Source organism: Notechis scutatus, chromosome 3, assembly GCF_049901735.1.
Source record: "Notechis scutatus isolate UNSWTSFEM ecotype Mainland chromosome 3, rNotScu1.2, whole genome shotgun sequence".
Taxonomy (NCBI): domain Eukaryota; kingdom Metazoa; phylum Chordata; class Lepidosauria; order Squamata; family Elapidae; genus Notechis; species Notechis scutatus.
The window spans coordinates 109,035,921-109,096,868 of NC_142011.1; the positions used below are offsets into that span (position 1 = coordinate 109,035,921).

Here is a 60,948-nt window from a genome sequence, read left to right on the forward strand (position 1 = left end):
TCAGGCAAGTTCACAAGAGTACAAATTGTTCTTAATAGGGATGGGGATTATACTTGCAATTCTATCAAAAACATTTTTAAATGTCAGAAGAGGGATCAGCAATCAGTGACATGTAAGCCAGATAACTACCATGGAATGTCAAAATTCAAAGTTTAGAGCACAGCTTATTTCCAAAGGGAATATATATCTATTTCTGAGCATTGGGTGGCTGACTATTGTCTGAAGAATATTTTTGGGGATGGCAGCCAAGAATTTTTTTTCTGGAAAAAAAATTAGGAAGAAGGAAGAAAATGACTGCCTTTGTGCCACAGGTAGGACTAGAACTCATAGTCTCTTGGTTTCTAGCCTGGTGCCTTAGCCAGTATACCATTTCTCATTTAAGAGACTGTACTTTGGGGCCTGCTCTAATTTATGGGAACTTCCCTGATTTATCCACTTGCCTCAGTGCTAGCCTTCAATCATTTCTTGAGGGCAGAAATGTACAACATTGTGCTCTAGCCATCCCTCGCCCACTGAGAAGGCAATCTCCACTCCTCATTTTCTGCATTGCATAAAAGTGTTTTCCAAGTTGTGCTGCCTCAAAGTGGAAGAGTTTAGATCTGCAACAGATTTCCTGCAACAGATTTCCATAGAAACAAATCTGTAAGCTTTTTCAGAACCAACTCTTTTTTCTTTCTTTTTAAAATCCTGAGTCAGATTGACAAGATTTCTGCCACTTTCCCCTTGTAGCCTGAGTGGCAGGAAAAACAAGAACACTGGTGTTTTTGTCTTTTTCTTTTGCTGCTCCGGGGGTATTAAAAAAACAGGGAATTCTACAATCAGAAGCTGTGGAAAATGCAATCCAGACAGAACATCAGCCCAAAGGAGGAATCATCTGAAATCTGGACATGAACTTCTTAAACCTTCATTTCCAGCTGGTTTACTCTTAGGAGTCCAGCAGTTTAAGGCTGAAGTGCAGAAAAACCCTACAGCCTTCACAAAGAGTTTGTTAGTTTCAAAGCAATCCAAAAGATTAAGATGGCCAGTACTCAGTCAAGCAGCACTTCATGTTACTCAACATGTTTGCACTTGGATTAATATTCTGCAGATGGCTATGAAAGATTGCATAATGAAAACAAAGCACCACAGCTTATTTCCAGGCAACAAAAAGAAGACAGATGTCAAAGTCCTATCAAATAACACTTATTAACTTGAAGAGAGACTTTTCATGTTATGAGCTGTCCTAGCCTTGCAATACAGTTAATTTTTTCCTGCTATTTTCTGCATTAACTACCGCATTGTCTTTTGCAAACATATATATAAGTAACAATTGCAAACTACTATTTGTAGTAATACTAGTTTATTGAAAAACATTTATCTGGAGTATTTATAACTCGCTTTAATCTTCCACACTGGGAATCCTTACTCACATATTTGCAGTCTAAAATATACAACCAAACAAGTAAGTGGAAGCAAAGCAAAGTGAAACATGAGCTTTCAGATACCCAATTCTTGTTTTAAAATGGATCTTTAAAATTTAGCTGTAACATTTAATGCTTTTGCAAATTGGAAATAGAAACTGTTCAAAGAGATTACAATATAATAACGATTTGTTGAGTTAAACTTGACTCCTGGGGATTTCCTATACCTTTCTTGACGAACTATGGAAGCAGTTGGCCACTTCTTAATCTAGCCTACAATAAGATCCATAAATGATTTCCCAGTTAAGCCAAGGGCTCTCTCCCTTATGCCTTCTCATACTAGAGTCAGAGGAAGAGATAGCTGGATGACATGTGGGAGGTGGGAAGGAGATAGGAGATAAAGCCTGATGGACCCAGTGAACAGAGTGCTGTCTGAACTCAATTGTTTGCTTACAGACATCAACAGTGCCAAAGTTACCTAATCAGGTAATGAAACATATGAAAGTGAACAACCAAGCTCAAACAGCACCAAGAACTCCACAAAGTCTGATGGAGCTATTGAGGGTGGAGATCATTTTCATTTCTGCTCTTACTGAATCCTAGAAGAAGAGGTTTATGGCTCACCCAATGGGATCAAGATTTATGAATACCTTCACTTAATCAGCTGAAATTGTTCATCCATACAATCAAAAATGTCAATCCATCAACCAGCCAACTAATTTTGACAGCCAACTCAAGAGAAATAAACTATGTGAAATATCATTCCTTTTCCATTTTCAGTTCCTAAGTCTGCTTCAGTATCTCATACAATTGTATTCCATTTGGAGAGAAATCTGATGAAGGGTACTTGGAGCCAGCCCAATGTGCTTTCACACAATATGTAATTAGATTTATTAAAATTAAAAAGGACTCATTTGGTAAACAGGAAGGAAGGGCAGCAGGCAGTAATCTCATGGGCTAGCATTTCAAATCTTCCCCTCAAATCTCTAATTGCAATTTCTTATACATTGGAGTAGGGGGTACTGTTGCAGAACCATTACATCATCATCCTTTGATGACACTAGCTCATATTTGACTGTGAATTTTTAGGCACTGATCTCTCTCACCCCTTCTATCTTTCTTTCAGATTCCAGGAGTGACCAAGTCAAGCATAAGTCATCTATCTATTCCCAACTTCCATACCTTCAGGCTATAAGTCTGAAGAGGAACTGTGCCCATTTTTTCTTGAATTCTATTATAGCTCTGTGTGATCTGAGACCTGCTCAATGCAAAGAGTAAAGGAATGGAGTAAAGAGATACAGTAATATGAATGACACCTATATTCTACCAAAGTTTCCTAGCCTTGGTGATCTGAAGATATGCAGACTTCAACTCCTAGAATTCCCCAGCCAGCAAGGCTGGTGACTGTGGGAATTGAAGTCTACACATCTTCAAGCTGCCATGGTTCAGAAACATTGCTCTACCTATTTAAAATGTACCCTGAAGTGAATAAAACTGCGGTCAGTACTTTTGCATACACTCTAACACGTTTCTATACATTTTTCACTACCCACTATAAACAATATCCCTGCAAATCTAAGATATCTCGAGATAAGATCTAAAAAGATATCAAATATTTTGCCAACCAAAGGAACAGACATGGGGTGCACCAGGTATAAGAAGAGCTCCAGCATACCCAAGTAAGTTTCAAGCCCAGTACATTTGTCACACAAATGGGATATATAGATCTCACCATGAAGCTCCACAATCCGCCAATGTTCTCACTCCTCTCAAAGCATGTTGGTTCGAGTCCCTCATCCAGGCAGCATTTGATGGATGCGAGGCCACTCACTCCTGCTCCAATAATTGCTACACGGCATACCATGGTTACCTAGTAGGAAAGGAATTGTTCAAACCAAGCTTGTTCTTGCATTAAGAGCCATGCTGGCACAGTGGTTAGAATGCAGTATTGCAGGCTAGCTCACTGTTCACTGTCAGGAGCTCAATTCTGACCGACTCAAGGTTGACTCAGCTTTCCATCCTTCTAAGGTCAGTAAAATGAGGGCCCAGATTGTTGGGGGCAATATGCTGACTCTATAAACTGCTTAGAGAGGGCTGTAAAGCATTATGAAGCAATAGATAAGTCTAAGTGCTATTGCTATTAAAAATGAAAATGGTATACAACAAAATCACAGCAACCAAACACTGATTACAGTTAGATATCCACTGTTGCCCCTTTATTTCTCCCCAGTGATGCCAGTTTACCCTTGTGAGTCATTTTCCTTAGCCTCTAAGTTCTAGGCAAACATTTTAAAGTATCAATAACTTTTAGGAGCCTCATAATCCAAATAGATACACCTGGATTTTCCAGGTGGAAATGCCTCTGCAAAGAAGAATCTTTCTCAAAAAGATTTTTGGCATTGTCCCGAAGCATGGACATCCCTTCCTATACTTTCCAGTTTCAGGAATGCTGTTCTAAGGAATACAGAACAAGAATCAGAACAGAAATATTGCTTTAGTTTTTCACCCCCTCCCCTTCCAGCTCTTGACCTGTTACTCTTATATTTGCCACTGCCTCCACACACATCACCTTACTTCTTTCGGCTGTTGCCCTCCTCCTTGTTCTGTCAGCTTCTTTACAGCACACAAGTGACCCTGGCAAGAAGAGCCAAATGTATTTCTCTACTGGTTTTGGAGGTTGGCTCTGAAAGATAGGAGGAGTTCCTCTAGAGCAAGATTACATAACTTGTGGGCCGATTGTGGCTCCTAAGTGTTGGCAGCCTTTGGGAAAAAGGCTACACAAAAGGCTACACAAAAGGGAAATGAGCAGCTCTTTAAAGAAGAATGGGAACTACCTGACTCCTCAGGTGTCTGTTGTGGAAGGCTGGTCAAGTTTGTTAGAAAATGGATACTAACTAGGCTAAGACAGTTAAATGTCATCAAATGAAAAGTGATCAAATCAGTTTAGATTTGATACACTGATGTTCAGCTGACAATGACTGAAACTCATAAAGGAGTTGTGGGTTGTGATCACTATATGATAAAAACATTAACTAAGTTAATGGTTGTTACCAAAAATATATCCCATGCTAGAAATCATTAGGAAAGCTTCCAAAGTTGGCACATTTCAAATACTGCAAACCATTTTGATCACTGCACTTCCAGAAACCTACTGTAGAGCTGGTGACATTTCAGAAAATGGAAATTAACATTATTGAAAGTCAAGAGCAACTTTTAGTTAGAAAGGGATAAGTCTGTAGACATGTTTTAACTACCTTACATATTTTGTGCACAGTGTATTGACTGGGCCAATATACTTTTTAAATAATAATAATAATAATAATAATAATAATAATAATAATAATAATAATAATAATAATAATAATAATACAATTAAATATACATAATCTTTGTCTTCCAACTTCCAACATTAATATGCACATTATAATTGTAATAGATTCTTTTATATATCAATGTATATAATACTATTTTCCCAATATGTGCTTGGTTTTTTTTAACCATTTGTTAGGGTTCCTCTATATTCACATATATGTCTGTAAACAATACCTTTCTCTCTTTATAATCCTTTATCACTTTCTCCATAAATATATTTAAAGATCAGTAACATTTCTTCATACAGAAGAAATGTCTCTTCATACAGAAGAAATTTCATATAGAAAAGGATAGGTTGTTTGCACTCATTTAAGTAAAAAACAAAACAGGAAAAGGAAAACAAGCCTCAAAAAGGAAATGGATCTTCCCAATCTAGGATCACAAAAGCAAACTAAATGAGAAATTCAGTTCATACATTTTTTAAACAATACAGGGCTAAATTATGGAATCTGCTAGAAGAACATGAAGGGATGGCCAACTTGGAATGCTTTAAATGTGGATTAGAAAAAAATAATGGAAAACTATGCAGGCATATACTACCTCAAGGTCAATAGGTATAGCTCTGACCGCAAGCTGTGGCAGAAATAAAGGGGTGGGCCTCAGTTCAGCAGAATGCTGGCATAAATAAGGTTTTGATACAGTAAAGTTCTTTAATGCAATGGTGGGATGCTGCCAGTCAGACCGGTTCAAGCAAATCGGTAGTTCCAACCATCAGCTGGCCCCACTCATCCGCCCCTGCCCTATCCTGTCCTTTATTTCCTTCTTTTGGGCTCAGTTGATTTGCATGGCACAGCTGATTTCCATGCCTCAGCTGTTCTACTTGCTGGGGCTGCCCTAGAAGGTAAGCAGTTGAGCTTCAATTTGCTTTATTTTGAATGCTCCACGCATGTGCGAAGTGTGTGCGCGCACTCACAGAACCGGTTGTTAAACCAGTTGCAACCCACTACTGTTTTAATGCCTGACCTCTTGAATCCACTGTCTCTATTTCAAGTTACTTAAGTGTAACTACTCTGAGAAAGAAACTGCTAAATGGCAGATTTTTATTTCCACTCAGCAATCAGGAGGTGGTTCTGTTGCAACTAGAATTTAAGGCAGGATTATATGATTATTAGCCAAGATATATATGCAGAGAAAGGGGCAAAGGTAATGAAGGGGCACCGAATGCAACATGTTTGAACAGGTTGCTTCAACTTGCAACTTGCTTCAGCAGCTTGAACACTGACGTAAATTTGAGAAAATTGAGGTCTCTTGTGACAATCTGGGTGAAAGGAAATGCAAGGCAAATGTTTATAGAAAACTCCTGTAGCTAATTCTCCTTGAAAAGTCTTTCTTGGCAGAGAAGAGGCCGTTTACAAACTGAGCTGCAGCCACTCAACATTTTTATTTTCCAACTTAGTTAAAAACCAAAGGAATTCTGGAAACTGGCCTTTGTTTTTGTGGCATGCCAGCATCCTTCAGAATGGCATTCAAAATTAAAATCAAACTTTAAAGACAATTACAAAGTAGAGAGAGGCAAGAAACGTGGGAGCATCAAGGGAAATTTCAGTGGGAACTTTGGACACCATGCTGGGATCCCAACTTAAAGTTACAAGTGCTGCAGCCACTACCACTTATTTCTTTCATCTACAAGTGTCCAGTACTTCCCTTGGTATAAGGGAGGTGATTTGTATCAACATGTACCCGAGAGGTTTTGGCAGAGCTTACTTCTGCTGAATCCCATAATTTCTACTATAATTGACGCAAATACCATCAGGACAACTGTCCATAGTTTCTATTGCTCAGTTCTCTGCTAGGAAAGATAAGAGAAAGGAAAATAGCTTTAGCTGCCCAGTGGTGACAAAGATGTGGAATTGCAGTGGTAGAAACAATATATATATAAAAACTGCCTTAAAAACTTGAAGCTGTGAACTAAGTCAGAGAAAATAGTGAATTAAGTAGAGAAACAAGCACAGAAGAACTTCTGAAGAAGAATCTCTTTGTGACAGAAGTTGAGAGGGAAAACATTACGTAGCATACATGAAATAGCAGGTATTATTTGGAATGAATTCTGTGAAAACTTGTAAAATAAAGCACAGAAGTTAATAAATGGTGATACTTTTACCCAATTCCTGTCCACCTGCACAAGAGAGCCTCTGCAATATCCGTACAATGAAGCTGAAATAATGCTTAATGCATAGTATTTCCCAACCTTATAAGGAAAGAAAAAGAACATACTGTTCCAGAAACCCAATAAGAACATTGTGAAACTACCTCAAATTCTTTATATTTAGTGGAGAGTAGTTGATTTTTTTTCTACTGTTATATCCCCTTCTGATTTTTCATATCTCTTGGAAGGATCTATAATGCAAAGGGGTATATAATTGCTGCCATGTATAGTAGAAAAAAGAATTGTAAATCCTCCTGAGTTCTGATCAGCTGTTGGTCCAATCCATGTTATCTTGTGACAGAAGAAGATACAAAGACAGAACTGCTTTTTAAAGTTCAGAACAGCTGTTTTTTTTCTAAAACCATAATAATTTAGTCATTTTTTGTGCATTACAATACACTGATAAGGAAAATTTGCAAGGCATGGAGATATAAGAACTATGAATACAAATGTGTAAAATGTTATCTATCTATCTATCTATCTATCTATCTATCTATCTATCTATCTATCTGTCTATCTAGAATCTAGATAGATAGATATAAAAGTAAGATGTGTGTGTGTGTGTGTGTGTGTGTGTGTGTGAGAGGAGGAGTGTGTGTGTGTGAGAGAGAGAGAGAGAGAGAGAGAGAGAATGTGTGTGCCTTGGAGATCTTGGCTGAAGGAAAAAAAGGAAGAGATGCTGAGAATTCCTAGGTTTTATACCCTCTCTGGCTTTGAACTTCCTGGGGCACAGGAAAAGTATCCTGATTGGTTGCTGTCCAAGGTCATACCTAGCTTTGTAGATTGTTGGTGTGCTAAGTTTGGTTGAATCTTGCTGGGTGATGCAATGAAGGGCAATTAAATGGCTCTGCCTGAAGGAGGTAGATCTTTGTTATGTAGAATAAACTAGTTCAGGCCTTAATGGCCCATTAACAAAGCTGGCGGGGCTGAGTTTCTACCTCTCTTTTAGGGGAAATATTCTGCCCTCTTAATATTTCCTAGAATATTTCATTTTCCTAGGAGAGGGGTGGGTTTTAACTTCCTACATAAGTATGAAAATATTAAAATGTTACAAATGCAATTGGAAAATGTACCTCTGTTTCAGGGTCCAGCCTAAATAATTGTGTGATCTTTGTCTTGGCAAAGTTCTAAAATGATTGGCAAGCATAACAGAATTTCTGAAAAAACCAGATGATGAGGAAACTAGATGGATGGTGCTGCATGTCATAAGGTAAAGAATGGAGCAAAGACCCTTGTTCCACAGAGTTTTCTATCTTGATTTTTGAAAAAATGCGCCAAAAGGAAATGCCTCATAAAAGACATTTGTTTTTTTAATAAAACAATTAGAAAGATCTTCAAAGGGTTCCAAATATTTGAAATGGATTTACTGCTTGTGGTGATTATAATGTAAATGTTATCAAATCTGGGCTACAGAAATCCAGATTCTCACTAGATAGCAGCCTAAAGTTCCTGTGATTTTGTGAATCTGTGGCTATCTAGATTTTTACCATCCTGATCTGGTCTTGATAAAATGGATGCATTCCACCAAAATGCCACAAAGCAACTCATCTAAACAAACAACTCATCTAAATTCTATATAGTAAGCATATGTAAGGTTTAATGTACTCTTGGTTTCTGCCTAAAATTATGTCAAGAACCATAATTTGAGGAATCTTTTGGTCCACAAACTATATTCTGCAAGAAGGAATTTATATCTGTAATCTGCAAGAAGGAATTTATATGTGACTTCCAGGTGCTTTAAAAAAACTTCCCTGAGAATACAGATGATACATTCTCTGTTGACCTGTTCAACCTTGTTGAAGGAAGACTTTTGGAAGTCAGACAAAGACCTGTTTTAAGGCTTTGCTGCATCACAAACAAACAATCTCAAACTGCAACATTCCATAGTAAAGTAAGGATAGTGTACTGAATGTTGCTTATGAGATACAAAATTCCCTTAAATAAGCCAGTAGCAGTGGTGGGATTCAAAACTTTTTACTACCTGTTCTGTGGGCGTGGCTTGGTGGGCATAGCAGGAGAAGGATTCTGCAAAATCTCAATTCCCTCCCCACCCCACTAACCTGCTTTCCAGCTCTGTTCTCCTGTGCAGGGCAACAAAAGAACACCCAATCAATCAGCTTGGACTCAGGAGGCAGAGAATAGATGGGACGGGGCAGTCAGAGGTGGTATTTGCCAGTTCTCCGAACTACTCAAAATTTCCACTACTGGTTCTCTAGAACTGGTCAGAACCTGCTGAATAGCACCTCTGGCCAGTATTATATGGAGAAAATATCTGAAATATTCAGGACCCAGCTGGAGGAGAGGTTCTCCCAAGAAACCAGCAGAACCAAATAGAGCCACAAAAGTGCTGGCATGGAGCCCTTCTTTTCAAACTGCCTCCCCAATTTACTTCAGTGCTCCTTGCCTGCACACAGGATATAAGCAAAAGCTACCTTTCCTGAGGAAGGCTCCTTAAGCTGTCTTTGCCCTGTCATGGCTGCGAGAGGACACTCAGAAAAAGGCAGAGGCAAGAGGGCCACCATCTTCTCACCAGGGCAGGCAGCCAGTGCAAAATTACTCTTTGGATGTTTTCCTTGGATAAAATAAGGATAAATCAATTATGCATTTATTTAAATAATGCATAAACAAATTTAATGTAGATGAGTATTTTAGTTTCCGCTGTGAAGGAAATATTGAAAATAAAACACTGGTTTTGATAGGCAAGATCCTCCTGCACTTAAGCAGATTTGTGCAATGTTTTGATTAGCACTGAGGAATTGATCCATTCTTGCTCAAGGGGAAATGTGCTGGGAATTTGACCTTTCCTTTGAATTGTATTACATATTAATCCAATCCCCTTTGAAGCCTCAGGACACTAAATTTCTGGCCTGGTGGATGATTTTATCATTGTTTCTAGTTATGGAATAGAATAGAATAGAATAGAATAGAATAGAATAGAATAGAATAGAATAGAATAGAATAGAATAGAATAGAATAGAATAGAATTCTTTTATTGGCCAAGTGTGATTAGATACACAAGGAATTTGTCTTGGTGCAAATGCTCTCAGTACACATAAAGGAAAAGATACATTCATCGAGAATCAAGAATCAAAAGGTACAACACTTAATAATAGTCATAGGGTATAATAAGCAATCAAATCATACTAGGAAACAGTCCATATAAATTGTAAAGATACAAGCGACAAAGTTACAGTCATACAGTCACAAGTGGGAGGGAATGAGCGATAGGATGGGGATGGGATGATTAGCTGTCAAGAGATACACAGTCACATTTTAATGCTCTTTGAAAGAAATATGATAAAGGCCCTAAAACAATGATATTTTTATTTATTTATTTATTTATTTGATTTGCCAATTGTTTACAAGATAATAAGTATAAGTGTATACATAGTTGTGAATACATGAAAAGGGTACATATAAGAAAAATAAAAGAATAAGAGAAACAATAGGACAGGGACGATGGTGCGCTTATGCACACCCCCTACAGACCTCTTAGGAAAGGGGTGAGGTCAATAGTAGACAGTCTAAAGTTAAAGTTTTTGGGGTTTGGGGAAGAGACTATATAGGTCGTAGAGTATTCCAGACATTGACCACTCTATTGCTGAAGTCGTATTCCTGCAATCAAGTTTGGTGCGTTTACTTTGAGTTTGTATCTATTGTGTGCTCTTGTGTTGTTATGGTTGAAGCTGAAGTATTCATTGACAGGTAGGACATTGCAATGTATGATTTTATATACCATGCTTAAGTCAGACCGAAGACGGCGTAATTCAAGGTTTTCTAGTTTTAGAATTTCAAGTCTGGTGGCATAAGGTATTCTACAACGAGTAGAAGAGTGGAGAACTCTTCTTGTGAAATATTTCTGGACTTTCTCAATTGTGCTAATATCAGATACGTAATGATATGTTTTATATTTAATCTGCCACTAATGGTGGAGGGAATAAACTCTCTGAAACCCACTCCTGCCAGCGATTAGTGCTCTGAACCATGTAATATCATGGGACTCATAGAGTATTTGTCTTGTAAAATAACAATCTTTGCAGCTGAATTGTTAAGGGTTTGCTGCAAAAAGAGGCTTTACTACTTCACCAGAGATCAAATTACTTAATTATGGATTTTACCAGGTAAACATAATAAATTATAGGAGTTGAATTGCTAGAGCCAGGAAGTCTGTGAATATTCTCACAGATTACAATCTCAGCTGTGAAATGAATGCTGGTGGTATTATCCAAACCAACTCTTGCAAGGTCTCCTGCATGATAGCAGTCTGCTGCTACTCACTACCCACCCACTCCCTAAGACCCAGTTAAACATCTTTTATGAGCACAGTCTTATATTTTTAAGGTGAAAGTACAAGTAAACTCTGGATATACATGCCATCAGCTGAGAAATCTGCACTTCTTAAATTTATGACAAACTGGATGAATTATGACTACTCCATTGTGAATGGGATTCATTCTATGACTGCCTTGGTCCACCTGCCATCACTTTTCTTGCTATGTGACCAGCTCATTTCCATTCCCATTCCCACTTGATATAAAGCATCCACGAAAGAGGCCTAAAATAAGATGGATTGATGACATCAGCAAGTATTGCAGGCTCAATTGACAAAAGAAAGCTCAGGATTGTGTTGCTTGGAAACATGCGGAAGAAGCCTTCGTCCTGCAGTGGATAGACAATGGCTAAATGATGATAATGAATTGTGAATGGAAAATGCCCTGTACATGTTCAGAGTTATTTCCACATTCTTTCAGTTAGACACAGTGAGTTTTTTTCAAAAACATTTCATCATGCAGTGGGAATTAGATTTTTTTGGACTTGCTTTTGAGTATTAGAGGTCAAAGTTCATTTAAGAATTTCCCAAGTATCCCATTACACAGCCTATTAAGAGCTATGATGATGCAGTGCTTAGAATGCAGTACTGTAGGCTAATTCTGCTGACTGCCGGCTGTTCAGGCAGTTCGAGTCCCACTGGCTCAAAGTTGACTCAGCTTTCCATCCTTCCGAGGTTGATAAAATGAAGACCCAGATTGTTGGGGGCAATATGCTGCAAACCACTTAGAGATGGCTGTAAAGCACTGTGGAGTGGTTATATAAGTCTAAGTGCTATTGCTATTGCTATCAAATATGTCTGTCAAAAATATCCAGCAAGTGCAAATGATTATAAATCCTGATGAGACTGTCATTATCTGGCACAGACATTCAAATGGGGTGGCTGCATATAGAAATCCCTCCTGAAGGTGTTGCTTTATTTGACAGCTTCTTGGCTAGATCTCTGCCTGCCTGCCTGCCTGCCTGCCTGCCTGCCATATGTTGCATAATTAGGCAGAGCTGCTTTCAGAGTCAGGTTGAAAATAGGAACCAAATGGGTCAAATGTGGATATCTGTCGCCACCTTATGGAGAACAGAAAAATATCTATGAATGCATTCTATTTTCAACTAATACCCTGGTTTAATTTCCACCTCCTTCCTCCAATTCTAGGAACCAGCATTCTATGAAGAGAGCACAGCTGGCACAGAATTCTGAGAGTGCCCCCCCCCCCAAAATTCCAGAACTCAAATGGATATTTATGGAAATATGGAACACTAGCTAGCTATTTAAAAATTATTACTTTTCATGCACCTTCAGCATTTAGTCATGCTGGCCACATGGCCCCAGAGATGTCTTCAGACAGCACTGGCTCTTTGGCTTTGTAACGGAGATGAGCACCGCCCCAGAGCCGGAAATTTCTAGCATGTGTGCGAGAGGAACCTTTACTGTATTGCTATTTTGTCAATAAGAAAATTTATATTTGAAATTTCAGATGAAAATCATTGAAAGGGAAACCTAAATGAGAAAATTCCATAGAGAAGCAACTACCAATTCTATAGCAACTACCAATTCTGCTGTGGTAACAGAGAATAATATTTTGTTTTTCTAAAGGCTAAAAAAATAAAAAAAGTTTCTTCCAACATATAAATAACAACAACAAAAATCAAGAAACAGTCAGTTCACTAAAGAGAGAAGACAGCAAAGAAGTAACCGACAGCAGAGAGAAAGCAGAACTGCTTAACTCATTCTTTGCATTGGTCTTCACACAAAAAGAATCTATAATCCAACCTATCAAAAACATAATTGTAAAAGACAAACTAGAAATAAAAGTTAAAATAAGCAAAAAATGGTAAAAGAACACCAGTCTAATTTTGATCAATACAAATCATTGGGATCTGACAGATTACATCCCAGGGTTCTAAAAGACCTGGCAGAGGACCTCTCAGAACCACTGCACCATATCTTCCAAAAATCCTGGAGCACTGGGGAACTGCCGGAGGACTGGAAAAGAGCTGATGTGGTTCCCATCTTCAAAAAAAAGGGGGGAAGAACAGACCCAATCAGTCTAACATCAATACCTGGGAAGATACTGGAAAAGATAATTTTAAAAAAAACAACAGATCTGCCAACATCTAGAAACAAGTAAAGTAATAATTAGAAGTCAGTACGGGTTTGTTAAGAATAGATCATGCCAAACTAATCTTATTACATTCTTCAACATAGTGACTACATTAGTAGACCAGTGAAATACTATGGACATAATATACTTAGACTTCAGCAAGGTATTCGACAAAGTAGACCACAAACTACTTCTTGGCGAGCTACAAAAAAGTGGGATAGATAGCATCACCATCAGATGGATTTGTAACTGGCTGACAAACCACACTCAATGACTAGTCCTTAATGGTACTACATCTACATGGAGGGAAGTAAGCAGTGGGCTACCACAAGGTTCCATCTTAGGCCCAGTATTCTTCAATATCTTCATAAATGACTTAGATGAGAGAATAGAAGGGGAATTTACCAAATTTGCAAATGATACTAAGCTGGCAGGAATAGCCAGGGGTGGGATTCAAATTTCTTAACAACCGTTCGGTGGGTGTGACCTAATTTGTGGGTGTGGCTTGGTGGTCATGTGACTGGGTGGCCGTGGCTTGCTGACTGGGCATGGCTTGGTGGTCATGTGACTGGGTGGGCATGGCTTGTATGTAAATATTATATGTAAATATTGAGGTTTTTTTAAAAGAGAAACTTTTACCCAAAAGCAGGCAAAGCAGGCAAGCAGATTGAGTTGCTCACAGAATCATAGATTCATTCAGAGATCTATCTATCTGCCATCCGCTAGCTCAGTCTCTTAAATTTGCTTGCCGTGAGTCTGCACTGAATTTGCTTGCAAGCAAACCTTCAGTCCTAAGGGAGGTTTGGCTGTACTTAAAGCAGAGCCGAAGATCTAAAGACTAGCTAGAAAGCAAGAAATCCAACCATTTCCTGCTTTCTAGATAATCTAAATCTCCCGGCACAGCAGAACAGATGATGGTCAGAAAAAGGAAAAATAGAAATTTAGCAGGCAAGTTTACTGGGTAAGGAGTGAGTGGGTGAGGAGGGTTCCCACGGGCCATGTGGGCAGTGCAGCCTTGTGTTTCTGCGCAGTCTGGATTAATTGCTTTGTGGGGGTGCTCTGGGGGTGAGATTTCTCTGCGGCCCACCAAAATTTTCTTATGGCCCACAAGTGGGCTGCGGCCCACCGGTTGGCGACCGCTGCCCTCGGTGATAGGTTCAAGATCCAAATGGATCTTAACAGATTTGAAGACTGGGCTCTTATCTAACAAAATGAAATTCAATGTAGATAAAAGTAAAGACTTACTCTTAGGGAACAAAAAACAAAAGTACACAAACAGACTGGTTGAAACCAGGCTTAATAGCAGTAACAGGAAGAGGGATCTTGGAGTCTTAGTAGACAACCAATTAAATATGAACCAACAGTGTGCAGCAACAGCCAAAAAAGCTAATGCAATCCTAAACTGCATTAACAGAGGAATACAATCAAGATCAAGTGAGGTACTAATACCACTCTATAAAGCCTTAGTAAGACCACACCTAGAATACTGGATCTAGTTTTGGTCACCACACTATAAAAAAGATGTTGAGACTCTAGAAAAAGTGCAGAGAAGAGCAACCAAGATGATTAGGTGACTGGAGGCTAAAATATATAATGAATGGTTGCAGGAACTAGGCATCACTAGTCTAGTGAAGAGAAGGACCAGGGGAGACATGTGTTCCAATATTTAAGGGGCTGCCACAGAGAGGAGGGGATCAAGCTGTTTTCCAAAGCACCTGAAGGCCAGACAAGGAATAATGGATGGAAACTGAATAACCTGGAAATAAGGATAAATTTTCTGACAGTGAGAATAATCAACCAATGGAACATCTTGCCTTCAGAAGTTGTGGGAGCTTCATCACTGGAAGCTTTCAAGAAGAGACTGCTATCTGTCAGAAATGGTGTAGGGATTCCTGCTTGGGTAGGGGTTGGACTAGATGACCTACAAGGTCCCTTCCAACTCTGTTAGCCTAATCTAATATCTGGTGTCTCAGAAGTTGAGAATGGTCCTGGTCCAGACAATGTTGTTAGCAAATGTAATTGAAAATATTTCCATTGGATTACATCTTGTAAGTGCTATTTGTCTCTTGATGCAGAATATGATAAAACTTCATCCGCATCATCTATCAGTTGATTCAAGGTCAATATTCCTGCTTCCATCCAATTTTTTGATTTCATCATTTTTTCCCAAATTTTTAAAACTGGATTTCTCAATAGTCAATTTAGCATCGGAAAAAGACATAGCATTTGTTAGGTATTACTTACTGCTTGATTGTTTGTCTGGTGTAAACAATATTTAAGCACTTCATTAAATAATTAATTAAGTAATTAAAATAAACATGCATCATTTCAAAAGAGACAACCTAAAAACTAAAAAGGAAACAAAAAGACAAGAACACCCCCACCCCCACCAGCAATCAATACCCAGATAAAAAGGGATTGGCACCAGGATTAACACTAGACAAACAATCAAGCAATAGAAAACCTAATCAAGAAACTGCCAAAATGTAATATTAAAAGGGCAAGCTATTGTATATAAACAGAGAGCAAATTCTATTTCCTTCTAGCAGTGAAGATGTTACTCAGTTGAGTAATGAAACATCTGCAAGTAAAAAAATGAACTCCATGAGCACCAAGGAGTCTACAGTTCAACCCTGAACCACATATATTCATATATCAGTAAAACTTTTACAATAACCCTGAAAGGATCCTGATCTCTTCATTTGGGTACAGCTGTTGTGATGTCATTGTTTTCAGCACATTAAAGCTATAGAACACGGATGTCAAACTTGATCGTGTCACGTGATGTATCATGACATATCGTGATGTTTTTTGCCTTTGCAGAGCTGGAGTGGGTTTGGCTTGCACGTGACATATCTGGCCCAGGAGCTGCCAGTTTGACAGGCCTGCATAAAAAAACATTAGAACTGGAATTTTACTAGGAGTTGCTGTTTTGACCAAGGCTTCCTGAGACAGTAACAATCACATGCTTAGTTCCCAAAACCCTCTTTTTATTTCAATGGCTGTGAATTATATTCATTCACCACCCGTAATGAGTCCCAAACAGTTTGTGAATAGTCCAACAGAAGTCTGCCACAGTCTTTTTGGGATAAGACTGATAAGCACCCACCTTTATCTCCCTTGAAATGCTGCCAATGACTAAATTGCCAATTAGCTGTACAAGGCCAAATGGAGCACAAAGTCAACATGGAGCTTCAGAGTTTAAACTGATCAGAACGAACAAAGTTGCTTCCTGCAAAGGCTCATGTCCCATTGCTCCTCCTTTATGTCTTATGGGAAGGGCCAATCATCTCCAAGACTTACTCCTGAGTCGCCCTCTTTGTCTTAACTGTTCTTGCCTTCTGGCAGCTCTGCACAAGCGTGCATTGGGAACAGGCTACCCCTGTTCCTCTGCCTTGCTGATGTCAGATTCTGGAGGCTCCGGAGTCAGCACACAACTCCCAGGTGGCCCTGGCCCCATCTCTGGTCAGATGCAGATCCCTCGTCTGAGCCTTCCCCAGACTCCAGGACTGGCCCATATTCCTTCACACTGTCCAGCTCTGTTGCCAGCTCTGTAGGCCGCCAGCAGACCACAACAGTTGAAATGGAGTAGGCTAGTTTCACCTGTTTCCTTTCAGTTGAAAGAAAAACTCGAATACTCGAATCTTCCCTGAAATCAAGATTTATCCATGGCCAATGTGCAACAATAACAATTTATTGTAGATGAATTCAGAAGTAACAGGAACTTAGGAAATTATCAAAACTCTTTCACCAACCTTCTGGGCCCAAGGCAAGACTTAATCTACCAAGAATCTTTTGAGTGAAAGAATTTCCATAAATGGATTGTTTTACTTGTGAAAATCTCTGTTAAGTCAGTTCTCCCTAATCTTTCATCCCTCTTCCATTGTGGGGATCAGAATTGTCCAAAGGCACCTTAGATTAATGTCGTTTGTTGAAAATTGCTGTTCTATTTTATATTTGGAACAAATATTTCATTCATAATGAATATTTTCTACCTTTCTCTTTTCATTCCCTTGATCGATTTTAAGAAATATAGATAAGTGGAACATGTAAGCATTCAGAAAAACTCCCAGACCAGTGACTCCTCACCATAGACTTGTTCTGTGGCAGAGATACTGGTGTGCCTCAACCATATCACGAAACAGGCTCATGATAATTTGAGCTGGGACATTTGTGCTTGAGTAAGAATTCTGGATTGATCTGATGCAGGGGTGGGTTTCTACCAGTTCTGTCCACCTCTGTAGAACCGGTAGCTCTGAAGAGCAGCAGACATAGAACCGGTTCTATGTCTGCTAATGTTTTTGCCCACCTGCCCACCTGGGTTCTTACCTGATCTTTATTTCCTGATTTTTCAACTTCAGCTGCCAAACGAGGCACAGCTAAGAAAAGAGGGCTGTTTCAAAGGCTGCTTCTCGGCACGCTGCGTGCTAATGACGATTAACAGGCATGCGGCTCACAGCAGGCAGGGAAGGGCAGGGAATTTCATAAATCCCGAACCGGTAGTTAACCCTGTCGTATCCCACCCCTGGTCTGATGGATGATTCATTTGTTTTCTTGGCTATCCATGTTACTGTCAGGTGTCTTTTCCAATGCCAGAGTTCAAAAGCTTTAATACTCTTTCTATCTTGCTTCTTCAAAATCCAACTTTTGTTGCTACAGAGGGTCACAGGGAAAACCATTGCTTTCAGGATTCTGACCTTGCAGGTATAGACATGCTGTGGCATCAGAATATTTTTTTCAAGGCTTTAATATTTACTTTACCAACTGCTGGTTAGTGATTGCTGAGTGCTTTACTATTGATATTTGATTTCTAAAAGGCAGAAGTTATTTAACACTTTAGTATGGGGGAAGCCCCCCTTCTAGAGAATGAAATATTTTGGGGAATATTAAAAAGAAGCAGAATATTGTATTTCCCAAAGGAGATATGGAGCTTCCTGCATAATAAAACAGCCACCAGCAGATGCAAGAAGTCTTTAGAAATGGATATTTGTGCCCATTAAGAAATCCCTGGCCAATCTATTCATAAACAAAATACCTTCCGCTCAGGTGAAGGGATTAAGAAGGACAGGATATGATATTAACCCCATTCATTGAGAAAAGTGCAAACAATACTAGCCCATTAAGAAAGGCAGGTTAGATGCAACAGATAACATTAATTACATCTGTTTGACAGGATTAAGCCAAAGGAAGACCATTACTAGCCTTTGCTAAACAAGCCAGCCAAAATCAAATAACAAAACACAAAAAGCAAGCCTCCAGATTACAAAGTGCTGTAAAAACTGTATAAAAGCCCATGTACAAACCAAATCAATTGTTCAGCTGTCCCAGAACTGCAAACTCTCTGTGTTGGTTCTGCTCATGAATAAACTTCCTTTCCAATCAGCCTCCATTTTATTTGTAATCATAGTCTCATTTTTCCACTATGCTCTTCCATTTTCGCTTACTAGAACTTGGAGGTAATTTGCATTTTCGGCTATTAACATGGTATCATCAGCCTACTGCAGGTTATTTATGGTTCTTCTCATTTTAAAATCATGCTCATCTTCTACCAATCCACGTTCCCTAAATATACTATATATTTTGCATTTAGGTTGAATAAATAAGGAGAGACCATAAGTCCTACCTCACTGCTTTACTAACCTAGAGCCAGTCTGTTTCAGCATGATCTGTCCATACTGGGCTTCATGACTATCTCATTGCATGAGGACAATGAGATGCTTTGAAATGCCTATTTTTAAAAGTACATTCCACAGCTCGATATGACTGATACGATCGGAGGATTTTCTATGGTAATGGAACATACAGTGACTTTTAAAATATTCTTTGGTGTTTTTAATTATTCAGCATGTATCACCAATCATGCCTATGTTCCTCAGTTTTTCTAAATTCATCTTAAAGTTAATCCAGCCACTGGTAGGTTTTCCTGCAGTGTTTCTCACAAAATCAGGCTGGGCCTTATATTTTTTTGACCCGAAAAAACAGCTAGGCCGTCTTTTTCGGGGTGTGACTTAATTCCCCCTTGCATCCTCGGGTGGTCGGGCAGCGATGGCTTGGATGTTGACCTCGGCGTTGGTGGAGCACTTCGTATCGGGAGACCTTCCGCCACCGTTGCTTTCCCTTCTCCCTGTGCTGCCACAGCATTTGAAGCAACGCCGTGGCGTTGGGCACAGCCATGCGGGGCCAGCCAGGGCTCCTCCCTGCAACCAGAGCCCGGCAGAGACAATCGGCTTCAGGCACTCCTGTCACCGCCTTCCCAGGCATCGTTCGAAGGCAAAGCCCATTCGCTTAAAAATGACGCCCTACTACCGGTGCGACAAAGCCTCCCTGCCTGAGAGGGCAGCCCAACCCCACATGGGGAGGCGAATCTCCCAGGGCCGCAGCACAGGATCGGCCCACCCTGGGAGAAGTGCCCAGCCACTATCCCTGCCTGGCGTCAGGCAGAGCACGAAGAGCTTCGCCTGGGGTGCCCAGCGCAGCTGATAGGCAGGCCCTCCTGCTCAGTGGGGGCGCTCTGGGCAAGGCAGCGAGCACCTTCCCGCCGGGCCCTCTGCTCATCTCAGGACAGGCGGCTTCGGGCTCTCTCCGCCAGACCCGCCGGCCAGGGAAGCAGCGCTGCCATCGCCTCGCCTCGCCTCTCTGTCCGCAGACGGGTGGGCGCTATCACTGCCTTGGGCAGCCTCTCCGGTGGCCCCTTCAGGGTCGGGCTGGGGGGACTTGGGAAGCCAAGCTCGGGTCGGCCCAGCTCTTTTGCTTGGCAGGCGGGCACGCACCCATGGCTTGCTTTCCCGGCTCTGCCCAGCTCGCCCGGCTCGGGCGCGGCCCTGGTGGAATGAGCAGAGGGCCCGGCGAGGAGGCACTCGCTGCCTTGTCCAGAGCTCTGCCATTGGGCAGGAGGGCCCACCTGTCAGCTGCGCTGGGCGCCCCAGGCGAAGCTCTTCACGCTCTGCCCGGCACCAGGCAGGCATGGCGGCTGGGGGTTTCTCCCGAGGTGGGCCGATCCTGCACTGCAGCCCCGGGAGATTCACCTCCCCATGTGGGATTGGGCTGCCCTCTCGGGCAGGGGAGGCTTTGTCGTACCGGTAGTAGGGCGTCGTTTTTAAAAGAATGGGCTTTGCCTTCGAACGATGCCTGGGAAGGCGGCAATAGGAGCGCCTGAAGCCAAGTGTCTCCACCGGTCTCTGGTTGCAGGGAGGAGCCCTGGCTGGCTCCACATGGCTGCGCCAAATGCTGCGTGGCTGCGCCAAATGCCGCGTGGCTGCACCAAACGTCGTATGGCTGCACCAAACATCGTGTGGCTGCGCCAAACATCACGTGGCTGTGCCAAATGTCGCATGGCTGCGCCAAGTGCCATGGCATTGTTTTAAACACCGTGGCAGCACGGGGAGAAGGGAAAGCAACGGTGGCAGAAGTTCTCCCAATATGAAGTGCCTCACCAACGCCGAGGTCAATGCAGGCAGCACCATATCCGGGTGTACAACAAAAGTACTTCCTAACAGCAAGCCCCCCCGCCATTCCCCCCCATTTCGCATGTTTAATATAGGCCTTAATTTGGGGGGAGGGGCTTAATTTCATTTTATGCCTATAAAACATGCTGGGACTTCCTATTGGGGAGGCCGTATTGTTGGAGAAACATGGTAATATCTGTCACCTTGGCTGTATACCAGTGGGACATCCTATGTAAGGACTTGTCCTGCCATGGCATTTTCTCTGTTTGTTTCCCATGTCCGCTGCTGCCTCAGGCATTCTCTCAGCAGCTCATATTTGGGTGCCATCTTATAGATGTACTCCAGGATGCTCTGGGTTTCATTCAGGACAGTGGCTTTGACACTCACCAGATCTCAACCACCCTCTTTCCAGCTGGTGTTTAGGCTCTGGGTGTTGGACCTGTTATGGAAACCTCTGTACATTGAGAGAAGCTTCCAGGTCTTCATATCAGAAGGTTCTCCTTTGGCCAGCTCACTAGACTGGCAAGGTATTGATGACAGGCAGGCATACGTGTTGATGGCATGGATCTTGTTCCTTCCATTGAGCTGGCTCTTTAGGCCCTTTAGGTACTTTGTGGTACTTGGATGTTGCTGTCTTCCTTGTCCCCTCAACATGATTCTCATGTGACTGTGAAACACCAAGGTATTCATAGCTGATCTGTATTGTTTGCTATATGGCCCACTAGTAATTCTACCCAATCAGTCTTGATAATCTTCCCTCCCTTTACTGCTATCTGATCATACTTCTACAATCTGAATGACATCCCCATGTCCTCATTGCAGATCCATGTGAATCAGCAACTTGATATCTCATTCACTCTTCACATACAGCTTGATCTAGAGGCAGTGACTGATGGTAGTTCCACTTTAGAACTTGTGATTGTCTGGCTGGAGGTGTTTAAGATTATGTAGAAGAGTGGCAGGGATAGTGCATCACCATGGTATACACCACACTTGATGGCCACTTATGTGAACCGTCTTGAGTTAATTCCAAAACTTGTCTTCCATAATCTCATTAAGATAGGTGGTTTGTATGTTGTTAACTTTGTATAGTGTCAGGCATTCACCTAGTAATTGGTCTATCTCAAGCTGTGAGAGCAGCTTTCTCTTCACTATGTTGAAGTGTTGCTTAAGTAGCTGTTTCTCATTTAGTGTGGACATAGATCTTTTGTCCAACCATATATCTTCTCATTAGGTCTACTATTCCATCAATTCCAGGTTCTCTTGTCTCATCCGTGTATTATTTGTTCTAATAGCCCACTTACATCAGGTTGTCCTGGTTCCCCAACATCTGATGTAGAACCTGTTAATGTGAATGAGTTGACATGACTTTCCTAATACTTGTCACTCTCATTTTTGAGCTGAAGTATTAATAAGTCTTTGCCCAAGGAACTCTACTGGTAAAGTAGGTACCAGCAAGGTTTTGAACCTCGGTCTTCCACATCAGAGGCTGATGCTCTGACCACTAAACTATCCAGCTATGCTTTCTATGTAACTGTTCTTTATAAATTCACATATAATGCCAAGAGTGCACAACTTTCTTGTTTTATTCTCTCCTGACCTGGTTTTTTCTTAGGTTTAATACAGATGTTCAGGTCAGGTTTTGACACCTGGCAATTGCCTGGACTACTGTATTCCCTGCAGTTTTCTTGGCAAACAAAGGGCTTTTTTTGGGGGGGGGGGAATGGCTTGTTTTTGCCTCCTTCCTAAGATGCAGAGAGAATGACTAGCCCAAGTCCTCTCAACTAGCTTCATGTTTAAGGCGGAACTAGAACTCACAGTGTCCTGATTTCTAGCCTGATGCCTCAGCCCAAGGGATGTCAAACTAACAGCCTGCGGGCTGGATGGATCACACGCAGGCTGTGCCTACCCCAGCTCCATGAAGGGAAAAACGTTGAGAAATGTCACGTGACAGCAATGTGATGCGGCAAATTTGACATCCGTGCCTTAGCCACTACATCCAACTTGCTTTCGCTCAATAGTTTAGTTACTTTGCGGCAAAAGCCAATGATTTTAGTTTGTAATACATGTTGCTTTTTTAATTCCTCAAAGGACTGCATTTTTTCTTCAGTTGCCATATTGTTTTCACTACCTAGTAGTTTTCCTATTGTTGTCATGCACATTGCTTCCACCTCACACAGTGCCCCCTGATCAGTGACTGTCCTTGAAATACAGTCCTCAGTTGTGAAAAGACTCAGGTTTATCTTTGGTAAATAGCAGATATTGTTCAAGGACACTTGCATTTGAAGGGGGAGCCCCTTCTGTAACGTCTTCTGGCTTGTTGGTGCAAAATGCCATCTATAGAACATTTTGTACAAATTTTCTTTATATGCAGTTACATAATCAATTTAACATTTTTATCCCACAATTTTTGCCATTTGTTAATTCTATTTTCTATCAGCTCAGGGAATTCCTGTGTGATACCTATATGCCATGTACTGTAGCTTGCAGAGCTATACTTAAGCTTGCAGAGATTGTTGTTTGGAAGCTATATAGGAAGGTTCAGTAGGGAGCAGTTGCAAACCAAGGGTTAGAATTCAACATTCTGTTTCTCCCAGAGATTTGAGGTTAAGTATAATAGAGCTCTGAGTCTATGCCAAAAAGTCTCATTAAAGAATTGGAGAAAATGAACCATATCATATAAATAGTTTATGAATGTGAAGGGGAGACAAAAATCACAGAAACAAGAATTGGATTTTTTTTTCTATTATGGAAACAGTTTATAAAAACAGGATATTGGTCCTATTTATCAAATTTCAACCAATACCAGTCTCATGCCAAAAAAAAAGAAAAAAAAGGAAGGAAGGAAGAAAGAAGAAAGAAAGAAAGGAAGAAAGAAAGAAAGAAAAATGAAAGATAAGTACATGAGAAGATCTTTCTACTTCTTTAGGCAATTGTACAATTTGAAAATGTTGGCAAGGAATTTTTAACCAAATCATGCTCATACTAACAGAATGCGTTAAGTGAAAAAAATATCAAGGATTTGCTTTTTAGAGTGGATACTAAAACCATAGGTATTGTTTATTTCTAACAAATTCTTATTGCCTTTTTATTTTAAGCTCTAATTTTTAAAACCTACCTGAATCTTTCTAAGAGGACACCCTTATTGAATTAAAAGAAGCTGAAGGAAGACAGTTGACTTGCTCCATCTGCTTGCTTGGAGAGTGTAGAAGCCTTAGGGGAAAAGATCAATATATAAATATTCTTGAGTTATAACTATTAATTTAGTGACTGTTCAAAGTTACAGCAGCGCTAGACAAATGGACTTAAAACTGGTACTTGCACTTAAAACTGTTGCAGCATCCCCACAGTCACGTGATCAAAATTTGGACGCTTAGCAATTGGCAGGTTTTTATGAGAGTTGCAGTGTCCCAGGCTCATGTGATTGCCATTTGCGACTGTTGTGTCTGGAAGGATGGGTCCAAGAACGGAGACAGACTCAGAAAGTAACTACAGCTCTTTATTAGTGACTTCCGATCTGAGCGAAATGCCCTAGCCGATGTCTCCTTTGGCCATGATTTTGCTTTGGACCATGGGGTCTCTTAGCCCCAGGACAACTCGATCCCTCATGGCTTCTTCTAGATTTGTGAAGCCACACAACCCACCTAAATTCCTTAGGTCAGCTACAAAATCCCCGATGCTCTCACCTTCGCGTTGGTCCCTTTGATAAAATTCATGTCTGCGGATAAGAGTCGGTACTGCCGGTGCATAGTGGTTGCGCAGGATGGGAGCAAGGGTATCCCAGTCCATCGATTTAACTTCAGCCGGTTTTGCCAGCGCTTTGGCCATTTTAAAGACGGCAGGTCCGCAATGCGTCAGGAAAACTGCTCGTTTTTTGCTGGGAGTGGCATCCTTCAGATTGTTGGACTCTAGGAACATCTGAAACCTGTCCATGTATGAGTCCCAGTCTTTGCTGGCTGGATCGAACGGGGCGGGTGGTATAGCGCTGCTGGCCATTCTGCCGATGTCTGCGTGCTGTCAGCCACGTGCTCTTGTTGATCGTTGGTGAGTGCTCAGTCAGCTCTGCTGTCTCCGGATCCCATCCTTGTCGCCAGTGTTGTGTCTGGAAGGATGGGTCCAAGAATGGAGACAGACTCAGAAAGTAACTACAGCTCTTTATTAGTGACTTCCGATCTGAGCGAAATGCCCTAGCCGCAGCAGCCCCTTTTATAGAGCTGGCTGCGGCTATACGGCCAATGACAGAGGTTTGAGCTTGCCGCGCTTGGTTTGCCCAATCGCGGCAGCCCATTTACCAGCCAATCGGATCAGTCCGGAGCGACCAATCACGACCCGCTGTTAGCGGACCAATCCGCTTTGCAGGCTTTCAAGCCTGCTAGTCCGGAACAGCGACCTTCCCAGGCACTTCCCAACAAGCAGTCAATGAGGGAAGCCAAGTTCACTTAACAACAGTTATTAACTTAACTACAAGTTATTTTCTTAATAATCGTGGTGAAAAAGGTTGTAAAATTGGGTGTGACAACTGTCTTATTTAACAATGGAATTTTGGTCTCAGTTGTGGTTGTAAGTTGAAGATATGACAAACATGGCAGCAAAACTTTAAGCTGACTTAATCATAGACTGCATTTATATTTTTATTTTACAGAGCCACACAAATGTGCCACTGCTGCCTCCTAAATCAAAAGGAAAAATTTTCCAAGTGTGTGCATTGATTAAAAATGAACAATAGAATCCTGCATGATTTTTCCAGACTTTCACTGGTGGAAATACAGCTGAAATCTACTTTGGCAACATATTAATTCTCTTATTTGTACCACAAATGTTAGTTGGACAGGCTGTGGTTATCTGTTGTTTGCTGTGTATTGATTTGATTTGGTTTTCAAGAATCTGTGGAAGCAAAATATAATGGCTCATTCCTTTCTGTTGCAGAACAGAATGGCCAAAAGAGTAGCCATCATCGGAGCTGGGGCGAGTGGCCTCACGGCTATTAAATGCTGTTTGGATGAAGGTCTTCAGCCAACATGTTTTGAGAGAAGTGAGGACATAGGGGGGCTATGGAGATTCCAGGTATGTTTTCTCATAGGCAATATTGACTGTTCTGTAACCACCCCTTCAACTAGCCTCACTAGAATGCTTCTTTTTTTTTTGTCCTCAACAACCAAGTATTCCTCTTTCTCTCAGCAAATAATTTTTTCTTCAAGAATCTCCTACTTTGGACTCTGCTCATTAGGGTGACATTTCCCCTTTTATCTATCAATAGATACCTAGTTAATTAACTATTAATTATATGGATAGGAGAGAAGAGAAATAGATAGATAGTACATAAAAAACAACAATCTACTTTGTAATATCCAAATATGAGGTAGTTGATCATCGGTGAAACATCAGTAAGATGAAAAGGAAAATTGGATGTAAGATTTGTGTAGTTGGGGAGCTTTTGACTGTTTAACATTTGTGTCCAGATTTTTAACTGTTATATTTAGCATGAAAATCAGAAGTTTCGGAACCTTTTCTGAAGAGAACTTTTTGTGGCCCAAATATTCTGATTCTACAATTTAAATAAACAGGCTTTCAGCAGCCTCTTTGGATTATTTTAAATTAACACAATGCTATATGAACAAATGTGTTTCCTTTTTTGTAAATCTGAAGTGCTCTAGATGGGCACAGAGACAATATGCTGGGTTTTTCTTCTCGGTTTGTGCCAAAATGTAACTCTTTTAGGTATAGAGTTATGCATGTGATTCTGTTAGGTTTTATATGGCTGTTTATATGACTAAGGCTCTCTCTTAGCTGTGTTCAGCCACTGTGTACGATTTTTTTCTTTTTTACTGTTTTGATCATGGTTAAATAACTAGTTAATAGTTAAATACATTGGAACTTGATATATTGTGCTATATTTTTTCTTTCATTTCCAATATGGTATATGGTCAGACATGTTTTTCAAAGTACTATTGGGACTTGAAAAAAACATAAATTAGACAAGAAATCATAGTAAGGATTCATGGTCAACAATTTAGGCCATCACCATATTGATCTGTCTTCAAAAATCCCTCTTATTAACATGACAAATTTCTTGCAGGAACATGTCACTGAAGGTCACAGCAGCATTTACAAATCATTGACTACAAATAGTTCAAAGGAATTGATGAGTTTTAGTGATTTTCCTATTCCTGAGGAATACCCAAACTATGTGCATCATAGTAAAATGATGGAGTACTTTAGGATGTATGCAAAGCAGTTTGATTTGATTAAGTACATACATTTCAAGGTAAGAAACTGAGAATCGAGATTTTGCTGGGAGGATGAGTGGATATCTTGGTAGTAAATGTAGTTGCAGGATACAAAATGCAGAGGTAACTATAAAGAGCTCTTCAAACAGCTATATCGTATAAAATGGAATTAGCAACGTGTAATAATGAAAGTTCAGAAGATAAAACTCTAGAAAAATATAATTTTCTAAGAATCAGTTTTTATGAACATTACTGCAATAACCCTTCCCCACAAGACAATAAAATGGCATTCTTCATTAAGATGCTGCCTATAACTCTCTTAGAACTTTGCACTTTAATAGAAATTTTATTAAAGATTATAATTGCAACAATAAAAAGATATAAAAGTGAAAAGAAAGAGTAGAAATTTCAGAAAAAGAGAAAAAGAAAGAAAGATAGGAATATAGTAAACTTTTCTTAACTCTCTTAGAACTTGGAACATGTCAGGTACTGGTTTCTATCTGAACAAGCTCCTGCTATCCAGGGACTTGGATAATTCTGTCTAATCCTAATCCAGATTTTGGTAAATCCAAGAGAAAAAGACTGAACCTGCAATCATTTGTATCTAGAGAGAGGTGTCAAACTCGCATCATCACAGTGGTGTCACGTGACATATTGGGACTTTTTCCCCCTTTGCTAAACCAGGCATGGGCATGGCCAGTGCATGATGCATCTGGCCTATGGGCTGTGACTCATTTCTTGGTAGGAAATTGTGATTTTCTTATGAGCTAATTGAGAATGCTGATTCAAGCAGAACTTGCAAAATAATAATATATTTCATTCCATTATTCATTAGGAGTAAACGCAGATCTCTTTTAAATTGAGTTACACATGTAGTGCTTTCCTGGACATATTCACAGAGTTTGTATTGTCTTCCTGGCATATATATTATGTGTGTGTGTGTGTGTGTGTGTGTGTATTTTTTTTCTTAAGTTTTCGCGGGTACTTACATGTATGGTATTCAGCTTTGTTCGGGTATTTTCCCACGTCATTATAGTTGTGCTTTTAAAGTTGTAGCAACGTTTCGGCAGAATCTCATCTGCCATCATCAGGCTTCTGTATTGTGTTCGTCTGTGAGTCAGGCTTTCACAGCTGTTTCAGTTTTAAATTTGAGGCTAGCCTACTGCTGTGCCGAATGTTTTTTTCTTCATCCTGATTGGTTGGGAGTCTTGGTCTGTGTTTATTGGTCTTGGAGTTTGCTGTGTTCTGCTTGATTGGTGTTTCTAATATCTTCTGTCTGTTTTGTGGCTTTTTTTTGTTGTCTTGATTGGCTGGCAACATTGTGTTCCTGTATTGGAGGCTTTTAGTGCGGCCTGGCTCCGAGTAAATGGACAGCTATCATTTATTAGGAAGCTAGGTTTCATCTGGATGCCTGGTTGGGGTGTGTTTGAGCTGGAGGTATCAGGGGGGATCTGTTTGTGCCCAGGTGTTTGCCTGGCTTGTGGTGTGGAGATTTTTTTGTTTGTGAGTGCAGGCTTCCAAATAATTGACAATCTGGTGGAATCATCTCTTCTATTCATGCTTTCAGGTCTTTTTTCAATCTCTATGGCTTCTCTGATAATTCTGTGGCTGGGGGTTTCTATAGTGGCTAAGGTTTTCGTGCCATTGAAGTCAATGCTATGACCTGTGGCTTTCATGTGTTGGACTAGTGAGGAAGTGTGTTCCAGCTTTTTTACTGCATTTTTGTGTTCATCCAGGTGGGTACTTATTCTTCAATTGGTCTGTCCAATGTATGTGGCAGGGCATGATGCACAGGGGACTTCATATATACCTTGGTTTTCCAGGTCAATTTTATCTTTGGGGTTTCTTAGGATGGCTGCTATTTTTCTGTCTGTTTTGAAGGCAGTCTTGATGTGATGCCTGTGTAGTATCTTACTGATTTTGTCTGTAGTACCTCTTATGTAGGGCAGGACAGCTGTTCCATAGGTCTGTTCATCTTCTAGGTCTCCATTATGTCTCAGTGTGTTTTTGTGGATCAAGCCGGTGATTTTGCTTTTGTGGAAGCCATTAGTTGTCAGTACTTTAGTCAGGGTGCATACTTCAGTCTTTATGTGTGTCTTGTCTGCCAGGCGTTTGGTTCTGGCGATTAGTGTTTTGGCCACGGAGTTTATCTGTGCTGGGTGGTGGTGGGATTGGGCGTTAAGGTAGCGGTTGGTGTGTGTTTTCTTCTGGTATATGGTGTGTCCTAGTGTGCCATCTGTTTTTTTGTAGATTAGTACATCTAGGAATGGTAGTTGTTTGTTTGTTTCCGTTTCCATGGTGAACTTGATTTTGGGGTGTGTGCTGTTTAGGTGTGCTAGGAAATTGTTTAGGTTTTCTTTTCCATGGGGCCAAATCACAAATGTGTCATCGATGTATCTTAACCATAGTTTGGGTTTGTGGGTGGCATTAGCTAGGGCTCTGGATTCAAATTCTTCCATGAACAGGTTTGCAAAACACATACAAACCGCTATCTACACACACTCTCACACCACCACCCAGCACAGATCAATTCCGTAGCCGAGACACTCATCTCTAGAACAAAATGCTTAGCCAACGAACAACACCTAAAAACCAAACTACACACTCTCACCAATGTACTAACAGCCAATGGATTCCAAAGAAAGAAGATTACCCACCTAATCCAAAAAGAAACCCCAACCAAAATCCAAGACAGAGAACAAGAGAATGGCAAAGCCCTCCTCCCATATATAAAAGACACTACAGACAAAATCAGCAAGATCCTCCAAAAACACAACATTAAAACAGCATTCTGCACAAACAGAAAAATATCCACCATCCTAAGAAACCCTAAAGACAAAATCAAGTTAGAAAACCAAGGAGTATACAAAATCCCCTGCACTGCCTGCCCCTCCACATACATTGGACAAACTAACAGAAGAATAAGTGCACACATTGAAGAACATAAGAACTCAATCAAAAAAGAAGAACCGACCTCTTTCCTGGTCCAACACCTCAAAGCCACAGGACATGAGATTGACTTTAAAAATACCAGAACTATTGCCAAAACTGAACACTTCAACAACAGAATAATCAGAGAAGCCATAGAGATAGAAAAACGCCCACACAGCATGAATAAACGAGATGACACCTCCCGCCTACCAGCCATTTGGAAACCCGCCCTCATGAACAGACGAGTACCTAACATGAAGACTGACACCAGACCCACACCCATGAGGGCCATACAAGATGCCACTACCACACTTCCACGTAGAAAGCAGACTCACACCCACACAGAAGATGAGACACGACCACGGACCAGAAGCCGCACTGCAGCTGCATCACTACCCACTTCAAACCCCTCCGAGCCATACATGAAGCGAACTGACACCCACCATGAAGATGCGGCACGACCACGAACTCGAAGCCAAACAGCAGGATCACAGCTCACCAGCTCAAATCCCCCAGCAACTAAGACTAACCTGAGCACAACCAAGCCCCCACCTGAACAGAACACGCCTCCAGCCAATCAGAACACGGCCAACCCCCCAACCAATCAGAACACAGCCAAACCCCCAACCAATGAGAACACACCCCCACCCAATCAGAACACAGCCAAGCCCCCACCCAATCAAGTCACACCCCCACTAGCAGTTAAAAGGAAGAAGCAGCTGCAAGCTCACATCACTCTGAGAAGCACAGAGCCGAAGACACAAGCCTGAAGATGATGAATGAGACTTCATCGAAACGTTGCCTAGATACTTCCAATCTTATGCGGGAGAAAACCCGAATAACCAAAGATACACACACACACACACACACACACACACACACACACACACACCACAAGCCAGGCAAACACCTGGGCACAAACAGATCCCCCGATACCTGCAGCTCAAACACACCCCAACCAGGCATCCAGATGAAACCTAGCTTCCTAATAAATGATAGCCGTCCATTTACTCGGAGCCAGGCCGCACTAAAAGCCTCCAATACAGGAACACAATGTTGCCAGCCAATCAAGACAAAAAAAAAAAAGCCACAAAACAGACAGAAGATATTAGAAACACCAATCAAGCAGAACACAGCAAACTCCAAGACCAATAAACACAGACCAAGACTCCCAACCCATCAGGATGAAGAAAAAAACATTCGGCACAGCAGTAGGCTAGCCTCAAATTTAAAACTGAAACAGCTGTGAAAGCCTGACTCACAGACGAACACAATACAGAAGCCTGATGATGGCAGATGAGATTCTGCCGAAACGTTGCTACAACTTTAAAAGCACAACTATAATGACGTGGGAAAATACCCGAACAAAGCTGAATACCATACATGTAAGTACCCGCGAAAACTTTAGAAAATACACACACACACACACACACACACACATGGTATGACATAAAATCTTTTAAAAATTTTTTTGTAGTCTTCAGTTGCGTTTTGTTTCTACAAACATTTTCCAGTAGCGATTTCTTACTGTGCTTGATGCAGTATAATAACTTAAGCTGTATTTTTCTTCTTACCTTGCTTGTTTTACCTAGAGTAATTTCCTCTCACTTTTGGCAAAGTGAGCTTCTTGAGTGAAAAACATAATTCATGATCATTAACTTTCTTGTTTTAAATCAATATGTCTAATTAATCTTGAGCCCATATGTTTTTAAAAAGTAGTTCTTTTTTCTAGAGGAGGGGTTAGGACTCTTCATCCACACAGTAACATTGACTTTCTTGTAAGCCATTTTAATCTTTGTGGTATTCAGTAGGGAGGAGGGAGGGAGGAAGAGAGGGAGAGGGAGAGAGAGAGATTTTGAATTTAGTATATATTATTTAGGTTTCTGAATCCAGATTACTATAGCTTAGATAGAGTACCTTTACTAACATTGTATAGTGATAATAAGAATGCAAAAAAGATATTTTGGCGAGCTTTATAAGCAAGAAGAAGTAATGGGAGAAAACATTACATACTATTTGGAGGGAAACGGTCTGAGCCCAATCTCTGAAGAAAAAAAAGAAATACTTAATAAAGAAATAATATTGGTAGAGCTACAAAAGGTGATACAAAAACAAAAAAACAATAAAACCCCAGGTCCGGATGGTTTACCCGGCGAATTATATAAAAATCTACATGAAATATTTGAACCAATACTACTAGATTTATATAGCAAGGCATTGAAAGGATCAGAAGGAAAGTCAGGATGACGGAGGTAAGAAAGGCGAGACACGGAGAAAGGAGTGACTGAGCAGTTTTCAAACGGAAAGAGATGGCAGGACATTAATGGGAACGGAGAAGAAGAAAATTTGGCAGAGAGTGGGCTGAAAGAGATGACAAAAGAGGATTGGAAAGAAATGGAGGAGATACGAGTGGAGTCATAAAGAGAGAGACTTGGAGGGAGTAGTAGAAAGACAAAGCAGAAGAGAGGAGAGTGGAAAATGATTTGGACTGAGACGGTGAGATTGGAGAGAAAAGAAAAGGAAATCTTTGAGTGAGGTGTATGAACTGTAAACTTTAAAGATAACAAAATAGGCTGGTATTGAAATATAAGTTTGATTTATATGATTAACATGATCTGTATGACCTGTATGATTTGAATGTGTTTGTCTATTAGAGCACTGTCTTAAGGCGATTGTGGGTATAAGAAATCAAAAAGGAGGCTTTCTCCTTCTTTAATTTGAAATAACTTGATGGTATAGTTATCTATACCATCTAAATAGGATTATTAAATAGGTCTAAATAGGATTACTGGGTTAAGGAACATAGTGATAAATAATCTTAGAGTAGGATATTAAGAGTTTAAGATATTGTTGTGTGTATAGAGAATCTAAACCTTGACCCCTCTTTTATTGTATAAAGGAGAAACTACAATACATTGTGTATAGAAAGAAATAGAAAAGGGGCGTTTGAGTAAGAGATATAGAGATACATGCAGATGTAGATCTTTCAATTGATAAAAACCTGACTACTGGATTACTGCTCTAAGTTAAAAGTGAATTAAGAAATTAAAAAGGGGGCCTTTTTGTCTTTCCTTCTCTATTGGGGTGATATTTGAGGTTATAATTAAATATTGTATACTGAACTAAGGAAATATAGTGATAAATAAATTTTGATTACAATATTAAGAGATTAAGGGGAGAGTATATTTAGATGATTATATATAAATGGAAATTAGATTCCCCCTTTTATTATAAATAAAAGGAAAAAAAGAATAATTTTTAATACTTTGTGCATAAGGAAAGGCAGGAGGGCTTTGTCCGAGTAGGATATTGTTAGATATATAGTGATATTGACCTTGAGATAGAGAAAGGGATAACAAGTAGTGCTAATTCTATATAATATAATAAAGAGATTTGAAAAGAAGGAATAAATTGAAAGTAAGAGATTAATTTAAAATATATTGCAAAGGAGATAATAAAATAGGTAGAAATAAAAAGAGCTTGAAAATAAGACAAGGGCCATGACATCAGCCTGGAGAACGGCAAAGAAGATAACATCTAGTCCAACATTGACAATTACATCACCTGCCAGTCAAAAGGCAATTGAAGGAATGTCAGGGGCAGAAAAACAAACTGTAGCCAATATGCAAACAATACAGGCTTCATTAATGACCATTCAAGAAACCATGCTTAAAATGCAAGAACAACAGATAAAAACGCAAGAGAATATTTCGCAAAATCATTTATTTTTATTTTATTTGATTTGATTTGCCAATTGTTTACAAGATAATAAGTATAAGTGTATACATAGTTGTGAATACATGAAATGGGTACATATAAGAAAAATAAAAGAATAAGAGAAACAATAGGACAGGGACGGTAGGCACGATGGTGCGCTTATGCACGCCCCCTACAGACCTCTTAGGAAAGGGGTGAGGTCAATAGTAGACAGTCTAAGGTTAAAGTTTTTGGGGTTTGGGGAAGAGACTATAGAGTCGGGTAGAGTATTCCAGACATTGACCACTCTATTGCTGAAGTCGTATTTCCTGCAATCAAGTTTGGTGCGGTTTACTTTGAGTTTGTATCTATTGTGTGCTCTTGTGTTGTTATGGTTGAAGCTGAAGTATTCATTGACAGGTAGGACATTGCAATGTATGATTTTATACACCATGCTTAAGTCCGACCGAAGACGGCGTAATTCAAGGTTTTCTAGTTTTAGAATTTCAAGTCTGGTGGCATAAGGTATTCTACAACGAGTAGAAGAGTGGAGAACTCTTCTTGTGAAATATTTCTGGACTTTCTCAATTGTGCTAATATCAGATACGTAATGAGGGTTCCAGACTGATGAACTGTATTCGAGTATTGGTCTAGCAAATGTTTTGTATGCTCTGGTTAGTAGTGTGATATTACCAGAGAAAAAACTTCGTGAGGATTAGGTTAACAACTCTTAATGCCTTTTTGGCTATGTAGTTGCAGTGGGCTCTAGCACTTAGATCATTAGAGGTGAGTATTCCAAGGTCCTTTACAGAGCTTGGGTCATCAACAAGATCTTGACTATTCAGCTTGTATTTTATTTTCTGATTTTTTTGCCAATATGTAAGACAGAGCATTTATTTGTTGAGATTTGAAGTTGCCATTTGTTTGACCATTCAGATACATAGTCAAGATCTTTTTGTAAGGTAGCAGTATTTTCTGTGGTATTGAACAGCTTTACATCATCAGCGAAGAGAACAATTGCTCTTAATATGATCACAGAGGTCGTTTATGTAGAGTATGAAGAGAGTTGGTCCTAGAACACTGCCCTGGGGACACCACTATTGACAGGTACTGGATTTGATAGAACGCTCCCGATTTTGACCATTTGTTGTCTGTTTGACAGGAATGCTTCTATCCAGTTATTCAGTTGTCCAGAGATACCATAGGATTTTATTTTTAGGAGTAGTTTGTAGTGTACCACTGAATCAAAGGCTTTACAGAAGTCTATGTAGATTACGTCAATTGCTTTGCCCTGGTCGAGTTGTGTCGTCCATATGTTTTTGCAGTGTAAGAGTTGCAGATTACAGGATAGTTTTTTTCTGAAACCAAATTGTTTATTGGAGAGTAGGTTGTTTGACTCTAAGTGGAGGATGATGGATTGGTTAATAATTGATTCCATGACTTTACAGGTGACGCAGCATAAGGAGATTGGCCTGTAATTTTCAACTAGGCTTGGGTCTCCCTTTTTGAAGATGGGGATGACTGTGGCTTGTGACCATAGGTTAGGCAAGGAGCTGGTCCTGAAAGATTTTTCAAAGATTATGCTTAGAGGTTTGGCTGTGGCAGTGGATAGCTTTCTTAAGAAGTAGGCACATATTCCATCCGGTCCAATAGATAGAGATGGTTTTAGATTGCGTAGTGATTTTTCGACATTGTCTTCTGTGAAATCGATATGTATTAGATCATTGTTGTTATCTGTGGTACGGCTAGGAAATACTGGGCATGATCCATTGCTGTTTACAAATACTGAGCGAAGAATGTGTTAAAGATGTTGGCTTTAATGGTGTCGTCGTTGCAGTCTTTACCATCAGGTCCTATCAAGGGAGGGATGGACCTTGAGTCTTTTAGTTTGTTGTTTACAAAATTGTAAAAGCTCGGGTGGAATTGGTGCTTAGAAGGTTTTCCTCTTGTTTAATGTGATAATTGGTGCATTCAGTCTTTATCTGGTGGCATAAATTTTTGTATCGGTTTTTGAAATTGGCAACGTGACCAGATTTGTTTTCCGCCAGAGTGATCTCTTTTTGGATTGAAGTTTCCTTATTGATATGGGTAATCTGCTTTTTGTTTTGTTTTGGGAGTTGTTGTTGGAACATATAGTTTGATGACTCTTTTGACTTCAAGTAAAAATATGTTATAATGGTCTTCAACAGTATTGCATCCAGTGAATAGAGTTTGCCAATCAAGGGATGAGAGATCGTTGTCTATAAGATCATAGTTGCCTTTTTGAAGTTACAATAGGGGATTACATCATTGTGGTGATTTTTGTGTGGATGTATGTTGAGACAAAAGTCGATCATATTGTGGTCACTACTGGAAAAGGGTTCTTTAGTTTTTATTCCGTAAATTAGGTTCAAACTGTTGCAGAAGATGAGATCGAGGCAGTTGTTTAGTCTAGTGTTGTTGATTACTAGTTGTTCCAGTCCCAGATTTGTAATAGCATTATAGAAGGTTGTGTGTATGATTTCAGTTGTACAATCATTTAGGGTCCAGTTAATATGAGGTAGATTGAAATCACCAAGAAGGATAAAAGGGTATGGGCAGGATGCAGCCCATGTTAGTAATGTATTTAGCTTGTTTACATGTTCGATGTCATAATCAGGTGCTCTGTAACATAGTAAGAATCGAATTGTGATATTTGAGGATAGTTCACAGATGATGGTTTCAGGAAGGGCAAGCTCCTGGGTAACTTGGATATTTTTTAGATGTAAGGATTTTTTATAGAATATAGCAACACCACCTCCTCGACGATTTTCACGATCTGATCTGTAAACATGATAGTCTCTTACTGTGGTAATGGAGTCGGGGAGAGATGCATTGAGCCATGTTTCACAGACAAATATAATGTCGAAGTTAGCCATATTTAGGAGGAAGAGAAATTCAGGTATTTTATTCACGAGGCTTCTTGCATTGAGTAGTTTGCATTTATCATATGGAATTGAAAGGCAATATTAATAAATTAGAAGACAAAGTTGATACCATACAGCAAACAATGCAAAAGAACGAGTAGAAACTAGAAGAGGTGGAACTTAGAACAGTACAAAATGAAAAGAAACTGGAACTAATGGACAACAGGATGATGACAATAAATAAAAGATTAGAAGAACAGATTATTCACCTAGAGATGGACCGCGCTGCCTATTACTTGAGGTTTCCAAATACCATTGAAAGTAGAAATGAAGATCTGAATGTGCTTATGGCAGAATTACTTGCGCCAGCTTTACAAAGGGAGACCCGAGAGATCCTGCTAGAAATCGACGAGGCCTAAAGAGTTCAAACGAGTTATGCTCTATGTAACAGGTTACCCAGGGAAGTCCACATGTGATTTGCCAGGAAACAAGTATGTGGCATTATATACAAGACAACGTGAGATGAACCGTTGGTTTATAAAGATAAAGAAGTGCAAACCTTGAAGCAGGTTCCCAAGAAGGTGTGTGAACAGAGAAAAGACTATAAGTTTTTGGCAATACAACTTATCCAGAAGAATATAATGTTTCGATGGTTAATTCCAGAAGGCTTGTTGGTAACATGGCAGGAAAAAGAGAATCAGGATAGATAACGTAGACAAGGTGCAAGATTTCTATGAGCAGATTGGAGGAACAGAAGAAGAAAGCAGTGGTAGAGAGGAGCTAGAGACAGAAAGCCAAGAAGAACAACAACAGCAAGATATAGGAGGCCTAGAACAAGAAGGAGAGAACAAGGAGGAGACGGAAGGAAGAAGATTAAGAGCACGCCCACAAAGAGAGACTAGAATTAACAGAAGACAGATAATATCCCACAAGTAGAAAGACCGAAACGGAAATGAAGCTATTATCATTAAACATAAATGGTCTAAATTCACCCATTAAAAGGAAACAGATACTATCTAGATTAGCCAAACAGAAATTAGAAATAGTATGCCTGCAAGAAGTTCATATTAAAAAACAATTTTGGAAATGTTTAGAATATCCTAAATTAGGAAGGTTATTTGTAGCCCTGGCAGATCAAAAACAGAAAGGGATAGCGGTATATGTTAAAAAAGAAATTAAGGCAGTAGAAAAATATGTAGACCCACAAGGGAGAATTTTGATACTTGGAACTAGAATTAGGGTACAAGCCAATGTTATTAGTTACAGTTTATGCGCTGAATGACAACCAAAGTCAATAAAGATTTACATGAGAGAATCATTGAGATGGGACAAGATAATGTATGCATTGTGGGAGATCTTAATGTGGTAGTAGATATAAGGAAGGATTATTTTAGTAATGCAAAGAACAAAAGGAAAGGAAAATTTTGCCCAGATCCTTTTTCAATATGACACAGGAACTAAATTTGATAGATCAATGGAGGAGAAGAAATCTGGGGAGAAAAGAATTCACATTCTACTCTAACCCACACAAATTGTGGCCTAGATTAGACATGGTGTGGATGAACGCAGAACTAGGATACCAACTAGATTCGATAGAGATTATGACAAATGTATGAACATAATCCATTAAAAATAATTTGGAAAGGAAGGAAAAGGAAGAGTAGAAGGTGGATACTTAATCCCCAAATTTTAAAGGAGAAAGATTTTGTAGAGAAAATTAAGAAAGAAATTGAACTTTTTTTTAAAGGAAAATACAGTGGAGCAAACATCATTACGGAATTTATGGGATACAGCAAAGGCAATCTTGAGGGGGCTGGTAACAGCATATACAGCGAAAAGGAATAAGGAAAGATGGCAAAATCAGAATAAATTACAGGAGGAGATTAAAGACCTAGAAATTAGATTACAAAAAAAAAAAAACACACAAGATGAAAAATTGAGGAGAGAGATTATTCTTACTAGGCATAAATTGAACATTATAAATCAGGAAGAGAGTTAAAGAGGTAAAAAGGGCTGAATTGAAGTCAGCAATGGAGAATCAAAGTAATAACAAATCTCCAGGACCAGATGGGATTCCGGCAGAACTATATAAAGCAATATTGGAACTAGTAGGACCATTGATGCTGGAAGTGTTTAATGAGGTACTTCTGGCAGCCAAGATGCCGGACTCGTGGAGGGGGCGCTGATTTCGCTAATCCCGAAGGAGGATGCAGATCATAGATACATCAACAACTATAGACCGATTTCACTTTTAAATGCCGATTATAAATTGTTTACTTCTATCATAGCTAATAGAGTAAAACAAGCTTTAAATCCACATATACATGAAGATCAAAATGGATTTCTTCCGTCCCGACAAATAAAGAACAATTTAAGAACCGTTATCGATGTCCTAGAATATTATGAAGCCCACCGGAGAAACAATCCGCACTCATGTTTTTAGATGCTGAGAAAGCATTTGATAACTTAAATTGGCACTTTTTAATTCAAAAAATTTACAATATGAGTCTTGGTACCAAATTTGAAAACATTATAACAACTATTTACAACACACAACAGGCTAATATACTAATCAATGGCGAACAAACAGATCCAATAAATATAGAAAAAGGTGTCAGACAGGGCTGCCCTCTCTCACCTCTTCTTTTCATTTTTGCCCTAGAATCACTCTTAACACGGGTTAGACAAAACTCTGAAATTAGAGGAGTGAGGGTCAAATCAGAAGAATATAAACTACAAGCGTTTGCTGACGATATGGTTTTCTTTTTGGAGGAACCCATGGAAAAAGGTTATAATCTAATAAAAGAATTAGAACAATTTGGCACAGTGGCAGGATTAAAAATTAATAGAAAAAGACGAAATTAATGACCAAAAATTTAACAGAAAACCAGAAGGAAGAATTAGAAACAATGATGGGGATACAGGTAACAAAAAGGGTCAAATATTTAGGAATATGGTTAACACCACAAGGTAAATCACTCAAAGAGAACAATTATGATAAACTACTTCAACAAACAAAGAAAGATTTAGAATCCTGGAATAAGTTGCAGCTTTCCTTATTGGGCAGGATTGCCTCGATTAAAATGAATATATTACCAAAATTTCTTTATTTATTCCAGACAATCCCAATTAAGTTGTCAAAAAATTTTTTTGAAGAATTAAATAAGATCACACTTAAATTTATTTGGCAGGGGAAAAAACCCAGGATCAATGTAAAGGCCTTACAAGATGCGAAAAGTAGAGGGGGTCTAGCCCTTCCAAATTGGGAATTATATTATTCGGCAGCTATCTTATTATGGATAAAAGACTGGGTGAACTTACTTAACAAAAGAATTTTAGCATTAGAAGGGCATGACCTCCAGAGAGGGTGGCATGCCTTCTTATGGGAAGTGGGGAAACCCAAGCAGTCTTACTTTCATAGACACCTCATTAGGGACTCATTATTAATTAATTGGAAAAAAATATGCAAAAAACACTATCTAAAAATTCCGATCTGGCTATCAACAATGGAGGCAATGGTACATCCCAATAATTTGGACATAACAAAAATGATTAAATATAAAGATTTATTAGATCCAAGGGAAATTAAAAACTCGAAACAAGAACTACAGGAACAGGGATTTAAAATTGATCAGTGGTTATATATACAAATCCATAGCAGATACAAACAAGATATAAAAGACTTTGGAATTTATAACAAACTGCAGTATTTAGATAAAATTTTTCTAGGATCAAACAAAAAGAACATATCCAAATTCTATAAATACTTACTGGAAGTAGAATTAGAACAAGAGATAGTCAAAGGGAACATGATAGCCTGGAGCAGGAATGTCGGAAGAAGTATTACATTATCAGAATGGGAAAAGATTTGGAACAGAAATATTAAGATTACAAAATCGGCAGCATATAAAGAAAATACATACAAAATGTTTTATAGATGGCACTTGCCCCCTTCGAGGTTGGCGAAAATGAACCCAAACACGAGTCCAAAATGCTGGAAATGTAAAAGCATAGAAGGAACCTACTTTCATATGTGGTGGTCTTGCAAAGAAACCCAGAAATATTGGCAAAAAATCAGAAAATGGTTGGAGGAGATAACCAAAGAACAAATCGAATACAAACCAGAGTTCTTCCTACTAGGGATCTCTGATAAACATTTACCCAAAAAGATGAAATATGTAACAATTCATATCCTAACTGCAGCCAGATTAGCGTTTGCCCAGTGTTGGAAATCACCCTATGCACCTACAGAACAAATGGTCATCCAGAAAATATGTGATTGTGCAGAAATGGATAAATTAACTATAGCACTTAAAAACAAAGAGGCTTCAACATTTTACGATAATTGGAACTCTTGGTATAATTGGTTAGTCCAGAGATAAACTGCTTAATGGACAATGGGTAATTTAAGCATAGATTTCGATAAGATGTGTGTATTCAAATTAAGGTAGGAGAATTGGATCTTGCAGACTGTCAAAAAGGATATTGTCTGTTTTTAAACGCATCTTTTTTTTCTTTTTCTCTTTCTCTTCCTTTGTTTCTTTCTTTCTTTTACATCTCCTCTTCTCTTTTCTTTCCAGTTTGTAAGACCGAGTGTTCTTTTTTTGTTTTTTTCCTTTTGTGTATGTAATGTCGATATGTTTTTAATTGTAAATTTAATAAAATTTATTTAAAAAAAAAAAAAGAAATTAGATTACAAAAAAAAAAAAAAAACACAAGATGAAAAATTGAGGAGAGAGATTATTCTTACTAGGCATAAATTGAACATTATAAATCAGGAAGAGAGTTAAAGAGGTAAAAAGGGCAAAACAGAATTTTTTTGAACATGCAAATAAACCAGGGAGGTGGTGAGCCCATAAATTAAGATTAGAAAGAGAAAGAAGGTTGATACAAGAATTGGAGGAGGAGGATGGAAAATTAGAATATCGAATGACTGAGAAAAAGAAAATAGTACAAAAATATTTTGAACAACTATATAGGGAGGATGGAATAAACCCTGAGAATATAGAACAATATTTGAAAAGGAAAGGTCTCCCAGAAATTAGAGAGGAACAGAAAGAGATATAAAATAAAGAAATAACAGTGATGGAATTGAAAAGGGTGGTTGAAAAGCAGAAAGATAATAAGAAGCTAGGGCCGGATGGTCTTCCAGTGGAATTGTACAAATGTATTTATTAATGTCTTGAATCAGTGATGTTAGATGTGTACAATGAGATATTAGACTTTGCCAAATTACCCGATTCATGGAGAGATGCGAATATCTCACTAATTCCTAAAAAAGATTTAGATCACAGATTAAAAATTATAGACCAATCTCACTCCTGAACGCAGACTATAAAATATTCGCAACAATAATGTCGGAAAGACTAAAAATTATATTAAATGAACTTATTCATATTGACCAGAATGGCTTTCTACCTTCTAGACAGATAAGGAACAATATAAGGATAGTGTTAAATGTATTAGAATACTATGAGGCCCACCCAGGAAAGCAGGCAGCATTGATTTTCTCGGATGCTCAGAAGGCCTTTGACAATCTCAGCTGGCAGTTCTTGATCCAACAGGTCAAAAATATGGGATTTGGATCTAAATTCAAGACAATGATTGGCACAATACACCTTTCATAATCTTAAAGTTTTCAGTAATCTCCCCATTTATAATTACCCTAGCTTTTTGGTTCGAATAAATTGTGCCAATCATTTTCTTGAATGTCCAATGGGATGTCCAATGTCCAATGTCGCCTCTGCTTTTTATCTTGACCACCAAAGTGCTTTTAAATCACATTAGACAAAGAAAGGAGATAATTGGACTGAAGAGCAAAAAAGAAGAATATAAAGTACAGGCATTTGCGGACGACTTAGTGTTTTTTGTGGAAGATCCAATGGAGTCAGGGACCTATCTAATCCAAGAATTAGAAACATATGGGGCAGTAGCAGGACTAAAAATTAATAAAGATAAAACAAAAGTAATAACCAAAAACTTGATAGAAAGTAAAAAAAAACAATTGGAAAGGAAATTGGGACTACAAAATATCAAAACATTTAAGTATCTAGGAATTTGGTTAACAGGAAGATGCTCTTCCATAAAAGAGGATAATTATATGAAATTACTTTCACAGATAAAGAAAGATCTGGCCAATTGGGGAAAATTACAACTATCGCTATTAGTCCGAATAGCAGCCATAAAAATGAACATACTACCAAAACTATTATACTATTTTCAAACAATACCTATAAAATTGGATAAGAAATTTTTTCAGGAATTAGATAGGACAGTAATGACATTTATATGGATGGGGAAAAAAGCACGAATAAAATTGAAAACTTTACAAGATAGTAGAACCAGAGGCGGCCTTCGACTCCCCAAATGGGAAACATATTATCAAGCAGCAATTTTACTATGGGTTAAGGAGAGGATAAACTTAAAAAATAAAAGAATTTTGGTGATAGAAGGTCATGACCTCCAAGTTGGGTGGCATGCCTTTCTATGGGATAAAAAGAATAAGATCCACTCCTATTTCCATAGGCATTTGATAAGGGATTCACTTTTACAAACATGGGAGAAAATTTAAAAAAGCATTATTTGAAAAGACCAAACTGGATCTCACCTATGGAAGCTATATTATATCCAAATACAAGGGACACTAAAAAAATGATTAGATATAAAGAATTGGTAGATGAACAGGGAGAATTAAAAACACTGGATAAACTAAAAGAACAAGGGATAATACTAGACTGGTGGGTATATTCACAAATTCAAACTAAATTTAAGAAAGATGTAAAGGAGCTAGGGATAGATAAAGACTTACAAAAATTGGACCAAATCTTGACAGGCAAGGATATAAAATTTATAACACGAACATATAATTATTTACTGGAGGTAGAACTAGAGGAGGAAATTGTTAAGGGACCAATCATTGCCTGGCCAAGAAATTTGGGTCATAATATAAATTCGGATGAATGGGAAAAGACTTGGACCGAGAACTGGAAGCTGACTTTGTCGACGGCATTCAAAGAAAATCAATATAAAATATTTTGTAGATGGCACTTAGCGCTGGCACAACTAGCGAAAATGTATATAACCTTGAAATCAGAATGCTGGAAGTGCAAACAAAAGAAAGGAACATTTTTCCATATGTGGTGGCAATGTATAGAGGTCAAAAAATACTGGAAGAAAATACAGAGATGGCTTTTTGAGATTACAAAATATAAATTGAATTTGGAACCCAAAACATTTTTATTACTGTGTTTCTCACAAAATAAGGCCGGGCCTTTTTTTTTTTTGACCCCCGAAAAAACGGCTAGGCCGTCTTTTCAGGGGTGACTTAATTTCCTCCCCCACCTAGGACGGCCCATACACACGTACCTCACCGCGAGGCCGCTTTTATCGGCCAACGAAAGCTCCCCGAAGGCAGAGTCCCCAGCTGCTTTAGGGTGTGGCATGGCTGCCCATGTCCCCTCGCCATGAGGCAGTCTCTTTTGGGCAATGAAAGCTCCCCAAGTGCAGTCACCAGCCACTTTGATTGGCTGGTAGAAGCAGCCTCGCGGCGAGCGGTGTGTGTGTGTGTGTGTGCTCGCCCTGAGGCCGCTTCTACCGGCCAATCGAAGTGGCTGGTGACTGCACTTGGGGAGCTTCCATCGCCCGAAAGAGACTGCCTAAAGGCGAAGAGACACGGGCAACCACGCCACGCCCTGAAGCGACTGGGGACTCTGCCTTCAGGGAGCTTCTATCGGCTATTGGGGTATTCTAGCCTAGGCTACCTGCAGGGCACTCCTAAAGGCAAGTTTTTTCCCCACCCCCCCACCCTTCCCCCCATTTCTCTTCACCTCGTGTAGTTCTAATGAACGATGTGAGAAATGGCAGGGAAACACATGGTTTAAATAGGCCTACATTTTTTTGGGGGGGGGGGGGGCTTAATTTCACCTCATGCCTAGAAATCATGCTGGGCCTTCCTATTGGTGGAGGCCGTATTGTTGGAGAAACATGGTAGGTATGATCAAAGGGAATTTGAGTAAAGATAAAAGATACCTTATTGTACACATCTTAACTGCAGCAAGAATCATGTTAGCACAAAATTGGAAGAGTGATAAAATACCACCAGATGAAGTTTTGATTCAAAAAATAATGGACTGTGCTGAACTAGATAAATTCACTATGGAACTGAAAGGCAAAGAGGATCGAGAATACTATGCGACATGGGAGAGGTGGTACGAATGGGTGAAGGATAAGGATAAAAATAATGTATAGTTACAAAATAAGAAACATGTATATACAATGACACAATAACTGTTAATGGAAATGAGATTTTTGTATTTTTTAAAGAATAAAAATTAAAAAAAAAGATTAGACTTAAGGAAAATGGTAAGCTGTAAGGAATTATTAGATAGTCAAGGAAAATTAAAATCAAATCAAGAATTAAAGGAAAATGGAATTATTATTGATTGGTGGCCATATTTGCAAATCCAAAATAAATACAAAAAAGATTTGAAAGATTTTGGCTTTGACAAAGGGCAAAAACAATTAGATAAAATTTTAATGCGACCAGAACAAAAATTTATAACCAAAATATATAAATATTTATTAGACTTCAAAATGGAAGAAGAAACAGTAAAAGGTACAATGATTGCATGGGCGCAGCACTTCGGATATAATATAGAATCATTGTACCTTTCACTGTGGAATGGGAGAAAATATGGAACGTAAATTATAAGCTAACTATATCCTTAGCATACAAAGAAAATATATACAAAATGTTTTACAGATGGTATTTAGCCCCAACGAGATTAGCAAAAATTTACTCCAACACAAGCCCAAAATGTTGGAAATGTAAAAAAGTTGACGGTACATTTTACCACATGTGATGGTTATGCCCCAAGACCAGGACATTCTGGACTCAAATCAAAAACTGGCTACAAGTGATTACTGGTTACCAGATTGAGCTCAGACCGGAAACTTTTCTCCTAGGAATCATCAAAGATCAAAAAGCAAAAGAAGTAAAATACTTATTGCTGCATATCACATCAGCCGCCAGAATATTTTATTTATTTATTTGATTTGTCAATCGCTTACAAGATAACAGGTATAAGTATAAACATAGTTATGAATACATGAGATGGATACGTATAAGAAAAATAAAAGAAACAATAGGACAGGGATGGTAGGCACATTGGTGCGCTTATGCATGCCCCCTACAGAACTCTTAGGAAAGGGGTGAGGTCAATAGTAGACAGTCTAAGATTAAAGTTTTTGGGGTTTGGGGAAGAAACCACAGAGTCAGGTAGAGTATTCCAGACATTGACCACTCTGTTGCTGAAGTCGTATTTCTTGCAATCAAGTTTGGTGCGATTTACCTTGAGTTTGTATCTATTGTGTGCTCTTGTGTTGTTATGGTTGAAGCTGAAGTATTCATTGACCGATAGGACATTGCAATGTATGATTTTATATACTATACTTAAATCAGACTGAAGACGGCATAGTTCTATGCTTTCTAGGTCTAGAATTACAAGTCTGGTGGCATAAGGTATTCTACAACGAGTAGAGGAGTGGAGAACTCTTCTTGTGAAATATTTCTGGACTTTCTCAACTGTGTAAATATCAGATACATGATGTGGGTTCCAGACTGATTCAAGTATAGGTCTAGCAAATGTTTTGTATGCTCTAGTTAGTAGTGTGATATTACCAGAGAATAAGCTACGTAAGATTAGGTTAACAATTCTTAACACCTTTTTGGCTATGTAGTTACAGTGGGCTCTAGCACTTAGATCATTAGAGATGAGTACTCCAAGATCCTTGACAGAGTTTAGATCATCAACAAGGTCTTGACTATTCAGCTTGTATTTTATTTTCTGATTTTTTTTTGCCAATATGTAAGACAAGAGCATTTATTTGTTGAGATTTGAAGTTGCCATTTGATTGACCATTCTGATACATAGTCGAGGTCTTTTTGGAGGGTAGTAGTATTTTCTGTGGTGTTGAATAGCTTTACATCATCAGTGAAGAGAACACAGTTGCTCTTAATATGATCACAGAGGTCATTTATGTAGAGTATGAAGAAAGTTGGTCCTAGAACACTGCCTTGGGGGACACCACTGTTGACAGGTATAGAATTTGATAGGACGCTCCCAGTTTTGACCATTTGTTGTCTGTTTGACAGGAATGCTTCTATCCAGTTATGTAGGTGTCCAGAGATACCATAAGATTTTAGTTTTAGTAGTAGTTTGTTGTGTACCACTGAATCAAAGGCTTTACAGAAGTCTATGTCGATTGTGTCTATTGCTTTGCCCTGATTGAGTTGTGTAGTCCATATGTTTTTGCAGTGTAAGAGTTGCAGATTACAGGATAGTTTTTTTTCTGAAACCAAATTGTTTATTAGAGAGTAGGTTGTTTGTCTCTAAGTGGAGGATAATGGATTGGTTAATAATTGATTCCATGACTTTACAGGTGAATAGCCTTTACACGGGTATGGAAAACTCCCAATGTTCCTTGTGAAGAATTAACAATACATAAAGTAACAGAAAGTGCTGAAATGAATATGCTAACGTTGAAACTGAAAGAAAGAGATGACTCTGAATTTTTCTCAATTTGAAATAAATTTTATGAATGGTTAACAAACAGAACTAAGAAATAAGACAAGAAATCTAACTGTAAGAATCCTTAAGAGAGTAAAATGTAAATTTATAAGTTATACAAGAATATAAGAATAATAATTATAGTTAAAGTTATTATCCAATATTAGATAAATGGAATATAATGTGTTAAGATATTTAAGTTAAGAACCTGTATAGATGTTAAGAATGCTGTTGAAGCTATGATGTTTTATGATGTAACAAAGGAAACTCAATAAAAACATATTTAAAAAAAAGAATGCAAAAATGGTTGGGCTCTAGTGTATTTCTCATCCCAACCTTGAAACTAATCCCTGGTTATTATTTAAAAGCTACAGGAGTCATCGTCATTCTGTCCAATATCTGTGGGTCATTTCTGACAATTGTATGAGGAAGTATTGAGAATGGGACATCTCAGGCAACAATGTGACATTAATAATAACCTAATAACCTAATAATCTAACCATGACAATTCTTCTTAAAGTTCATTTCAAATCCAGCACCTATATTGACTATTTTTTTCAGTTCAGTCTTCCAACAAAGATATGCTTTGCTTAGCAAAGATGGGTCCTTATTTTTATTTTTTTTTAGGTGTTGAGAAATTTAAGGGGAAAATTATTCACAGTTCGGCATATAAGAATCCTGAAAAATACCAGGACCAACGAATCCTCATTATAGGTGTGGGAAATTCTGGAATAGAAATTGCTATTGACCTCAGCCATAACACAAAGCAGGTATGGTGTATTTAAACAAGTTTTTTTTTTTAATCTGATGATAACAGCAGGTAATTTTGTCAGGTTTTGAGCTCAAATACTACCAGGGTTCATTTGTTGCTTTGTGGGGGATAGCATTTCAAAGACTAATTCTATCAATTAGTAATACATGTGAATGCTTCATTAAATTATTCATTGAATAATTAAATTGTTAGTAATATCTGTGAATGAAAGTTGAACTTTTCTCAGTAAGGCTGGAGGGCTTTGCAATACTTTTTATCAAATATGCTTTCCTTACTGAAAGATAGTCCTACTGGCCTAGAAACCAGGGAGAGGAGGAACATCAAAGGTTGAGAACAAGATTCTTCTCTGTCTTTTTTTTTCCTGAACATCCCCACATTTCCACTCTTGGGAAAAATATATTAGCACTCACTGTTGTCCCTTGGGACTCAATGGAAGGAGGAATGGGCTGTTGTGGGGTTTTGTTTTCATTTTTGCCAAAGTAAGGAGCACAATGCTGAAGAGAAGAACCATGCTCATTACAATGATCATTGGGTACCTACTTTAAAAGAAAGAGGAACCCTGAAGAATGGAAAAGAAAGTTTTTTTTATAGAGGTTGAGGGCTGCAAGATAGGAAATCCCAGGGATCTGATTTGCTGGCTAGTTTGGGTACCTAAGCAAATCCTTGTTGATACTTAGGATTACTTCTATTGTTAGGCAAAATGGGCCTTTCAGAAGGTCAGCAGAGCTGAGAAAGTTCATTGTGAAGGAAATGGAAAGTTGGAGTTTCTCTAGGTTACATGTTCCTTGAGAGGGTTGCCCTTGAGCCATACTGTGAGCTGAGGATGAGGCTGCTATTCTTTGGTCTAGATGGGATTGCAGGGACCTTGGTCTGAAGTAGGGAGGTCATTTTGGTTCTGATGGGATTAGGCAAAGAGAAGAACTGGGTATGACCTTGGTTATATCCGAAAGATGGCGGGAAAGGGATTCAGTCTCCATTTTGTTCGCTAGATTTATGTTTTGTATTACAAGACTGACTGGGGAAGCAGTTAGTGCTGATTTCTCTTTCTCCTCCCCAGGTCTTTCTGAGCACTAGAACTGGTGCTTGGGTGGTCAATCGAGTCTCTAATGATGGGTATCCTTTGGATGTAGTTTATTTTACACATTTCAAAAATCTCCTTTTCCATAAACTTCCTGTGGCACTGATAAACCAATGGGGAGAGAGGAAGCTGAATATGAAATTTAACCATGAGAACTATGGTGTAAAGCCACAGCACAGGTAAGGGTGGAATTTCTCCATACTCTGACACTTAGGAAGACATGGAATATACACATTAAAATAAATATTAATCCCATTTTAGGAGCAACTTAAATGTGGAGAAATAATAGTAGTCTCAGCTGACATTCTGGTTTCTTTACCTAATTCTGTATCTTGTGACTTTTCTTCATGCATGTTTTTTTTACCGTTATACCTTTTACAAAAAAGCTGAATGCCTGCATAGAAATTACTCTGCCAATTTTAGCTCTTCTGAGCTAGCTAGCTATGGTGGTGATGAAGATAAAGGTGATGTTATCCAAAGATTCCCTGAGAAAAAGGCACTTCCAGGGTCTCTAGACTGAAGCTCCATTTTCTGCCATTTTTGTACCTGCTGTTTCATTACTTTGCAGTAAAATATATTCCCAAAATGTGGCATTGGATACAAAAAAGAAGTCAACAAGAATGTAAAAACAGAAAACAATTAGACAAAACTGTAATAAAAATACAAAGCCAGTAAATAATATACTGTATATTTGGTATAAATACATGGGTAAAGAGAATACATCAACGTACACTGAATTACATCTCTGACATAAATGAGCTTTTCTTTACCAAGGCTGTGCTTTCTTGGCCTGTTTGAAAAACATCTAAGATGATCATTTACTGTAGCTTACTTAACCCCCCTTTTTTCAAATGGTCATTTAAGGTTAATAAGCATATGTTCTGGAGTAAAATATGGCCAGTGTGGTTTTTTTTCTTCATTTTGCAGGTTCCTAAGTAAGAGCCCAATTATGGGCGATGATCTACCAAATGCTATAATTACTGGCAGGGTGCTAATGAAACCAAATGTGAAGAAGTTCACCGAAAAAGGTGTGATATTTGAAGATGGCAGCACAGAAGAAAATATTGATGTGGTAATTTTTGCTACAGGATACAACTTCTCATTTCCCTACACTCAGGACTCTATCCTTGGGACCCAAACAAATAAACTCTCACTATATAAATATGTTTTCCCACCACACTTGGAAAAGCACACATTAGCTGTGATTGGCTTAATCAAACCTATGGGAGCCACTATGCCTATATCTGAGCTCCAAGTTCGCTGGGCCACAAGAATCTTCAAGGGTAAGAAAGAATATTAAAAAATGATTGATGTTTTGCTTGGTTTGAAGGTTGCACTGCTGGTTAATATAATCAACTCCTTCTTTTGTATAAGAACAAGAAAGCCATGTAATATATATTTGTGTGTCCATGAAGGTAACCTCCATCTGTCTAAATGTTTGCATATGACCAATTGTGTTGTTCATGTAACACAGAGGTGGGGAACTATGATCCTTTTATTTATTTTTTTAAACAAGTTTTATTAATTTTTAAAGACATACAAAACATAAAACATAAAAACATAAAACCTCTTTTCTGCAAATTATTTGTAAATTTTAACAAAACAAATAAAACATTTTATACACCATTGACACATCTCCTTATGAACACATACATATCCTTTCAAGTTTCTCATTATTTCTCCCTTTACTTTTATTCAGTTATATTTCTTTTCTATATTTATCTATTTTACATGTTTTTATTCACTATACTTATATTTTCCTCTGACTTGCTTTATTCTCTTCTATCTTTTATTCTCAATCATCCTCTTCTAACATTCCTCCAAGGTTTTATTAGCTCAATCAAACATAAACACACAAAAACACAAAACATAGAAACATAAAAAAACATCTTTTCTGAAAGTTGCTTAGTCCCGGGTTACAACTCTTCATACAGACACAAATTCAAATTCATATTCATTTTATATACCATTCCATATCTTGTTACCATTTTCAATTTTCTGTATAGCTTCTCATCTCTTTTAAATTGTCTTAGTTTTATTTTATTTATCTCATCTCAATTCAAATCATAATATTTATTATTCTTTGTCTGTTCTGTTTCCTGCTATCCATTTATCTTTCTTCTTTAAACAAAACTTCTCTTGTACACTAATTGGAGTATGACGCCTTTATCTCTTTCCCCTACATTTATAATACTTAATATAAAATACATAGCTTACATTGGGATTCTGTTTGGTACATTCTAAAATTATACAATATTTTTATTATCAATGCCAATACAAATCTATTCATTAATATTAATATTCATTTATATCTTAAACACTTAACACATTACTTTTCAGTTAAATATCATACTTTTTATGGGAACACTTCTATTTTCCATAGTTATTTCCCCCCCCCCCACATCACATATTTTAGATCATTATTTCATTAAAATGTTCCCCCTTCTCCTTCTTCAAATCTCTCATTTATTTCATTGCCTTCTTTTTCTTCACAAAAAATTTCACTGGAATAACACAATCTAATCATTAATGTTAATATTCATTTATATCTTAAACACTTTACACATTTCAATTAAATATCATGCCTTTATGGGAACACTTATGCTTTCCATAGTTATTTCCCCCCCACATCACATATTTTAAATCATTGTTTCGTTAAAATGTTCCCCCTTCTCCTACTCCAATTCTCCCATTTATTTCATTGCTTTCTTTTTCTTGACAAAGGTTTCACTAAATTATACTAAATATTTTATCACATTTTAAATTACATATTATTTCCAATTTTCTAATATTATTTCTAAGTACAAATATAAAAATACAATCTTATGTACCTTTCCAGAATCCCTTTTCCAATAAAGTTTACCCATTATCTCTAAAAGACTTTCGTTTCTTTGCATTTTGCTCCCCACCATTGAGGCTTCTCATCCCTTCCTTTCTCCCTTGCTTATTCTTCTCCTTGCCCTCTTTACCCCCTTGTCTCTCCACCTCCCTTTTGTTCTTCTGCTTTCCTCCTTTCTGTTGTTTTCTAGCATAATATCCACTTTTCATCTTATTCTTCTCTTTTTTGGTTGTTTTTCCAAGTTTTAAAGTCCCCTTTTCCTCTTCCTCTTTCTCCTTTCCTTCCCCAACTAAAGTCACTTGTTCATCAAAAATGGCGTCTTCTTTATCCCAGTCATCCTTTTGCGCAGTCAGCTTTTCATAAGTACAATCCGCCATTTCTAAAAATTGAAAAAGAGTGCCAAGAGAATTCTTCCCTTCTTGTTCTTTTTTATATTTTTGATATTCAAATTTCAATTCATCCACAAGTGATGCCATTACAGAGAGAAAAAGTTTTTCCAAACAACCACCCAAGTGCTTTTAATCAAGAATAATTCTCAGAAATTCCAAGATCACCAAGCAATCCAAATGTGCTGTTTCTTTTAACTACTTTCTCCTTTCTTCACTTTCTCTTTCTGGGGTTAGTGTTTAGTCACAAAGTTCCATTTAAAATATATCTTTTGGAAGTCTTATTAATGTTTAGTAACTCTTTAAAATTCTAGGCAATCTTCTCCTTATTTTCAAATTCTGCTCCAATATTTTTTTCCTCTCCCTTCTTCCCACTCACAGCAAAAAAGGTTTTTTATTTTTTGTTTTAAAATGTTCAGAAATCCTTATCCCTTCAGCATTTAATTACCTCCAATGCAGGTTTTCCGATTTCTCTTATGGTTCCATCCGCTGTCACGTTAGGAAGGAGAGTGAAAAAAAAAACAACCTTTCCCTTTTAGAATTCCATTCGCCGCTTGTAACTCTCTCTGGAAACAATTTATCTTTGGCAGCTTTCAAGTTCCAGGGTACTTTCTCTTACTTTATCCCGGTCAGCAAAAACCACTTTTACTTCTTCATGACTCTTCCGACTTTCTTCCTCCTGCACAATCTTGTCCAGCTGCAGGCTTCTTTGTGGCGGCCATTACTGACCGCCGCTCCTCCGCCTTGGGAAAAGGGGGTTTTGCCGGCTGGGGAGGGGGTCTGCGACACCCCCAAACCCGTCTGGATTCCCCCTATCTTCAGCTGCCTCTACGGGGCAGCTATATCCCCCAAATCCAAAAGGATCAGGGGCACCTCGGCAGCGAACGCAGCAGGGATCGTGCGGTATCGCGAATTCCTGCCGCTGCCGAAGCCTTGCAAACCGGAAGTCGAGAACTATGATCCTTTTATGACGTGTGGATTTCAACTTCCAGAATTCCTGAGCCAACCATGTTGGCTCAGGAATTCTGGGGTTGAAGTCCACAAGTCATAAAAGAGTCATAGTTCCCCACCCCTGATGTAACATAATATATGTATATAGCAAAAAGACTAACAAGGAAACTTCTTGGAATTATCCCTGTCATAATGTTATCATTGTTCATCCCATCCAATAAGCAGTTTGATGTAGTGATGAAGGTGCTAGTCTGGAAACCAGGAGAATGTGAATTCTAGGATTCCTTTAGCATGAAAACCAGTTATTAACCCTTCCACTCAGTCGTCTAGCAACCATTTGTTTTGCCAAGAGTATACTTTTCTGAAGCTGAAATGGTTACAGAAGTAGTGTAAGCTGAATCTGAGTTTTTCCTGTGCAAACAACACAAAGGAAAGTCCCCCCCCGGCCATCCCCCAATTATTAGCAAATGTCTATTCAGCTGCTTGTATATTGTTCAGGAAACAGGTACTCAGTTCCCGGCTCTGCATATCATCAATGACATTGACTGGCTGGAGCTTCTCACATGATTCAGCTGCGCTTCCATCCCTCCCTTTCTTCACATTATTATTATTATTATTATTATTATTATTATTATTATTATTATTATTATTATTATTATTATTATTATTATTGGGACATCAGATTGAGAAGGTTCTGGAGATTGAAAAAGTCAAGATCTTGTGGGACTTCAGAATTCAGTCTGACAGGCACTTGTCCCACAACACATCTGACATAACAATAGTTGAAAAGAAAAAGGTTTGGTTCGTTGACATTGCAATACATGGTGATGTACGAATTGAAGACGCGCAGCGAGAAAAAAATCACAAAGTATCGGGACTTACAAATTGAAGTTGAGCGACTTTGGAAAAAGAAATCGTGTGTTATGCCAATTGTAATTGGAGCCCGTGGAGCAATACCTAAAGGGCTATCTCACTGTTTGGAAATTCTGCCTTATCAGACTTGAATACCCTGATTCTACAAAAAACCACCCTACTTGGAATCGTTTATACCCTCCGATGCTACCTGAACAGTTCCTGGGTCCTTGGTTAGGACTTGAGCTGTTGAGCTACCAACCAGCCCCAAAGGCTGTGAATCTCACTAAAGATTAACCAATAACAATGATGATGACGACGACGACGACGATGATGATGATGATGATGATGATGATGCAGCACCGGCAGAGCTGCAAAAGATATCGCTACTCAGAACAACATACATTTTAAGAAGATACTTGGTTGATATCTAGGATGCTGGCAGCAACCCATATCAACCATTAGAGGCAGTCAATGATATTTGTGACACACTTTTAAATGTTCAATTGACCTAGTTTCATGTTTAATGAATAAAAGATAATAATAATAATGATGATGATGATGATGATGATTAGCCATTTTCAAGAGGCAGCTCTACATGAAGCAGCTTACATCCTGCAACCATAGCTGTAATACCATCCAAAAAATTTTCCATGTCCTGAAAAAAATATCCCTATAATGCTTTCATATTAGATCATGTAACAGAATAACAGAGTTGAAAGGGGCTTGGAGGTCTTCTAGTCCAACCCGCTGCTCAAGCAGGAGGCCCTATACCAGTTTAGACAAATGGTTCTTCTTGAAAGCCTCCAATGTTGGAGCACCCACAACTTCTGAATGCAAGCTGTTCCACTGCTTGATTGTTCTTACTGTGAGAAAATTTCACCTTAGTTCTATGTCTTCTATGTACTACAGAAAGGCATACCAGTAGTTCATTTTTCAAAGGGATAATTTTTCATAATTAACATTTCATTTTCATACTTGAGAATCATTTTGTAAGACTTCATAACCAAGAAAGAATTACAGTACACAAGTGGAATATAGGTGAAATTCCACCAAAATTGTTCTGTAATTTCAAATAAGGTCATTTCACATGTATCTTTAGAAAAGTTACTTCTCCTAGCCCTGGTGCCCTGCAAATGGCCCCATGACCCACCACACCTGGCATTAAGTTAAAAAAAACCTACTTGGTGGTTGGTCTGCAAAATACCTCTGGCTGAACTCTTGTAGAGTTGCCAATATGCAGATAGACTGGACATGATTCAATAATGGTCATAACTGGTTTTGTTTAATTCTCTTGGATTAAAGGGATGTGTGTGAGGTATTTGTTTGAATAGAAACAAAATTTACCTTTTTTGCAGCCAGAACACTTTTATATTTGAGTAAGGAAATGTAAAATTAATGAATGTGATTGCAAGCCATAAGGAAATATATTGACATCTGATTTAAATGGATGGGAGTGTTTATGCCCATGATAATCTGAAGCATAGTTTATACCAGTGATGGCTAACCTTTTCAGCTTGGTGTGTCGAAAATCGGGAAAAAGTGTAGCCTTCCTCGGGGTCGTGTGTCACTTCAAGAAATATCAGTAATTTGGTTTATGACGGACTGGGCTGGGGTGATCACACAGGGCTGTGAAACTCATCTCCCTGGTCTCAGGGCTGCAGGTGCAGGATGTGGGGATCGGAAGGCCACCTTACAGGGCTGTGAACCTCATGGATCTCCTTTCCTCCTGTAGCGTTCCTGAGGTAATGAAACTGACAAACCTCAGTTTATGGCGGTTAAAACTGGTTCTCTGCTGCAAAGATCTTGCAGCAGCGGTGACACCACGCCTCCACGCAACAAGCAGGGAGCAGGGATTGGAGCAGAGCACAGGCAGCCTCTAAATGTGCAGGTTTTCCCCACACCAACAGGCATGTCAGTCAAAGTGCCTCGGTGTGTCATGAGTGACACGCGTGTCATAGGTTAGCCATCAGTGGTTTATACTGAAGTAGTAAAGCTAACAATTGTGTTGAACTACTACTGATATTCAGTTCAACAGAAAGCTGAGATATACAGAACGCCTATTTCAGTCCTGAGCTAGTTCATCTTTCAACCAAATTGATGTTTGGGAGCCAGGAGGCTAAGTGCAGTGGTTCTAAATTACCAAGGAATATGTATCTGCATGCATTGTTGCATACCTAAGCAGAAGCAAGCCACCATTATTCTAAGTAGTTGAATACCCCAGGAAGTCTGCATTGGACTGTAGTCTTAGTACTGGGTAAGGCTATCAGATTTGATTTCCAAACATCTACAGCAAGTATAGAAAACCAATGTTTGCTGCTGTTTAGTGTTTATCCAGCATCACCTTCTCCACCATCCTACTACTTTGGTTATTTCTGGAGGTCAGGAGTAGCCATATTCCTTCTTCAGAAAATTATCCTAGTGTTTTGCTATATAACCACAATGCTTTGTCCTTTATTGAAATACTTTCATTTCTCTAATATCTCTATACATGTAATGAACACAGTTACAGTCTACTTCAGTTTCTCTGTTCAGTCCACAATACGTTCTGTATTTCTGCATTACCTGTCTGCAAACTGTTCTGCATTTCTCAGGCTACAGGGGGCACCAGAAGATTAAACTGATGTTGTTTTTCAGGCCTGAACAAGTTACCTTCGGGTAATGACATGATGACTGATATTGTTAAGAAGATCCAGTATAATGAAAAAAGGTAGGAGATCAGCTGTGTATATATAATGTGCTTATTTCTCCAGAATGTTGGAATTGAAAATATTTTGGCCTTGTATATAAAATGCCTGTGTGAATAAATTTTAAAATGACAATCGCAAATTCACCCATAGCATACAAACTTAGCAAAGCTACATATTAAACTTATTTTATAAGTTTATTTTATAAACTTTACTGCTTGCAGAAAGGGATGGGACATATAGACTAGGTTTTTATTTTATTAATTAATCAATGAAATTTATATGGCTATCCATCTCACCAAAGGCAACTCTAATTAGATTAGATTAGCATGTGGGGGAGGGGTTGTCACATGTCCTAAAATTAAAAGCATTCAAGTTCTATTGTAAATTCTTTATTTCAACCATAGCCGAGCATTAGAGAACAAAAACTGTGAAGTTTACAATTCCTTAAACAATCTACTTCTAGGCTATAAAATATAGACAATAATTAAAGTATTAGTATTACTATCACAAGTCTTTGATAATGAAACATATCATATAGAACAAAGACTTTAACATATTAATTGATGTGTAGAACAATAAACCACTTACCATTGCAGCTCAACTAGAATGCTAAATATGTGACTGTAAATTGATAGAAGGGGAAGGAAGAGGAAGCAAGATCTCAGGCAGGAATTGGGTTTTAGTAGAAGATCTCCAAGAGCTCTTCTAACCCTATAATTCTATGATTTTATGATTCTATTATCAGTTCTTCAACAGGCTAACTTATGTTTTGCTCTTAGGTATACAGCAATCCCAATCAATTCCTTAATAGTGCAGTATACCGATTACATGGATGAACTGGCTTCCATATTAGGAGTGAAGCCCAAGCTGCTGAGTCTTCTTCTGACCGATCCAAAGCTGGCCTGGGAGGTATATTTTGGACCTTTTTCAGCTACTCAGTTTCGTTTGACCGGTCCTGGGAAGTGGGAGGGAGCCAGAAACACCATCTTGACCCAGAGAGAAAGGATTATCAAGCCTACAAAGACACGGCCTCTGCAGTCTTCTACCAACACTAAAGTAACTCTGGTTCCTTCTTTCTTCATTAAAGCACTCGTCTGTTTGGGACTTCTCGCTATTGTCTTAACTTATCTCTAATTTGAACTTGTAGTAGTCTGAAAACTGCTCCTTCTCCTGAAAATGAATTTTTTGAGTGGCATTTTCCCTACATGGTAGAAGAATTGTAAACAGCATATATCTATGATCTGAAAGGTTTCCTTGTTTTCTACTTGTATTTGGTACATATTAGTTATGGCAAGCCAGGACACTATTCCTGATAAATGTGATTTGGCTTGCAAGCTGAGTATAATCTAGAGTATATCTGCATATAGGGCAGATTTGGCTATTTCAACCTGAAATTCCAAATTACCAATATTTATGAGGAATATCTTTTGTAGATTACATTATTTCTAATATTTCAATAATGGCTCTTTAAAAATTGGAACACAATTGAATATAAAGAATTTCCACATTTGTTTTATTTTTTACACCCTATACCTCTGTTTCATTAATATCTCAACAGCTTTGACTTTTTCTAATAACTAATATCTTACATATGAAATATCTACTTTTACACCACTGTCCTTTGTCTTGGGCCCTCTCTAGTTCTCTAAACTCTAATTCAGTGGAATTAGAACGTAGTGCAATTTCTGAATTTCGGGGTGGGGGTGGGGATTAAATTTCAGGCAATAATAGATTTCAGCCCAAACAATTACTACAAAAAAAGTCCATGTTTCATGACTCAGTCTAGAAAATATTTATACATTTTACTGTACGTAGAGTCTTCATACTTTTTGGTGCATTTTGTGTACATTTTACACATATAAAATGTTCACCACTTTGAGTTGTTTATAAAAACATAAGACCCACGACATAAATAAATAAATTTTAGAAAACCTATTTGTCAATTAATATTCTTTTCTTATGGGTTTCCCTTGCATCCTATTGGTGTACTAAACTGAGAGTTTGCTATTTTGTAAATCAGTGATAGGCTACGTTGATAGTATTGGTGGGAAGAATTTACTTTCTGAGACCAAAGTATGAATAATGTAGGTGCAAATAAAGAGGATGGCTTTGAAAGATAGAGGGAAGATTCTCTACCCCAGGAAACAATCAGATAAATGAAACTTGAGTCCAAGCCAAGAAAATATTTTGTGAAAATGCCTCAGACACCTCCATCCCAAATTCTCATGAAGATGAAGGAGGGAAGAAAAAAACTATATTCAGATTTGCAAGACTATATTTCAATAGCTGTTCTAATAAAAGTAACTTTAGATATGCATGGTATGTTTTTTAATTTGTTTAAATTATAGGGATAACATTAGATGCTGAATGGATGGTACCTCAGGTGGGTTGCATCTCACAAGGATTAATAAAATATGTTTAGCAAATGTGTAATCAAACCAAATCAAACTGATAAACTGAGTCAAACTGAATCAATCTGATAAACTGATTTTATGGACTTCATTGTCTATATACACTGATGGTCAAGCTATGGAAACAAACAAGATAAGCTCTTAGTATATACAATATGGTAAAGGCAAAAGTACTTGAAAGATACAATAGTGATCTAGAGCAGGAGTCCCCAACGTTTCTGGCTCCATGGACTGGCAATAGTGGTGGTGGTGGTAGGATCGGACGGTTTCACATGTGCACCTGCCGCTTGTGCAAATGGAGACTTGCCCGTCACTTGCACACCCCAGTACCCAATGGCTGTCGAATGTTTGGAGACCCCACTGGTCAGAGCATAGAGAGGTCCCACCTCTACTGTATATTTTTAATGACTTAAAAGAAGGTGAAAAACAATTGCAGCAAACTCATCTTGGATTCTTCTTCCCAATTCTCTCTATCTCTCTTCAATTTGACCAATCAAAATAAACAAAACTGTTTGGGGTTGTTGTTTTTTTGACAAAGTGAATCTGACAGAGCCCAAGTACACATCCACATTCAAGCCTATTTGTTAGTATTAAGAGATATGAAACACCATTTCTTCTTTCTTTTTCCTTTAGCAGGTGGTTTTCTGCTGGTCAATTCTCTGCCAGGACAGAACAAACATCAAGAGTCTCACCCATTGCTTGAATAAATTTTTTTTGCAAAGCCCATCTGTTCCAGCTGTAATAACATGAATCGCCAATTCACATTATCAAATACCTTCTGTGCATCTAGAAATATCAAAGCCATTTGTTTTTCAGGATGTGCCTCGTAGTATTCCAAAGTGTCCAAGATTACTCTCATATTGTCTTTAATTTGTCTCTTTGGCAGAAATCCATTTTAATCCGGATGGATAAAATTATATAAGTATTTTTTGAGACTTTCTGCCAATATTGAAGCTAAAATTTTATAATCTGTGTTTAGTAAGGAAATAGGTCTATAGTTCTTGATTTGTAATGGATCGGCATCCTCTTTTGGGACAAGTGTAATATAAGCTTCTGACCATGATTTAGGTATCCTCTTCTTTAACATAACTTCATTCATAACTTCTAGCAATGGAAGGTTCAGCAATTCTTGTAATGTTTTATAAAATTCTGCCAGAAGTCCATCTGGGCCTGGTGCCTTTCCATTATTTTGCTTCTTGAGTGCTTCAGTTAACTCCATCATCATTATGTTGCTTTCTAACATTTTTTCAGTCTCTTTAGGTATCTGAGGTAAGTTAGCATTCTGTAAATACTGCTTAACTCTCTCTTCATCAATATTCTCTTGCATATATAATTTCCCATAGAAGTCTCGAATGATTTCCTTATTCACTTTACTACCATAGCAAACTTGGCCTTGATCATCTATTAATTGCAATATTTTCCTTGATTCTTTCTCCTTTCTCAATTTTTATGCTAACCATCTACCTGGTTTATTAGCGTCTTCAAAGTAGTTCTGTTTAGCACCTCTAATTTTCTGTGCTAATTTTTCTTTTTCTATTAGACCCATTTTGTGTTTAATTATATCCATTTTTAACTTGATGTCCTTTTTCTGTGGCATTTTCTGTAGCTCCTTTTCAAGTCCTTTATACTCATCCTCTAATGCCTTAGAGGCTAATCTTTTCATAGTATTTCTTTTCCTTGTATAGTCTATTATCAAGCCTCTGGCACATGCCTTCATTGTATCCCATACGTTCTGGATTGATGTATCTTCTTTTTTGTTTTCTCTAAAGAAGAAAGCCAGTTCTTTCTCCATCCACTGTGTGAAGTCTTTTTCCTTTAAAATAGTATTATTTAACGTCCATCTGGATCTTCTTCTTTGTCCTTTCCATTTA

The 60,948-nt window shown here is 38.5% G+C and overlaps 2 protein-coding genes across 4 annotated transcripts in view; one reads left to right on the forward strand and one right to left on the reverse strand.

The window, feature by feature from the left end:
- Nucleotides 1-6,906, reverse strand: part of LOC113421686 (flavin-containing monooxygenase 3-like) — a 25,920-nt gene extending 19,014 nt beyond the window's left edge. Inside the window, exons 1-3 of one of the 3 annotated variants that reach the window (XM_087960953.1) lie at nt 6,874-6,906; nt 6,453-6,558; nt 3,133-3,270 (exon numbers count right to left, since the gene is read on the reverse strand). In XM_087960953.1, the coding sequence (XP_087817079.1) occupies nt 3,133-3,264 (132 nt within the window). In that variant the 5' untranslated portion in view covers nt 3,265-3,270; nt 6,453-6,558; nt 6,874-6,906. Of the gene's footprint in view, nt 1-3,132; nt 3,271-3,969; nt 4,095-6,452; nt 6,559-6,873 lie in introns of those variants that run through there. The other 2 variants (XM_087960951.1, XM_087960952.1) reach the window with 2 other exon arrangements.
- An 18,811-nt stretch (nt 6,907-25,717) lies between these two features.
- On the forward strand, nt 25,718-57,800 carry LOC113421687 (dimethylaniline monooxygenase [N-oxide-forming] 2-like). The gene is made up of 8 exons (XM_087960035.1): nt 25,718-25,855; nt 26,868-27,056; nt 46,971-46,989; nt 47,660-47,868; nt 48,928-49,127; nt 49,876-50,231; nt 56,614-56,686; nt 57,446-57,800. Exons 1-8 carry the CDS (start codon nt 25,724-25,726, stop codon nt 57,798-57,800), a joined length of 1,533 nt encoding a protein of 510 aa, XP_087816161.1. The 5' UTR covers nt 25,718-25,723.
- Nucleotides 57,801-60,948: the final 3,148 nt, after the last annotated feature.

Coding starts and splice junctions, on each gene's coding strand:
- LOC113421687 (XM_087960035.1), top strand. CDS start 25,724: ATGGCCAAAAGAGTAGCCATCATCGGAGCTGGGGCGAGTGGCCTCACG. Junction 49,128..49,875: donor GGTGTAAAGCCACAGCACAG/GTAAGGGTGGAA, acceptor TTCATTTTGCAG/GTTCCTAAGTAAGAGCCCAA. Junction 56,687..57,445: donor ATCCAGTATAATGAAAAAAG/GTAGGAGATCAG, acceptor TTTTGCTCTTAG/GTATACAGCAATCCCAATCA.